Genomic DNA, 71463 nt, shown 5'->3' with positions numbered 1-71463 from the left:
TTACCAATACAGCTGCCTGAACAAGCATGCCAGTAAAGACACACTAACATGAACAGAGGAAAGCTCCCCGGGCCTCAACACTACACAAAGAACTACCTACCAGCAGCTAATGCACACAGAGTGAGAGAAATTCTCTTCCTCAGAGTCAAGAACACTAGCACCAGCCTCGAAAGCATGCTCATTCAAGTTGGATTACAGACTAAGCGGGCAATATGTGTGTGTGTGTGTGTGTGTGTGTGTGTGTGTGTGTGTGTTTGTGTGTGTGTATATGAAAATATATGTGAAAGAGTTCATGAGTTTGAGATAGGGAAAGGAGAGGTCCACGGGTGGGGTTGGAAGGAGGAAAAGGAAATAAGAGCATGATGTAATTATATTGTAATCTCAAAAAATTAAGGAATAAAAGAAAAATGAATTAACTTCTATAACCCAGTTGATGAAGAATTTGAAAATGAAAACTTTTCAAGTATTCTGTTTAGAAAAGTAATTCAACACTGGGCATGGCAGTGCTGTTCACTTATAATCCCAGCATTTGGGAAGTGGAGGAAGGAGGAGCGGGCATTTAAAGCCATCCTACATAGTGAGTTCAAGGTCAGCATGGGCTACATGAGACCCTGTCTTTAAAAAAAGAAGAAGAAGAAGGAAAGACAATCCAAAGGGCCAGAGGGCTAGCTTCCTGGTTCAGTAGTTGCCCACAGGATCTTCCCACACTGTCCAAGCTGTCCTTAAACTGTCTTGGCTTCCTGAGCAGCTGGGATTTCAGGCTTGTATCAGTATGTTTAGATTCCAGGGCCCAGGTCTAATCTCTATGTACTACCACTACCAAAGAAATAAAAATAAAGACATTAAAAATACCCCAGCCATTCAGAAACAACGTGGAGTGTCTCAGGCCACACCACTGCAAAGCCAATGTTCCCTGAACTGATCTATTAGTTCGCTTTGGTCCTGGCCAGACTCCAACCTGGGCTCTTGATGAAAATCCACAAACTGATCCTAAAATCCATAGGGATTTTTGACAGACCTTCAAGTAACCAACCCAATGTTGAAAGAACAGTCCAGACACGAACCTGCCTCAACTAATTTTCAACAGATGCCCCAAGTCCATTCCACAGAGAATGAGTTGACATTTACCTTTTTTTGGGGGGGGAGGGCTTGTTTTTGTTTTTTGTGTTTTAAGACAGGGTTTCACTATGTAGTCCTGGCAGTCATGGAACTTACTATGTGGACGAAACGGCCTTGAATTCACAGAGATCCACCTGCTTCTGCTTCCAGAGTGCTGGGATTAAAGGTGTGTGCCACCACCACTTGGCTTAAAGTTGACTTTTCAACAACAGAGATGTAGGGCTGAGTATCCCAGGATGTTGACCACCATGGCTTTGATCTCCAGCCTGGGGGAGTGTTGTGTGCCTGTAATCTCAGCACTTGGAACCAAAGTAGGATGACTGCAAGTGTGAGGCTTGCTTGGGTACATGGTGAGACCCTGTCTCAATTTAAAAAAAAAAAAAAAAAAAAAAGCCTGTGTACTTCAAAGGACTCTGTCAAGGACAACCTACTTGTAATCGTATTTCTGATATAGAATTTGTACTTAGAAAAATTCTAATATCTCAGTAATAAAACAAGGAACTAGCCAAGTTTTTAAGTGGGCAAATGATCCAGAGATCTCTACAAAGGTAGGCAAATGGCTGACAATGACAGAGAGATGCTCAGCATCCTTCACCATCAGGGAAACAGCAATCCAAACCATCATGAGATTCTACTCCTTGCTTAGTGCACATGAACATGAGTGCACGCGCGCGCGCGCGCGCGCGCGCGCACACACACACACACACACACACACACACACACACACACACACACCAGAGAACTAGAATCAAAACAACCAGATACTAGCAAGTCTGGGGGTATGGAGGTTGTGGCATACCAGCTCTGCCACGTGGTGCTGGGAGACTGGAAAACGTGCAGCCGTTTTTGGCAGATGTTCTGGAAGTTCCTCGGGCGGTTGCCATAGCTAACATACAGCCAGGCAGTTCCACTCTTAGATATATACCCAACAGCAACAAAAACATGTGCACACAAAAAAACCTGGGCTTGGCGGGGGAAGTGGCTCAGGGGCAGAGCACGTGGCTGGCATATGCAAAGCCCCTGCATTTGATTCCCGGCGTACACGTACACACACTTGGGCAAGCACACAACAGTTTAAAAACTTGGACTTGAACAGAGAAACCCTGTCTCGGAAAAAAAAAGACAACAAAAAAACCTGGACTTGAATAGTTAAAACTATTTTATTCATAAGAGTTCAAAGGTGAAAGTAATATACCCATTACTTGGTGATGTTTGGACAAATGTAATAATATATGAATGCAATGGAAGATTATTCGGTTGTAAAAAGGGTCAAAGGACTGATACATGGTACATTATGGGAAAACATAAATAACATTCTCAGTGGAAAGAGAGAAACACGAGAGAGCCTGTATTGTATGATTATATATAATGGCCAATAGAGGCAGATTTACAGAAATGAGGGAGTGGTTAGTGCTTGTCTAGGGCTGGAAACGTGGTGGTTATGGAGGCTTTGCTAGAGAGCATAGGTTTACCTGGGGATGATGGAAGCGTATGGGACAGGGTTAGGGAGGTGGCTCCGTGGCTTAAGTGCCACCCACACAAGCATGAAGACAGAGTTTGGATCCTCAGCTTTTGCATCTGTGACCCCTGTGCTGGGGGCGAGGCAAGGACACAGCCTGGAGATCCCCAGGGCTTGCTGGCCGATTCATCAGAGCTCAGATTCAGTGAGACCCTGTCTCAAAACCTAAGGCAGAGAGTGAGAGAAGACAACAGCCAACATCAGCCTCTGGCCTCCACGTGCATACACACTCACACACACACACACACACACACACACACACACACACACCATGCATGTGACAGTGTTATTAACTAAAGCAATTCATCTTAATTACTGCAAAATAGGGAACTGTCAACTAAAAGCTCTTTGAAGGTGAAGAGTGAGGGGGAGAAGGGGGAGGGGAAGGAAGGGAGGAGGTACTTCTTCCATCAGGCTCCGTCTGTCCATCTGTCCTATGAAGTCCTCTGGGCTTCCATCCTGGGGCTGAAGCCAGTTGTGGTGGCCCACACCTGTAATCTCCACACCCAGAAGGCTGAGGAAGGGGGAAGACTGGTTTGAGGCCAGCCTCGTGTGTAACGTGTGTGTGTGTGTGTGTGTGTGTGTGTGTGTGTGTGTGTGTGTGTGGACAGTGGGTGAAGTTCAGTAATGGTGACTGTGAGAGAAGAGGGTGAAACCTCCTCTGTGTGGGGAACCTGCCAAAGCTGAGGGGCTCCTGTATGGTTTAGTGCTAGGTTCTCTAGTGAACAGGAAGGTGAGGGACCTAATAGTTTTGCTCATAAGGGACGTACAGACTCGAGAACACACTTAATAAAGTGAAGCAGCATTTGGCTGGAGAGAATAATATCTACTATGATGTTTCCTGGAAAATTTTTATGTTTCCCAAGGTTTAGGAGGGAGAATTCACTGTATGGAGTCTTCACATCCCAGGTCAGGACAATCTGAACTTTTGGTTTAGACTTAAAAAAAAAAAAAAAAAAGGCAAAGCAAAAATCCACCATGTGGATTCTCCCTGGCCCTAATCCTTTTCTTCATCTTATACATCTAAATGCCTTCTGGCTCTGAGCTGTAGATGCAATGAAGGCCTGTCTGCATACAGCTATGGGCAACCCCTGGGAACTTCAAATTGGTAACTTATTGCACTCAAGGTTTCTGTTGACTGTTACACTCAAGGTTCCTGTCGCTGGGTTTTTTTTGTTTGTTTGTTTGTTTTGTTTTGTTTTTTCCCTCTTGTTAACAGGGCCTGTAATGCTCTGATGATCCTGCGGTTCGCTCTGGACTGCCCCTGAACCTCAGTAGTTTTATTAGCTGTGTGTTTGGTTCTGGGATATTCTCCATAGCTATTGCCATTACTAAGATGACCTGCATCTCCAGTGGATGGCTCCCAAATCCCTGGCTGTTATCTGGCCCCGGTATGCATGTCTACAGGAGGCTGCATTCTTGTCTGAGACATGTCCCGACTCTCTGATAGCAGCCACGGCTGACCCAACTTTACTGGGGCCTCGAACTGATATGATTAAGTTTAATGAGGTCCACTCTCCGCCCTGAACCTATTTGAGGATAAACTTGTAAATCCGATGAGTTCTGAAGATGACAAGCCATTGCTTACCTTTCAACCTTTAAGGGATTTGAGGGACGATTTATAACTCACCTCCCCCACCACTCCTACAGTATCATTAGAAAGGTCTCCGGAAAGTGAACTGCTTTTGCAACCCACAGCTTCTTACTCTTAACAAGGATGATATTGGGAGTAAAGTTCATGCATTTGCACAGATCCTTCCTTCTAAAGAAGCCTTGGCCACCAAGGCAGGCAGCACACACCCGTGCTGTTCAATTGCTGTGAGAAAACTTTTTCCAAGTTGGATCTTCTGCCAGCTGACATGTTAGAGTACTTTTAAGAAAGACACATGAAATTACATAATTGTACCAAGGATGAAAAGGTGGTGGGATTCGGGTTTGCTGATCAGTCCCCCTCTTGTTGAGCATCTAGTTGTTGTGGGCAGCCAAGGTGTCTCTAGGAGCTTGCCACTGAAGCCCACTTCCCTTCAATTGCCCTGGTTCCCCACACAGTCCTCAGTTATCTTTCTTTAATGACCCAGAGCCATCTCTGTAGATGTGGGGACTCCACTACCCTCGTGGGAACGCACTGGCTCTGGAGTCAGCAAGGCTGCCCTTTAGTCCTGGTTCCCACTGTTAAGAGCTGTGTGATCTTAGGCAAACAGCTTAACACTCCCGTTTCTCATCTATAAAATGGGAATGGCAGCTCACACTCACTGTGCTGGCCCCAGGATGATGCCATTTATAATCCTGTTGTTTTTAAAGGGCTTTTCCTCCCAAACTTCCTGTTCAATGAAGCCTTCTGCAAAGCCTCCTTGTGAGCAAGGGAGCCCTGGGCTTTTCTGTTCCATCCAGCTATAGAGCTGAACACAATAGATGGTCTTTAAGTGATGGCTGCCACTGACTTTAGCTTAACTTTGTGTGACGCCTTTATTCGTTCCGTGACTTCAGTCTTACATCTGGTTTTTTAAGTGTTCCCCAGCCACACTTCCAAGCTGGCCTCTGTCTTTTCTCTACAGTCAGTGTCCTTACTCACAAAACCCTTCTCCCTTCTTTGGGTTTTTGTTATTGCTTTTTGTTTTCCCTGCTTTGGTTTGGGGTTTGTGCCCCACCCCCACCAGTTCTTAGGTTCTGAACCAGGGCCTCGATCATGCTAGGCAAGTGCTCTTCCACTAAACCATATCCCCAGCCAAACCCATCTTTTAATTTGCCACTTCTTAGAAACAGACAACCACAGCTCAGAATTAAGTGTAAAGTAAGAGCAGCCATGTTCTATTAGAGTTCCACTTGGCATGTGAACAACGTTCAGACGGTGCCCAATCTAACCGTCTTCCAACTTCACAATGATGTGAAAGCCCCCTGCACCCATTAGAAACTTCCCATTTTTTATCTTTTCCTGGGGTGGAGAAATGCAGTTAAGTATTGTCTCATGATTCTGTCACCTAGTTGCAAGGGGAAATCGCATTCTAGAGTGGACCGTGTAGCCAGCACTCACTGAACAAGTATTTGCTAACATTACTTAGGATAACCAATGCTTTGTTGTTCATTGGCTTTAGATGAGTCTGTTCTCAGCACCTTTGCTGCTGGCTGCACTGAGCTGGGGTGTCGGTAGTGTGGCATATCCAGTGCAGTTTTGATTAGATCTTTCAACCCACAATGGGTTTATTGAGCAGCCCCATTATAAATCAAGGAGTGTGTCTCTACTGATCCTGTCATTCTGAATCATGCTTGTAATGTGCATCTTAGTTGTTCAGAGACCTTGTTTAGAAGACAGTGTGTGGCATGTTGGGATGAGCCTGAATTTTGCAGTCTGAATCTTCACTCCTGCACCATGAGACCTAGGACTTGTGTCACAAACTCATAATCTGTGAAACAGAAAAAAAAAAAAAATTAAACCTATGGCACAGAAACTGATCAGCTGGAGCCAAAGTGATCGCGGACAAGATGGCAGAAACTCTGAAGTTGTGCCAGTCTGGGCCCTCAGAAGGAGGCAGGAATCAACACTCCAGGTGGGCTTACCCATGAGCCTGGTCAAGTGCTGAAAAGACACTTCAAGGTGGAGCCACCTTTCAAGGAGGAGTCACACTTCAAGGTGGAGTCAGACCAAAGCACGGAGCTTTGCAAGGCCCTGGCTGTCAAACTCAAGCTAGGAGACATTAAGGGGGAATGCATGGTGAAGGACCCCCAAGAGAGGAAATAACAAGAGGAAGCTGAGGCACAGTGTGTACAAGTCATGTGACAGTGAGCTAGCACCAGAGAGCCAACCGTGCCATGGAGCTTTTATTTCAATGGCTGCCCTGCTGATTCATGTGTACACCATTCTGGCCTTGAACTTGCCGCAATCCTCCTGCCTCAGGTTCCAAGTGCTGGGATTACAGATTTGCTACCACATTCAGCTGAGCTGTTTATCTCCTCTGCTGACTTTTGACATCAAAATCTTGCCTGTCACGGTGAGCTTGGAGCCATGGATAGAGTAGTTTGTCTGTTTGAACTCAAGGCTTCATAAAGACTCTTAAAGAATCTGATTAATCCTTTTATTGGATGAACTAGATGTGTGACCACTGAATGTAGATCACAAAATAAGCTATACTTTATCAAATGGCTAATTTAAGCAAGATTTTGATGTCAAAGTCCCAGCACTCTGGAGGCAGAGACAAGTGGATCTGTGAGTTTGAGGCCAGCCTGGTCTACAAAGTGAGTTCCAGAACAGGCTCCAAAGCTACATGGAGAAACCCTGTCTCAAACCACCACCCCCCAAAAAAAGAAAATGTGACACTTTGTTTAGATAGTGAGCCTTTTTTTTTTTTTTTTTTAAGGTATCTAAGTCACTCTTTGGGCGCTGGGGCTGTAGTTCCTCTGGCAGAGTGCTTGGTTAACATGCACGAAAACCATCACTTGATTCTCAGCACTGCATAAACATGGGTATGGTGGGACATTGGTGTATAGCTATCAACCCAGCACTTGGGAGGTAAAGGCATTCCTGGCTATACAACAAGTTCCAGACCAACCAGGGCTGCAGAAGACCCTGTCTATAATTAATTAATACATTTTCAAAATGAGTCTTTAAATTAAGGGCCATCAGGTAATAAGAATCCCAGCATCCCCACCAGCCATTGCTTGGTGCTCTGTGGGGTCCATGAAACAGTGAAGAGAGCGCCAGACTCAGCCCCAAAATGCTCAGTTCAAGCCTAGGCTTTTCAATTCCTCCCCACATGTCCTTGGCCAAGCCACTTAACTCCTCAGAGCCACAGTCTTTAAAATAGAGATCAAACCCACCTCCCAGGGATGCTGTGATTCAATGGCTACAACTGTAAACTGTAAACTGTAAAGCACCCTATAAACCAAAAGTGTCATTCATGTCCTTTCCTCCCTTCTCTCCTTCCCTCTCTCTCTCTTCCCCTCCCTCCCTCCCGCCCTCTCTCCCTCCCTTCCTCATGGGCAACCTCCCCACCCCCGAGAACCTGACCCCTCAGCTCCTGTCTCCTCACCTCCCATCCCTTCAGCTCCTGCCCAATCCTGCCTCTAAGTTCCAAAGAGAAAAGGGCCTTCCTCATCCAGTTCTTCCTAGGGAATGCCAAGCCGTTTGCCTAAATCCAACATGAGTCCCATGAGGCTAGGTAGCGAGGTTTTGAATCTGGACAATCTGACTCAGTCTTCATGTTTAAATCCTGGCTAATTCTGAATAACATTCAGGCCATTCGCTTTGTTGCCATGAGAGGGAAAACTTTTTAATAGATACTTGCCTTCTAGAAGGATTGCTAACTCAGTTCCAGCCAGAAGCCATTAGGGAGCCCTGGACACTAGAACTGGCTCCTTCCTCAGTAACAGAAGGGATTCAGAGGAAAGTGGTGACTGGTCCTAGAAGGAACATAGATACACACTGTGCCTTGGAAGGCGCTAGGTTCAAAGGGTCTGGGGCATAGCCAGCCAGGGCAGCACCAGGGAGCCTGGAAACAAGAGAGGCCCCTGCAGGCTGGGCTCTGCAGCCTGGCTGGGCCTCACACTGAACATCTCCAGATGGGCCTGAATCTGAGCTGCCTATTCCAGCCAGGCCACAGTGAGGCTGGGGCTGGTCTGAGGAGAACCAGAGGCCCCAAAGTTGGACAGGAAGTTTCCTCATGCTGCAAGGGACCTCCCCACCACACTACCACACTTCCCTGCAGCAAAAAGCAGAAAGCTCTGCCCCCCCCCCACCAACCCTTGACATCCTACAACGTGTGGATAGTGTCAGCATTTCCATTTTAAACCCCTAATTTCATAGGTTTATGGCCTGAGTCGTAAAAACTCGCTCGGGGCTGAAGCTTGGCACCCAGTCTCTTAGCTGTTTTTAAGCTGGGCACTCAAAAATAGATACATTTTTAGTTTCAGACGTTTTGGGGACTTCTCTATAAACACTCCCAAAGCTTTCTTTGTTGGATCAAAATAGGTTTTTCAATCATTGGTGGAGGATGCAGCAGGGGCCTGGAGATGTCGCAGTTCATGTGTTTTGAAGAAGTGGTTACAGCTCATCAGACAGACGGGTCCCCTCCACACAGAGCCAGGGCGGCACAGGCCAGCCTGATAGGATCCGTGTAATTGCAAAGCTGGACACTATGTGACTCTCCTGTACCACCTGAGGGCCTCCAGCTGCTTGTGCCCTGAACCACATCTGGATTTACAACTTCAGGCACCCGGACAGAGGGCTGGAATGGGCAATTGATTCCAGGATTTTCATCTGTTTAGTTCTGAGACAAAGTCTCACTGTGTAGCCCAAGCTGGGCTCAGCTTCGTGATCTTCCTGGGGTGACAGACATGTAACATGAAGTTCGGACCCCTGAATCAGGGGTCACAGGTTATGTAGCCTGGATCAATACAGACCTGAATCTCCATTTCCTTTTCTTATGAAGCAGGGATAATTATCCTTCCTTGAAAGTTTAGTATAAATAGCAAAGATCCTATCCACCTACACAGCCAGCGTGTGCTGGACTGTTTTTGGTGCCAATGTGTAAGCATCAGGGGAAATGAAGACATTTCTGAGTGGACATTTGGGGAAGGATCATGTAAGTCTTCAGTAAAGACTTTCACTGCAGATCTCTGTGAGCTCGAGGCCAGCCTGTTGTTCATAGCAAGTTAAGCTAGTCAGGAATATATAGTGAGACCCTGTCAAAAACAAACAAACAAAATCAAAACAACAAAAAAACACTCCTTTCATATTCTTCTGGCAACTCTCTGGCCATCGAGACCAGTAAAGACTTTCAAAGTATTAGCTTACTTGAAAACAAATTGCTTACTTGTTTCCATTTAGTTCATCTCTGTGTGCCTCAAACTGTCCTGGAACTCAGTATATATTCAGGGTTGACCTTGAACTCACAACCCTCTTGCCTTGATTTCTTGAGTGCTGGAATTATAGGCCTGTAATGCTACTCCACCTAGTTGAAAAGAAGTCTTTCTTTCCTCCTTCCTTTGTGCTGAGAGTGGAACACAGAGCCATTGACATGCTAGGCAGAGTACTAGCATACAGCTGAACCACATTCCTCCAAGTGACTCTGTAAATCCCAGGATAACAAGGAGCTAGTTAGTATATAGCTATGGCAGGGATGCCTGAGGGTGTGGGGAGAGAGGGGAAGAGACTCTGCTCAGTTAATTCATACCCAGATGACCCAGGCCTTGCAGTCAGCTGCCTTAGCTCAGGGCAGCTGGAAGAATATGGTCTTCTCAAGGGTGGGGTTGGCAGCTTAAGAAAGAGAAGCAGGTTCAGTAGGTACTGTCCTATCCAAAAGAAGGTGGGAGTATCCAGGCTGGACTTGGGAAATGGTAACAGCTGGCCACATTTCATCGGCTCTAAGCCCACCCCAGGGCCACCAGTATGCGCTGTCTCTGGGGAGAACATGCCAGCCAGTGAGAGCCTCAGGAACAACATCATCAATTCTTGGACTTTGGACAGAGGACAGGCCAACCTCAGACTCAACTTTGAATTCTTCACCAGGAAAAATGCAAACCTACCAGATGCTGCTGACTGAACGCTTGACCCATGGCCAAATTCCATCCAAAAAAAAGTCAGGACCAAGTATTGGATGAACACAAACTGATTAGGGGGAAATGAGTGAGGATCCCATTAAAGGTCATGATGAAACTATGGATACATTTTTTTAAACTGAGCTTTTAAATTATATACTCAAAGGGATGCACATAGGTGGCACATGCCTGTACCCTAACACTTGGGTGGCTGAGGCAGGAGGATCTTGAGTTCCAGCAGAGCTGGGGCTACATAATGAGACCCTATCTCTAAATAAATAAACAAATAACCAATGGACACATATAATGTAGCTATTGGGTAAAGACTGATAAACATAAGTACACAAAACATAGGCAGAAAAAAAACCGGTACCCATACCACCAGAGACTTGAGCATGTTCCTCTGTTTCAAATTCCCTCTTCTCTTCCCTGGGGGCAAAGATCACCAACCTGAATGTTGTTTATTTGCTTCAGCATGTGCCCCATCTATAGACGTACATATTCCTAAACCTGTACTGCTCTGAGTCTTGCTCTGAGCTTCATAAAATGATGCCATGCTGAATATATTGTCCTGAAATGTCTATCATTCTGGATACTTGTGGTACTTATCCATGATGGCATGAATAGATCGTACATTCACTTTTGCTACTGTGTAGTGCTCCATTATTCAACAATGTTGACATTTATTTCATCACTGTCCCTGTCTGCCCCCTCATCTATATTTGGATTAATTCCAGTTTATCCATTGCAAATAATACTGCTTTGAGCAGTTGCCTACCTGCCTTTGGCAAACATGGCAAGAACATCTCTAGAGAATGCTTCCTGCTGGATCATAGAGTTGGCTCATGAGCTTCCCAGATAGCACCACATTGGGTCATAGAGTCCACTCATAAGCTTCCTAGATAGTACCACATTGGGTCATAGAGTCCACTCATGAGTTTCCTAGATAGTACCACATTGGTTTCCAACCAGTCATTGGCCATCTCTAATACTGTATTTGCTCTGTTTGCTTGAGCTACAGCATCTTTGATTCTGGACTTTACCTGGCTTTCAGGTTCTGGCGCTCTTGCAGATGTAAAATGGTAGCCGTGGTTCTGCGTGGCGTGTCCAGGGTTTTCAGTGAGGCGGACCTTCCTTTCACATTTCTCAGTCAGTGCTACTTGCTCTTCTTCAGAGTGTGTTTTCAAGTCTTCTGGGCTTTTCTTGGAACGTGATTTTCTTTATTGATTTGTAGACTTCTTCGCATATGCTGAGCCCTGGCCAATGCTGCCAGTATTCACACAGACCTGCTTCTCGAGGCAAAAGGGGCTGGGATCTAGTTTGCCCTGGATAAGAGACTCTCCTCCTCGCTCTTAGAGCCAACTGGGAGGAATCTGGAGTTGATTCCGTTTATTTTACGCGGTTTTTTTCCCCAAAGCTGGAGTCTGTCTCTAGAGGCCCCCCAAAAAGTACAGGCTTTGGTTGATAACTTTCACCTGTTCTAAAGGAAATTCTGCTTAGTGTCAGGTAACCATCAGAGCCCCCCCCAATTTTTTTGTTCCTATGAGTCAGTAGGAAATTGTACAAAGGAATGCCTAGCCTTCCTTAGGGTGATGGGTGTGTAAAAACCAGAGCTGTACAAAGCTGGTGTCTAGTTGTTGTTTTTTTTCCGTGCATTTGTGAGTGTATGTTCCATGCATGTGCCTGCCGAAGCCAGAGGAGGACATGCGGAAGGGGGAAGGGGTCCTCCTGTATCACTTCCTGCCTTATCCCTTCAAGACAATCTCTCACTGAACCTGATGCTTTCTGGTTTGGGGTAGGCTGAGTGACCAGCAAACCCAGCCATCTTCCTGTCTCTGCCTGTCACCAGCAGCTCTGGGGTCACAGGCACAAGCAGCTATGCCCATTAAGCTTGCACAGAAAAACAAGCTCTTACCAACTGAGCCATCTTCCCAGACCCATGTATCTAGTGTGTAACCCATGTGATGGCCAAGTTTGGGCCTGTCTGCCTCCCTTACGAAATCCACACAGATGATGCAGAAAGTGGTCTAGTCCCTACATGGAGCACAGCTGGCAACAAGTCTGTTCTGATCACTAGGAAAGCTGAGCCCTGAGCTGCAGTCAGCGCTCAGCCCACCTGTGTGCTTTGCCACAAGCCTTCCCTCCAACCACGGTCCTGCACTTGCGGCCACACTTTGCCTACGTGAAGGTTGTTATGTAGCAGGAGAGAGTTGTGGCCACAGCTTATGATTCTTTTCTTTTAACATTTGAACACTGTACACAACCATTCTAATACAACATGCCATGTTCCAAACATTTGTCCTATTAAAAAGTCTTTTCTTTCTTTCTTTCTTTCTTTCTTTCTTTCTTTCTTTCTTTCTTTCCTTCCTTCCTTCCTTCCTTTCTCTCTCTCTCTCTCTCTCTCTCTCTCTCTTTTTCTTTCTTTCTTTCTTTCTTTCTTTCTTTCTTTCTTTCTTTCTTTCTTTCAGTCATGCCTTAGGGAGAATCTTTTAAGACAAAGTACAATTGAACATTCTGATTCTGTCAGTCACAAATTCCACTCACAACTACCTTGTAGATACCCTCTCCCCATCATGTGTAACACACTACCAAATAGACCCCCACATACTCAGTTTCTCACATGGATGTTGGGCACCACAATGTACTCTAAGTGGCAGCTGAGAACAAACTAGAATCTCTTCAGAGCTTTTAGTTCAAAGCACTTTATTGCAAGCCCTGAAGATCCTCCTCCATCAGTCTTTCCTCAGCTCACCACCTGAGCCGGGGCCACCGTTCTGATTCTGTTGTTGTTTGTGTGTTGGATTCAGATTCATGGTCCTCCTGCCTCAGCTTCCCAAGTGCTGGGATTATGGCTTGTACCACCGCATCCTCCAGATCTGGGGTCTTGACACAGCATTTAGATCCCCCTGAGTTCTTAGGTCTTCTTTAGTCAGCAAATTTTCTTTTTTGGTAAAAAGCATCAATTGGCGGTCTCACATACTCCTTCAAGCCATCCGTTACTTTATTTTACTCTCCTGCTTGGTCTGTGACATCTGTTCATTTGTTAGTTTCTCATCCCAAATTGCTTTACAAACTTCATTCAGTAGTCAGCAAATCCGCGGCTTCTTTTACTCTTTTTTTTTTTTTTTTAACAGAGTCTCTCGTGCTCTTGGTCCTTCTGCCTCCAAAGAGCTAAGATTACAGGTGGGCACCATCACAACTGGCTACGTCTTCCCTTTAACAAAGCAGGACTTACGGGACCAGGGAGATGGTTCAGTGGGTAGAGTCCTTGCCATGGAAACATGAAAACATGAGTTTGGATACTCAGCACACACATAAATTAGGCCCACCACATTTGAAGATGGAGAGGAATTCCCTAGACACTGGTATGTACCCCCTCCCCACACACCCATATGCACCTCCTCCTCACACACACCCATATGCACCTCCTCCTCACACACATCCATATGCACCTGCACCTCCTCCTTACACACATCCATATGCACCTCCTCCTCCTCACACACATCCATATGCACCTCCTCCCCACACACACCCATATGCACCTCCTCCTTACACACATCCATATGCACCCCCTCCCCACACACATCCATATGCACCTCCTCCTCACACACATCCATATGCACCCCCTCCTCACACACATCCATATGCACCTGCACCTCCTCACACACACCCATATGCACCTCCTCCTCACACACATCCATATGCACCCCCTCCCCACACACATCCATATGAACCTCCTCCTCACACACACCCATATGCACCTCCTCCTCCTCACATACATCCATATGTACCTCCTCTTCACACATATCCATATGCACCTCCTCCCCACACACCTCCATATGCACCTCCTCCCCACACACATTCATGCATGTACTACATACAAACACGCATACACATGCACATCACACCAACAGACATATGCAAAAAAAAGTAGGCAGCTTACCTATCTATAATGAAGCAGTCTTGATTGACTGTGCCAGAGACACCCTTCCTATTCTGGTTAACTCCCATCAACCTGCTCTGGTGTTGTAGGTGGTTTGCACACTGCCTTCATCCTATGTGGGGATTTTCAGACACTGCCTTCACATTTGGTTTTCCATCCTCTTCTGACACAGTGACTTGGTGAACCACCATCCTTTGCCTGAGCCACCCCCACCCCCTGGTGCTTTGTAACCTGGTTATAGTTTTCTTGTGTCAGCTGCCTCTGTACCCTTGCCAAGCCTCTGTCTGCCTCCTCACAAAGGCCTCCCCTGCCCCACTTCCCTGAGGAAAGGGCATAGTCCTGAGCTGTCTTCCTGGGGCTCTGGGCTGCTGCCAGACCTGCAGCCTCAAGGGAGGTGAGAGAGGTGATGTGAGGAGGCCACACTTCATTTTATTGCCTTCACCCTCAGTTTCCTTCAGCCCCACTCACACCAGGCAGTTATGCATAGTGTACTTTTATGAGGGTCCCAGGGGAGTGACCTACACTGCAGCAGCAGCGGAGGAGGAAGTGAGCGTGGGGTGTCACTGTCCTGATGTTGCAGAGGATATTTCCCAGAGAGAAAGGGGCTTTCTCTGTTGTGGTCTGGCTTCCAAATATCTTCTGCATCTCTCTCTCTCTCTCTCTCTCTCTCTCTCTCTCTCTCTCTCTCTCTCTCTTCCCAGGACAGCTCCATGTGCCGGGTCACCCTGTCCTTCATTCTTGCTGACTCTCTGCTGAAACTGAGGCCCTCCAACTTAATCACAAGGAAATTCGGCTCTGCCAAACCTTTCACAGTGAGAAAAAAAAATTCTGCCAAAGGGTTTTCATAAGGATGTTAATGTCTACTCTGAAAGTCAGCTTTGAATCGTCCTTGTAGTAAAATGTCTGTTGTTAGTTTTGTTTTAGTTTGGGGTTATTTGTTTTGTTTTAGTTTGGGGTTGTTTGTTTTGTTTTTGAGACAATCTCACACAAGCCAGGCTGACTTGGAACTCACTCTGTAGCTTAGATGACCTAGAATTTCTCCTTCGCCTGTCTCTACATCTTAGCACTAGGGTTGCAAGCTTGCATCACCATATCCAGTTTATGGAGGGCTGGGGATCGAACCCAGGGTCTCATGCATGCTAGGGAAGCACACTACCTACCAAATGACCTACTTTTTTGGGAGGAGGGGGCAGTTTCTGAGACAGGGTTTCTCTGTGTAGTTTTGGCGCCTTTCCTGGATCTCGCTCTGTAGCCCAGGCTGGCCTCAAACTCACAGAGATCTGCCTGCCTCTGCCTCCCACGTGCTGGGATTAAAGGCGTGCGCCGCCGCCGCCGCCGCCGCCGCCGCCGCCGCCGCCGCCGCCGCCGCCACCACCACCATCCTTGGCTCTCTGTACTTTCATTTTTGCTGCTATGCATATTGGTATCACGTCACTCTCCCACCATTCATAGTGACTTGCACATGAGAGGTTCTGGTTCTGCTCTTCTCGAACTCTGGTCTTGTGGAAAAGCTCTTTCATGTCGGTACTATGTGAGGAAAGGGAAGAGACAGAAAGAGACAAGGTTTCTAATCAGACTGCCCAGATGCTTGGTACATCAGCATGGTCTGCCTAGAGCCCCCAGGGGAGGGGCTTTCTTTGTTAGGGAATGAGTTCAGCTTTAAAGGCATCCAATGTGAAGTATTGACAGGATCTCAGATAGCAACATGCAGAGGGTAACAGGAATGCAGATGTCTGCATTCAGGAGAGATTCGATCTCTTGATTGGATACGGGCATCATGTGAGTATAGAGTATTGGGTTAACTATAAAAGAGATCATTCAGATGGAAAGAAAAATAATAATAATGAAAGATAGATGACAGACAAATGGAAACAGATGTGATAACCAAATACATAATAAATGAAAGCATAAGTATAAAGACCTGGAGGGCAGGGAGGCTGGGAAAATGAGGACCTGAGTTCAGATCTCAAGCACCATAGAAAAGCCAGGGATGATGGCATTCATCTGTAATCCCCAACGCTGGGTGCAGAGAGACAGGGATGTACTTTGCGATCTTATTGGCCAGTCAACCTAGCTGAATCAATGAGCTCCAAGTTCAGTGAGAGATCCCGTCCTCAAAAATAAAGTGGAGGGTGATCAAGGATGACACACAATGTTGACCTTTTGCCTCCACATATGTGCACACACACCAACATGAACACACACATATATACTACACATATGCCCATCGAATAAAGCACTAGAAGGATTTCAATTAAAAGGTCAAGCTAGACAATGGTGGTGCATGCCTTTAATCCCAGCACTCTGGAGGCAGGAACTGGCAGATCTGTGAGCTTGAGGCCAGCCTGGTCTACAGAACAAATTCCAGAACAGCCAAAGATACACAAAGAAACCCTGTCTCCAAAAACAAAACCAAAACCAAAACAAAAGAATAAAAGGTTAGAACAAGGAACTAGAGAGATGGCTCAGTGGTTAAGAGCACTGGCTGCTCTTCCAGAAGACCCATGTTCAGTTCCCACATGGCAGCTCACAACTATCTGTAGTTCTAGCTCCAAGAAATCTGATTCTCTTCTGACCTCCATGGGTAGAAAGCATGTACATGGTATAGATGCATGCATGCAGTCAAAGCATTCATGCACATACAATTTTTTAATGGAAAAAGTCAGGACATAGGCTCTGTTATTACACTTAGTTATCATTGTGGTCAAAGTCATTTTTTTCTTACAACAAAAATTAGGGGGAAAAATGAAGGGAAAAAGACAAGAGAAGAGAATGGGGGGAGTTGAAACATTACCAATATTTTAGTGTATAACTAGAGAAGTTTAGGGAAACCATATAAGCCAGGTATGGTGACCCATGTCTTTAAAACCAACACCAGGAAGGCTGAGGCAGGTGGGTCTGTGAGTTCAAGGCTAGACAGGGCTACATGGTGAGCTCCATCTCAAGAAGAAAGAAGATAGAAGATGGCAACGACCACCAAATAAAAACTGCTGGACTAAAAGATGAACAAGTAGCCGTGGTGGAAGAGAAAGTGTGGTCCCACTCCATCTCAGAAACACCCACTTAAAGAGAAAAACATGACGGGAAAGTATCCAAATAAATACCACGCACTGTGTAAGCACAAATAAAGCAAGTGTTTGGAGACACATGGGAAACAGCTTAAGGAGACACCTTTCTTGTGGCCCACGCTGTGGGTGGTACTTATCCACAAGGTTTTTGCTTCAGTGGCACATGTGACAAAGCTTCTAGACTAATCTGTGTCTTCCCTGTTTCTCAGAGCACAGAGGAAAAAGCTGCTACCACCAGGTTTGTCCAGGTTTGTGCATTCCTCTCTCGGGGCCACTGAAACTTGGAGACCTAAGGGTAGAGAGCAGTCATTCTGTAGAATAATGAGTAGATAATATCAAAAGTACTAATCTAATGTGACTCTCCACCCCAGCCTGAGACCTAACGGTTCCACAAGGTGAGATTTAGCATCTGTTTTCCTGTTAAGTTTCTTTGCTTCAACTAAGCACATTTTATTTTCAAAAAGAAAGCAAAACTCTTCAGAAATGAAATGTGGAGTTTATGCTTTCGTGGGTTCTCTGAAGTACCTGTGTTCTGCTTCCAAACATTTATGCCCTTGGAGGCATCATGTCCTTGTGGTCTGAACTCTACCCTAGCAACCACTGAGGCTTGGATGTGGGCATCAGATCAAGTTGGTCAAATCATATTTGAATTGTTTGCATATGTTATTCCCAAAAATTGTAGAGATATTTGGTGTACTGTGTATACAAGGTGGCATTTGTGATGGCTCATCTTGACTGTCACCTTAATGGGACCTAGGATCACATAGAGACAAGCCTCTGGGGAATGTCTGTGAGGACGTTTCTAGATTGAGTTAATTGAGATGAGAAAGAGCTACTATCAGTGTGAGCCACACCATTCCAGAGACGGGGGACTCTGGACTCTGTAAAAATGAGACATCAAGCTGAGTTACCAGTCCTTAACCTCTCTCACTTCCTGACAGACTGTGGGAGCAGCTCCCCCAAGCTCTGCTGCCATGCCTTTCCCACTGTGGTAGACTACACCCTCCAACTGTGAACCCCCAAAAAAATCTTATTCCTTAAGTTTCAAAAATCTAGTATTTTGCCAAAGCAATGAAAAAACTAAGCAATCAGAATTAGGCCTACACCTGGGAAGCTTTACCATTTTTAATGGTGTTTTTTTCCACTGAAGTATTAAGAAATGTGTGAATCACAGTGGGGACTTCTCAAATCAGAATAGGACAGATGGAGAAAATAATTATAGTGGGAAAACCTGAAGATGAAGATATCTAAGAACAACAAAACCATCCATCACTACCATCCAGGATGTCAAGGGAATTTCCAAGACAATATGGCTAGTGTCCCACCCCTAAAGGACCTCAGTGGTGCCTGAACCTTACCTTCCTTATCCTAAGAGGTGACTGAGGGGTAATTCACCCCTCATGGGTTGAGTAGACATCACAATTGGTTGGGTGTGTTGAGCGTGGCAATTGTAAGCCAATATAAAAGGTTCTCAATACTTTACAAGACAGCATCGACCTTTCATCTGAATGGGAAATGTGTGGTATCTGGTCATGAAGTTACAGGACTGGGTGTGGCAGGGACAGAGAAAAGACAAGGGACAGGAGAAAGGGCACCAACTGGTACACTGCAGAATATTGGCATCTGAAAGATGGGGGCAACTAGGGAGTGTTCCCAAGAGATGCCCTGGTGACAATCATCTGGGTTTCCTTGATGATGCAGTTACAGACTTAAAAGATGTGTTAAATTTTTATTAATAACCAAAGACATGAAAAATAATGGAAATACCTTTTGTCCAAAGCCAGAATTGAGAGATGACTGTTTGAAACATACTTAAAGGTTTGAAGATACACAGGTAGTCCAAAGGTACTAGTGAGAAAGCAGACGCATTCAGATTGCAAGTTACAGGTACAAGTGCTGTGCCAGCCATTAGTGTTTGGAAACTGAATATGAGAATTGGCAGAGAGCAACTAACAGTTGCCTGGAGCTCTGGAAATGGATCCATTAAACACCAAAGCACTTTCCACAAAACTCAAGGAAGGCAAGGGTTAAATGAATCTGACCAAGGGGGCTGGGGAGATGGTTCAGTGGGAAAAATACTTGCTGTGTACATGGAAGGGCCTTGTGGCTCCCTTTTCCTGTGTCCCGCCCAGCCCTGAGGTTCCACAGCCGTTGTAAAATAATCATTCAAAGGCTTATATTAATAATCAATTGTATGGCCTATGGCAGGCTTCTTGCTAGCTAGCTCTTTCATCTTACATTAAGCCATTTCTTTTAATCTATGTATCACCACGTGTTCTATGGCTTTACCTGCATCCCATTACCTGTTGCTCCTTGGACGGCGGTTTGGCGTCTCCTCCCACTCTTACTATCTCTCTTGGATTTTCCTGTCTGGCTTCATCCTGTCCTGCCATAGGCCAATGCAGCTTCATTTATCAACCAACCAGAGCAATGCATATCCATAGCATACAGAAAGACATACCACAGCAAGGCCTGAGTTGGAATCCCAAACAGTGGGCTCCAGGTTCAGGGAAGAATGGCCCTGTCTCAAAACAAATATGGCGGATGGGCAGGGAGATGGCTCAGCGGGAAACCACGCAAGCCCAATCCCAGGAACCCATGTAAAAGCTGAGCCTATTGATATGTTTGTAACCCTGACAATCCAATCCTCCAGCAAAATGGGAAGTGGGAAGGGGAGGATTCCCCTCAAGGGCCAGCCTAGAGTATAAAGTGGCAAACAGCAAGAGAGACTCTGCCTCAGACTTAGCAGAGGGAAGGGCTGTCACCCAAAATTTTCCTCTCACTTCCACATACATGTGTGTGCATGTATCCTCACACACATACACACACAAAAGTAAATACAAAATAAAGCAGGAAAACAGAAGACATCCCAAAGTCTGTTTTCTGTTGCAAACAGCCCATACAAGTCTTTCCACATTCTTCTATAGAGCTTTCTGTCTGTACTCATTCTAGATTTGACCTAAATATGTATATATAGGAATAAACATATATGTATATAAATAAATATGTATGTATATGTGTATAAACATGTAAAATCTTAATTGTCTCCTGTTCCACACTGAGCTCCCTTTTGTGTTAATGGCATATTTCAAAACACCCAGGATTTTGGTCGACAACATATCGATCTTTTATTGTGGTTGGTGGATTTTGTGTGTCTAAACTCAAGGTCATGGAGATACCTCACAAGTCTTTAAAGATACTGTTGTTTCATATTTCATATTTGGTCCACATCAATCCGAAATGAATGCATATGGTGTGAGTTGGGCAGCACAGTTTATTGTGTCTCATATGACTATCAGTAGGCCAAGCACCAGCCTTCCCCACTGTGCCTCTGTCCTCCATAACCCAGATACCGCCCATGTGGGGCTGTGTTCGGAGTCTGCTCTGTTCATCACCTGAACCGGTACTGTGCCATCTGTCCCTCAGATTTATGATAGGTTCTTATTTCCTGTGTAAGGCCCTCCATGTTTATTCTTCAAGGTTGCTAGATTGAATTTTAACTGAAATGTAAGCATGGCAGAGGAATCAATACTGAGGCTCATCATCATAAATGACTAAAAAAAAAAAAAAAAAAAAAACCACAAGCAAACAAACAAACCAAAACTCCCATCCAAAGTAAGGAAAAGAAATTTTTTTGAAATTTTATTAGATTTATTTGTTTGTGTCATGTCAGGGGGCAGGTGACAGGCCAGAGGACGATGTGCAGGACTTAGTTCTCTCCTACCGCCATGTGGGTCTGAGGAATGTGCTCAGGTGGTCAGGCTGGGGCACAAGTATCTTTACCTACTGAGCCATATTGTCACCTCTGGACAACGGAATGTTGTCCCCTCCATTATATTTATGTTTTCTACTGCCTAAATGGTCTAATCATCTCCAAGCTGAAAAACCAACAGAAAAGGTCTGTGTCCTGCCTTTGTTGTTATTACTATTCTAAGCTGTCTCACTAATGTAGCCCAGGCTGGCCCCCAACTCTGATCATCTTTCCTCTGCCTCCAAAGGGGTACAGTTACAGGTGCACCACACGTGACTAAACTGCTAGTTTTCTATGCAAATTAAATCGTTCTGAAGGAAACTAGTTGTGAGTAAAGTCCTGTTTAGGATGAACCCCTACAAAATTATGAGATAACAGAAGAAAATATTTTGTTGCCTGGTATCAGCGGACCCAGGAAAATGGCAAACTTAGTCCCCACCCCTGAATCTCACATAATAAGATAATCATCTACAGATTATTTTAAAGTGTGTTTAAGAGTAATTAAATACATAAAAAGTTTGTGAACATCAGAAAAAGAGATTTTTTTTTTTTAAAGGCTGGGCTGAATTAAAAGGAATCAAACTGAATTTCAGGGGTTGAAACAATCTCTCTTGAAATGAAAGTAGCCATTGAGTCCATGAAAATGGGAAGTCTTGGTTAAATAAATGCTGGCTTCAACCAAAAAAGCATGGGCATAAGCCCTCATTAATGACTCTTTCCTACTGCAGGCTTCTAGTAGCTTCCATCTTTGGTTGTGACCTGCCCAGTGCCAGCAGACATGGAAGACACGAGGAGCATTCCTATGGGACTCATCTCTACTAATCTTTCCCCCGGGATATTTATCTTGAATGTTAAAAGTGGTATTTTTAATGAAGCACCACCAAGACGATAAAGCTCAAAAATGACCCAGTTAAAGTCAAAAGTGAAAGGGCACTTTCTAGTGGTTAAGGCTTCGGGATACCACCTAAATAGAACCCACACAGTTGAGTTCATCGGGAAGTGGCATCTCAGAGGCAGAGATCATTCCAGCATGTTCCCCATAGGGATAGCAGAACCTGCCTAGGTTTTGAGTAGATCTAAACTCCCATGCTTGTTTTAAAGCTTACAGCTGTACATGACCCACATCCTGACTCAGTGCTCAGGCCTCCCATTTCCCAGCCCCTATCCAGAAGCTATGTCTCATGATGGCTACACTTCTACCCATCAGAGTCTTAAAGTACCTCCTGAAATAGTGAGGTCACTATTATGATGTACAAACACTCATGCCAATCATTAAGGTTTGTGTGTGTATTTGTGTCCAGCCAACAGATCAAACCAAGGGCCCTGCTCATGCTAGGCAAGTGCCCAACCACTGGGCCTCTGCACCAGATGTTTATATACATCAAATATGTCCCTAAGATCTCAATAACAACCCTGTAATATATACATGTGTATTTTTTCCATGTTTTATCTTATTTTATTTTCTAGTATTTTTTGTTAACTATACAAAATAAAGGATTTCATTCCAACATTTTCATCTATATATAATCACTTACTCTGTTCATATTTGCCCCCATTGCAATTTTCTCCATAAATATTTGTTTATTGAGACAGGGTTTTACATAGCCCAGACTGGCCTTGAACTTACTATGTGGCAGAGAATGACCTTAAACTTCTGATCCTCCTGCCCTCACCACCACTAGGATTATGGGCATGTGCTCTCATACCCAGTTTATGTGATACGAGGGATTGAACCAGAAGCTTCATGCATTCCAGGCCAGCCCATACCAACTGAGCTACATCCACAGCACTGCAATTTTCCCCCATTTTTGAATGAGGAAACTGAGATTGGGTTTTGTTGCCATTGTCTGTCTTGAGGTTTGTACATATGTGCATATGTGTGTGGGAGCATGTGTGTGTGTGTGGGAGCGTGTGTGTGTGTGTGTGTGTGTGTGTGTGTGTGTGTGTGTGTGCATACCCAGTCATAGGCACAGACTCATGCACCTGTATACATGCATGCATTCTCTTTCATTCTGAGCAGCCTAACCTTCAACTTCCTGTACTGTCTAAATTAAGCTTCTATGTACAAAACAACAATGCATTTTCATCAACTTAAACACTGTCACATAAACATAAGAACTCAGCTGATTTCCTCCTTGAAGTTTCTATAATCTCTTGACCTTCACCTTCCTACAGCTGGTCTAGTTGCTACCTCCACAGGGCTCTTAGGTAAACCCCACAGCCAAGATAAACTTCATAGATGTTGTCTTCAAAACCCACGTGACCATCGGAGAGGCTGGAAGAAACCAGCAAAAGATGGGGTTCTGGGGAGCCATCCCAGGTAGGCTATGCTTTTATGTGCCGGTACATTTGTGGAGCAAATCGGTTGCACTGAGAAGGCAGTTAATGAATACAGTTCAGTTCAGTTCTTAGTGTAAACAAGAGAGAGGGCCTGTGTCTGTAATTCCAACGGCATTGGGGTCATTTCGGAGCTGGTGGGGCTCTATTTGTCTTAGGAAATCTCGAAAACTTTTATAGGGAATTCGGAAAATATTTTTGGCCAGCAGGAAAGATAAAATCCCTGCACACAAAGTGCAGGCATGGTCCCAGGGACTGCACAGACAGACTGCTGTAAAACCGCTGTTTAATAAGGCATTAAAATGCCATCGACCTGGACACATTAAGAGAGAGAGAGAGAGAGAGAGAGAGAGAGAGAGAGAGTGCCAGCGCTATGAAAACAAATACCATTCAAATAATTAGGATCTTATGCCTGAGGCCAGCCTCGATGCCAAGCAGGGACTCCCCTGCAGGAATCGGCCCAGCCTGATCCCAAAGGGAGAAATGGGCCAAGACAAAGGCTCGGGCAGGCCCTTCCCAGCCCCCTCTCTGCCTGCCTGTCTGTGCTGCAGGCTGTGTTTGAAACAGATCCGCTCGCCCACCTTCGGTTGTGGAGCAGTCCGGGGCTCAGGTGGAAGTTCCAGAGCCCAGGGGTGCATGGCCCTACAGTAGGGAAGGTCGGGAGAGCTCAGGACTCAAGGGTGGCCCCTGCTCTGGTAGGCTCAAGGATGAGGAGGCATTTGAAAGTCAACTGTAGTCAAGGGTTGGAAAGTGTGCATTTGTTTTGTTTATGAACATAGCTGCAAGCCGGGAGAGGTGTCTTTTCACAAGCTCCTACAGGTATGGAAGCTTCTGTGGAGCGATTTCCCACCGGGCTGCTGAACCTTGGGAGGCCAGGTGCATGGCAGCCCAGTTTCACTCCCTCCCCTAATCACCCCCCAGGGTAGTTTCCAAGGGACCCAACTCCAAAAGTTTGAACGATTAGGAATGTCTCCTCATTCTTTCTGTTAAGGATAACCAATGTGGTGCAGGCACGGCTGGCTGACAGGCCTGATTGACAGGTGCACTCATACATTTGAATTTTAAATCGGATTTAAATTGCGTCTCCGGTGCAGTTTTGTGGTCAATGTTATCTTCTCACTCCCAAAAGTCGCCTACAAATCTGTGTCAGTGATCAGTAACTTTCCTTAAGGAATCCCACAGGGAAACCTCTGCCAATCAGAGGATGAGTCTGTACTTTATTTCATCTTGTACCATTCCTTTCCTTCTGAGAGAGGCTGTAATCCAGTGAAATTTAAAAATGAGAACATGGAAAAGGGGAGAGAGAGAGAGAGATAGAAAAAAAAAAAAAGAAAGAAGCATAATTAAAAATCTATGTTTTTTTCCCCGGGGTTAATTTGAATTGGACCAGTTGGTTTCATTTTGCAATACAAAAGAAAAATTCAGGCCTTAGGGCCCAAGACTTTCATTAAATTCAGCTTTAGTGAGTTCCAATAATATGGTGGTTTATTAAAAGCGTGAAAAATGTCATTGCAGAGACCTTCCTCACAGCAGCCGCGCCTCCGCCTCTGACTCACGCTTCCTCCATGGCAGCCTGGGCTGTAAAGTTGTGGTCAGGATATTTAAGGTCCACTGAACAGGCTCCTTGAAATCTTTCTTGCCATTTGGCTGGGCTCACGTCCCAGTTAGCCATCTTGCCATGCGGAGCGGTAGCTGGACAGCAAACTTGAGAGAGTGGCTGGGTGCTCCGGGCTGTGGTGAATGATCAGCAGCAGGCAGGGAGCACTGTGGCCGATTGGTCTAAAAGGACAGCAGAGAACTCAGAGCCAGTGCCCCGGCAGGAGCCCGCTGGAGGAAATGAAAGGATCAGCAGCAGGCAGGGAGCACTGTGGCCGATTGTTCCCAGCCTCAGCCACGGGCTTTCCTGTGTGTGCCGGAAATTGACCTCCTCAGAAGCCAAGGATGCAGGCGGCCCAAGGGTAACGATAAGGCAGGTGATGCTGCTAAATCATCCGCGTCTTAGAGCCAATGACATTGGCCCACACTTTGGTAATCATTCCCCGCCCTAAGCTTATAAAAAGCCACATTTTGGTTTTGATTTAGTTTTTCTCCCATGGAAATGCAGAAATAAGCATGGACTAACGGACCAACGGACCAGGAAGCACCATGGTTACAGCTCTTTTGCTTATTATTGTTGTTTTATTTAGAAGCATCTCAGTGGGTTCTTAAGTCAAGTCTAGAAGGCTGGCTTTTTAAAATGGAAGAAACTGAATCCAAGAAAGACTTGCCCAAAGTCTCTGATCACACGGAGGCAAAGTGGGGAGGCTTTGGGGGGTTTTGTTTGTTTTGATACAGGGTCACATGTAGTAGGCTGATCGCCAGTTTGACATGTGGTCAAGACTAGCCTTGACTTCCTGATCCTCTTCCCTCTACCTCCAGAATTCTGGGGTTACAGTTGTGTGCCACCACACCCAGCCTTACTTCAACAACTGATTTATTCCCAATGTCACTGAGTTTGAGCGAGAGGCAAACTTTCAAACTGGCCCTCCCTCACAGCAGTGGTGAAGATGGTTGATTAGAAGTATACCCCGCCCCCAAGCCAGAACAGATCGATGCCTAGCCCAAGGTCGGCAGAGAGGCTTCACCTAGCAACTGGTGGAAACAGATGCAGAGACACACAGCCAAACTTTAGGCGGAGCTCAGGGAATCCTGCGGAAGAGGGGGAGGGAGGACCAGTGGGGTCAAGGGCACCGCAAGAAAACCCACAAAACCATCTAACCTGGGTGTATAGGGGCTCACAGAGACTGAACGACCAACCAGGGGACCTACGTGGGACTGACCTAGGCCCTCTGCATGTATGTTAGTTAGAGTTGTGTAACTAAGTCTTCTCGTGGAACTGCTGACCATGGGAGCAGCTGTCCCTGACTGTTTCCTGCTTTTGGAACTCCTTCCTCCTACCAAATTGCAGCCTTAATAGAAGAGGAGGTGCCTAGCCTCACTACAACTTGATATCCATGGGAGGCCCACCCTTTTCTGAAGAGAAACGGAGGAGGAAGAGGAGTGGGGAGGGGGTATGGGATGGCATATAAACAACCACAAAAAGGAAGTAGACCCTCCCCTCGATGCCCTGTGACACTGAGCCCCAAGGCCTCGGGCCTGAGCAGTGATGAGAATATGGGAAGACCAGGTGTGACTCTCTGCAGACTTGCTCCCCGCTGCCCTCAGTTGGCATCGTACACCTAACCACACATGGGTCCAGGCTTTGGCATCTGACAGCGGAGGCTTCACTGTGAGACAGGAGAAGCAGTAAAAGCCCCCAAAAGCAATGAGTAGAATTTCCCTGAAGGAAAAAAAAATCTCACATCTTTTAAGCATCTAAAATGAAACCTATGCAGACTGGCATCCCAGGCTGTGGGGAGGGCAGCGACTTGGATTGCGCACGGGTTTAATCTGTATTATTTCACTATATGCTTACGAGACGGGCTGTCCTTTGTTACCTCTAATTGACACACCTGGCAAGAAGCTCACGGAGATCAGGCACTTGTCCAATAAGTAGTGGATTTTAGCTCATCCTCCCTCCAATGCCTGTCCAGGCCTCTCCACCCAAAGCTCTGGAAAACCATCCCTGGGAAGATGGCGTAGAGCCTGGAGCATCCCAAGAGTGGCAGAGAGCCCAGCCTATGCACAGAGCCCCGACTTCACTTGCCTGTCCTTACAGAGTCTCCATTTTTTATCTCCCCTCAGGAGGCAAAAAAATGCCTCCTATTAATATATTATTTATAAACTAACTTGCAATCCAGATGTGGTAGTGAACACCTGTAAGCACCAGCACTCCGGAGGCAAAGCAAAAGGAACGGAAGTTTCAGGGTAGCCTGGGCAACACAGGAAGGCAGTCTCCAAAATAATTAATTAATTAATTTTTTAAAATTTTAATGCAAATTTATAAGATATACAGCCATCCTAACAAACATTAGCTATTTGAAAAGAATGAAGTAGAATTCAAAAAATAAGTTGAGTGGTCCGTCCCCGTTTGGAAAGCCGTGCTGTAGATGCAGACGAGTTCTGTTGTGACGAAGAAATACATCATTGTGGATGTTCCTCATAGAATCGAACGCCTGAATTGCTACAAGGGAAGTAAGCAGCGGCCCAGAAGAAGGAAGGATGGCTGGGGAAATGGACAAGTCCCACAACCAGCGTATGACAGTCCCGGGACCAGGTCCATGTGGACTCACACCCAGTCCCAAACTCCTTTGACTGCCCTGCACTGGTGATATAATAAAAAGGATGCCAAAAGTTCATTTTCTTGGGCCAGAAAATTACGTTCGGGTCTCCAGTGTAACAGGCCAGAGCTTGCTGCCTGAGACAGCCATACTGAGTCTGGAGTAGATGGAGGTCCATCTGCCGCCCTGAGGAGACACCAGAACTCTCCGTCCAGGCAGCCGAGCATGTGGAGCCTAGAGAGAAGGAAGATGCTGCCAGGCTACATTTAACGCTATTAAAAGCAGCTCACATAGTTTCCACCATCCCTAATGGAGCCATGTCATTTTACAGACCCAGCCCTTGCTTCAGGCATCCGGCTAGGAATTATGGGTATTTAAGAGAAGGAATTTTCACACAAATCTCTTCCAGGTCATTCCAAGGATATATTATGCTGTGCCCAGGCATTAGAACAACAAGAGACAGCAGCCCTTGCCTGGCTCCCGAAGCCACATGGCTTTGAAGCCTTCCCCCAAAGAACACTCAGTTGTTTTTGAGGTGTCTTAACAACTTGTCAAGTCTGCCAGTGACATCTCTAATCAGCCACCTGTATGTGAAGACCGGGGGCTGCCAGAATAGGTAACCCCATAGCCCGGGTACAGTTGATAGCTGGGGTTGGAAGAGCTGACCCAGTCTCTGAGAGGGCAAGTCTCTGCCATTTTTGGATACTTCAAATCATAAAATTAGTTAAGCATGTTTATTTCTCTGTTAGCTAATCCCAAAGCCATGGAAGTATGCGTCTCTTTCTCCAGAAGCCTCTGAGGAAAGAGAATGGAGTGGGACAGTGAGAGTCCTACTGGGGACAGAAGTAACAGCTTAGAGGAAAGAGCAGATGCTTCCTTCCAGAGAGACCTACCTGGGTTGGAAGCCAGTGGTGGGCTTAGACCAGGGCCTGGAGACATTTCTCCATCTCCCTGACCTCGGGTTGCTCTCCTGGGAGGTGGCCGTGTGGGGCACCAAGCCCAGTGCCTGAGGGCTGATGATTAACAAACTAAGTGGAAATTTCAGTTTTCTTTTCTCAGGATACAAATGAGAATGAGAAAAATCCCCAGACTCACTCTTCTTTGTCTGACCCCACAAAGCGAAAGCAATGTTCCCTTAGGGATGGCCCCTAAGGGAAGAGGTGAAGGGGGACCCGGCTGGTTCACCTCCTTACACCATGAACGTCAGGGTCAGAGACTTCACAAGGTGCTTTTGCACACAGCCAAGCTGGAAGCAGTGGTACACCTGTGAGTCCTCCCCTGGTCAGGCAGAAAGGCTCAAAGACCACCTGACTCAGTGGTCCAAAAGTTGGATGCTAGAGAGGGCCTTCCACAGATTTACCAGCGGAGCCAACCAAGACCCCCTGCTACACTGAACTTTGATGGCTCAGGCCTGTAATCACAATACTTGGGAAGCTTTGAGCTTGAGATCAGCCTGGACTACATAGTAAGTCCCAGGCCCCCTGGAGCTACTAAGACCCCATTTCAACAAAAAACAAACAGAAAGACAAAGCAACAACAACAAAGACAAACCAAGAGCCTTTGGCTATTGGCCTTCTAATTCCTGACCAGCTCAGTTCCAACAAGCTCCACCTAGATGCAGCCCAGCTTGGAACAACCTGCTGTGGTATCCCCAGACCCAGGAGATCTCAGCCCCAACTGCCATATTTCTGCAGCAAGTATTTGTCCAGTCAAAAATCAGAACCACACTTTGCACATTCCAAATTGCAGTGACTCTCAATGTCATGAGATTTTGTTGGAAAAGGTCTCCTAATTCCTTAAATCCAGAAGGTCTAGACTGGCGCATCCTGGGAATACACCTAGCTGCCAGCTTGTCTGCAGGGAGGATGGCCAGTGATGCTTTGAACGCCACCTCCTCTTCCCACACAGGTACTAGGGTTGAGAAAGAGGTCAGGCTGTGAAGGGATGAAGGGGGGATTTCCTGAGCATGCTCCCTCCATCATGACCGTGTGCTAGGCTCCCTTACATAGGGAGCCATGCTTGGATGTGTCTTGTCTTTATTTTTGTGTTCTTGAGTCAAAGTCAATTGACTGCTGGCATGGATTGAGTGCGGTTCCCATGGAACTGCCTCCTCTAAGAAAGCAGACAATTTGAAATGTCCGAGGGATGATAGTTGTCAAGGCTGAATGCTGGAAATATCCCTGATCTAGTCTTCCTGTGCCTACATGCCTCTAGGACACAAGGAAAAAAGTGGACAGCTGTCATTATAAACATCATATTCCAGTGCAGGCCCATTGGGCAGAAGGATGCTCAAATAGCCCATTACCCTTGCTTCCATGCCACAACTGTGGGGGTGCTATCCCAGGCTGAAGGCAGGGACCCCCATAAAGGCAGCTCTCTGTCAACACAGTTCTCGGGTTCCACAGGTCTCAGTGGCCATCACACATGGGTGACACCTAAGTACCACTCACAGTATCCCAAACCTGTGACTGAAGGGAGAGAGTAGCCCAGACCCAGGAACTTACCAGGATGATGTAGACACTGCCAGGCCTGAGGGATGAGAGAAAGACTCAACTAGGAAAGTTTGGGGCGGGGGGGCAGAATCTGCATCATTTGGTGTGGGTTTGAAGTGAGCTGGTAGGGAGCACAAGGAGTCAGCCCCAAGCCCATAACTGTGAGAGGAAGGCAGAGAGGTAGTGTTAGCTTGGGTCAGAACAGGCAGGGTGGGATGCCCCTCAAACCTTTAGTAGAAATACCCCAGGAGGTGGTGTCAGGAGGGGAAAGTGTGGCTGGACGTTTAAGGTTCATGGGCATGTTTTGTAGGAGGAACCACACACATAGATGTGAACCACACAGGCAGACTGCTCTATGAGCTAGAAGGCCGCAGGCCGAGGCATCACCCACCAGCAGCACTGAAGGCCTGGCAGAGTCTGAAGGAAACAGACAAGGTAGGGCAGCTCCCAAGGCAGTCTGTCCAGTTGAGTCCCTAAAGAAGAGGCTGAAGCCTCTTCCACCATTACTGCTCTTGGCGTTTGGGTAGTTTCTTTTAGTTCAAGGGATTCCATAACGACGCCTTATTTTTCTTTTGTTTTTTAATTAGATCTTTTAATTGCATGAGTGATCACATGCTTATTGTAAGGAGCCAAACAATACAGAGATGTGGGTGAGAACCCTCAGACCAGTCCTTCTGAATCATCTCCTCTAACATGTGCACATGCATGTGCATACCACATATGTATACATGCTTTCATACACACATAGGTTTGCTTTTTAGTTTTGTATTGTACAAAGTTGGGAGACTAGACTATTACTCTTTTTTTTTTACATAAGAAGTCATGGGTATGTATTTTATTCACTTATTGTTACTTAATGATACTTAGTTTGGTTACTCCAGTTTTTAATCTAAATGTTCTTGAGATCATGTTCTATTGTGCCTTTCTTTTTTACTTAATTTTTAATCGGTTCCCATGCCATTAAAGGCTCTTTGTAATAATAATTCCATTGGCTGCATTATATCCCAGAATATGAGGAAATCATCATTTACCAATTTGCTTTCTGCCAGTGAGGACTTTAGAAATAATAATACAGTGAGCCTTACACAGCGCCCAGCTGCGTCTACATCACTGCCTGTTCTTTCTCTTAAGGATGTGAAAACTTGTAGAGTCATTGTCCAAGCTACCAAATTGCTTTTTCCAGAAAAACCAGCAGTCTGTTCCCACCAGCAATAACCCTGAAAGGCTCCCTTTTCTTTTCCTACTTAATGGTTAGACACTGGCACTCAGCTTGCATTTGATGTTATTATGAGGTTGGTTTGATCATCTTTGTAATTCTTGTTGTAGGAGCCATGTAAGCACATGCACCCTCACTCTGGTTCTCTAAGTCAGCCCTTTCTCCCTCCCGCTCCTACACTGCCTCCAGAATGGCCCCTTCCTCCCATTTCTACTTCTTTGCTCACTACCATCACCTTCTCTCTCTCTCTCTCTCTCTCTCTCTCTCTCCCTCCCTCCCTCCCTCCCTCCCTCCCTCCCTCCCTCCCTCCCTCTCTCTCTCTCTCTCTCTCTCTCTCTCTCTCTCTCTCTCCTAGCTGATCTCTCCTGGCTTCTGTGCCTAAGGGACATCCCTTGTTCTGGGTCCAGAGGCCCCAATACCAGAGAATGGAGCAACCAAGTCTGAGCCTAGAATTTTGTCGGGGGCTGCCATCAGGCTTGGATTAGTGTTGACAGGCAGCAGATGCAAAAGGAGCCTTTGCTGCTCTGACCTTGGTCCAGGAAGATTGGGAGTCGGGGCCTCATGTGGCCTACCTGCTGGGCTTCACACAGCCCTCTCGTCTTCACCTCTTCCATTTTCCTTCTCTCCTCGTTATTCTAGCTCAGGCTTTTAATTTTCACAAATGATACAATTTGGAGGTTTGGAGTTTCTGCAGGAGAAGGCCTGTGATCCTCTGAGCCCTGGGGCCTGTTTGCCATTGTTGGAGAAGAGGGACCCTGGATGCTCTGCAGACCCCATCAGACTGTGGTAATAGGCAGGGGCTGGTGGCTGCGGCACAAAGCCGGTGCTCCGCAGTGAGACTTCGCAGAAATCCCGCTGGAGCTTTCTTTGCCCTGTCTACTTTCCTTCATAATGATGAATGGCTGAAAAGAACTATCTAATCTCCAAACTGCTGGCTTTTTTCCCCTTCTCTTTCTTCAAGGAGAAGAGGAAGAACACAGTCACATAAAACAGAGTCCTTCATCGCCCGCTCCTCAGGAGACGGTCATTCCCTTTTCATCCCGGGGCCTGTTTCTGATCTGCGATGGGCTCACATTGAAAGTTCCAGGCTGGCCCTCTCTAATCGGCTGCGACAGACGTGGCCGTTGCGTGGGCTGCCCACAGAAATTGAATTGATTACCCGGCCCTCTGCCATTTTGTTCTGCGCACGATTGCTTAATAGCTGTCACCTTGGCTTTCAGTCCCAGCCAGCTTTGCGCTGACTGGTTCCCATTACTCGGATGGCCAGTGCAAGTTCACCACCCTTTACAGGATGTCCCTGATTGATTCCGTATGCCTCGGAGACCGGTGAGAGATTTGCATAGGGGTTGCTGGGGGATGGAATGGAGAAACCTCGGGCCACAGACGCTGCCAGGTTTTTGCTGTGGGGCTCGCCATATTTGAATCATTACCTGAATGAGTCTGGCCTCTGCTGACATAACTGCTAATGAATTTGTAAATTTTGCAAAACTAGAAAACTTAGCCTGTTCTAACCTTGGCTGTCACCACCTGCCCACCCGCCTCCACCACTGGGGGCCACAAGCAGAAACTGTGTGCTTTTCTGGCCTGAGCTCATGCAGGTCTTTGAAATGATAGTCTCTCCCTCCCTACCACCCCTGCCCCAGCAGGCAAGAGAGCCTGGCTTGGAGGGAGACATCTTTCAAGTAAAATCCTTTGCACTGGGAACTACTTCAATTAGACAGCAGGCTGAATGTTAACATGCCCTCCGGCCTTTTAAGTGGGTTTTAATTTTATGTTGTAAGATAAGGCACTGCAAGGCCAGGCTGCTTCTCTTCTAGCAGGCTCCATTAGAGGGGCCAGCAGAGGCCTCTTGACCCCCTGAGGCCCTGCTGAAGCTAGAAATCGCTTTGGTTTTTTAACAATTTGTCAGTTTGACCCAGCTTCTCTTTTGTGATTCCAGGACCTGCTGTCACTGAGGGTAGTCGGGTGGCTGATCTTCAAGGCTGCAAGACCTCTAGCCCTTGGCTGGAGCAGAACTCAGGGGGCCACCCGATCGTGGCCACATAACTGAGTGATAATCAGCTCTTTTTCCTTCCCAAGCAGGGCATAGTAGAAGCAGGCAGTGTCATGTGGCAGGCTTCTGGGCCGATGATGTATGACCTGCTGGCGCTACTGAATGGTGCCCTTTGTTCTACAAGATCCCATGTGCCCCCTTTTTATCGAGTTGTTGATTCAGAGGGGCAGGAAAAGTTTCACAAATCCCACTGCAGGTCTGGCTCTTGCTGTGCCCAGGTGGGGCAGCCAGGCAAACTCATGCTTCCCAGAAAGTCAAGACTCTGTGTACTGCCTCAGATCGGGTACCTCTTTGGGAATGACTTTCCTATATTCAGCTAATCACGTACTTGGAGAGATTCGAGGAACATACACCCAGCCCTCTGAGTTCCAGGTAAGGAGTGTCCTGGATAGGGTACTCTCTTTGGAAAGGAATGAGCAGGGCACTTGAGAGTTAAGAGTCACCTTCCCTGTCCTTGAGATAAATCAAGGTTTTCCTCTGTGACTAAGCCCTGGTGGCCATCAATAGGTAAGGCAGTAGGAAGTTGCCCAGTCAGAGGGCCCTGTAGAGCCACAAGAAAGAGCCCAGACAAGTTCCTACGCAGACCTTGGTCCTGAGGAAGAGACTTGAAGAGCATCACTACTCTTGCCTCTTGCTCCTGGGTTTCGAGACCATCTTAAATGGAGACCATGGTGATGGAGGAAATATCTTAGGGATGGAGAAAGCTGTGAGAGTTGTGCTGGGAACTGGCCCATTTCCAGCAGCACCTTCCTCTAGCCATTTTTCTTCACCTAACGAGAGAAGCCCAGGTTGGATTTCATCTCCCCAAAACTGTCTACCCCGAGGCCAGGATCTTGCTTCATACCCACTAGTGTGGAGGTAGCTGAGAGACTCACACTGCCAGCTTCTCCAGAAAACCCCCGACTCTGGTTCAAACCTGCTCTGTAGTTACTTTTCTGAAGTAACTGCACAAATGCCACCAAGGAGTCTCTACTTCCCCCAAAGTGCAGGGTTGTGCTAACTGCTAAGAGAGGGGAGAGCCTTGCTGCCTGCCTGCTCTGTCCTTCTTGGGTCTTTGTGAACCCTGGAACATAGCCCCATAACCTAGGGAGTAACATGAGATTGAAGGGACTTGGAACTTCCTTCACTCTGAGGGCCCATGGTACGTACAAATGCTTAGAGGCACCGCAGGCCCCACCAGACACTTGAAGAAAAAAATGAGTGAAAAGGAGAGCCAGACACCACTGCCAAGCAATGGCAAGACATTAATAAAGGACAAACACACACTTCACAGTTGTAAGATGGCTTTATGTTCCAATATGCAAAATAAAATGTCCATGCTATATACCAGAACACTTGGAAGTTTCATACCACCTGTCAGCTAATGTGTTTTCTAATAAAGCTTTATCTGTAGTGTGTGCATTTATAATTTTTATATATATATATCTAAACCATTCTTAGATAACATCAAATGTAATAAAAATTTAAATAGATGTCTTTCCAAATACTCCCTCCAGCATCCTTTTTCAGTAACTCTATTTGTAAAAAAGCAAAGCTGAATTTGACATGTGGCCCCGCATTTGTGAGATATAGATATATTTATTTATATTTATTTATATAATATATAAATAGCTAGTCAGCATGCAAAGAGTGTTGTGATTTCCAAATCCTGATTTAGAGTTCCCACCAGTCCCCCTGCCATTCTGCTGACATTCAATGCTAATGGACTGAGTATGTGCTCTCCTCATTCCCCATTCTGAAAGAATTATCTGCTCCTCCGAGCTGGAACACTGATGTACTTTTCCTCAGCTGTCCGTTTCCTTCTGCCGGCTTCCTTGCTCCAGGGATGCAGATTTCCTGGGGCAGAACGGGTCTAGCAGATGTGTAACATCAGTTCTGATGAGAGCTCCACGGGATATAGCCAGGTAAGGTATGTTTGACTGCCCATCACAGGATGCAGATGGGACTGACAGGCCATGTGCTGTGACTGGGGGGAGGGGCTCTGGACTTTGTGATGATGAAACTTGATCATAGAGATAATTACTGGTGGCATTTCCCCTCCTCTCGAAGGAAAAGCACACACCATGAGGTGACATTTGGCACATGACCCTTTCTGAAAGTCATGCCTCAGACCCTGGAGCTCCAGGACTCCACGTCCAGGCTGACGTACGGCCAATTCCACTCTCACAGCTCTCTAAGGCTCAGGTAGTCTCATACAATCTCCAGAAGCCAAAGGAGGGGGGTACTCCTGTTCCCAAGAGTGGCGGGCGGCGGCTCCCCTTACAGGTGGAAGGCCAAGGGCCCTAAGTAAGCACAGATTCCCCCAATCCCAGCAAAGAAAGGCCCTCTCTGTGCCAGAGGCCTCAGCTGGCCCCTGAGTAAAATCAGAGTATAGTTCAGAAACCTCTAGATAACTCATGAGCCCTCCACTTCTGTCCCACCCAGGGCACGTCAAGAGATGCCAGGTTAACAGTGGGCTTGGCTCCTGAAGCCAAAATTACTTCTTAGATAATTGCATTTTTTTTCCTTGTTTTGGCCTTAGCTGCAGAAGACAGATGCTCTCCAATCACATACAGGCTTGTAGAAGCATAAGCATGCATGCATGCATACACACACACACACACACACACACACACACACACACACCCCTTCTGAAATACCTTTCCATGTTTCTTGGCAGTGCCGGCCACCCACAGAGGTTAATTAATACTGGATTGACATGGTCCTGGGGCTGTCACGAATACAGCAGTCACATCACCCATCAGTCCAGTTCTCCACAGTTCCCACTCCTGAATGATACTGTAGGGATGACTCTCGGGTCAAGGAGAAGCTCTGTGAGTAGAGGAACTCGTTGGCAGCATTCAGGTGGGGTGAGGGCGGCTTCCTCTCACACACTGTGGGGAGGCCACGCTCTCTAGGGAAGGAAGCAGAGGGCCCCCGCTCTCGGACCTGAGACTGGGACAGCTGATTATACACACTGAAGTGGGCATTTCCTGGTGGCTGGGCGCTCTGGGCAGAGATGGTGGGCAGCCGAGGCATCATCGTGGTGGTGGTGAAGTGTGTAGGGAAGGGCTGGTAAGGCACAGTCTCCATGGTCTGAACGCTGTAGCTGGTATACGGCGAGACCGATGTCCACATGTTACAGCTCAGTGGGGGTGGGGGCAAGTCGTCCACAGCAGACACCCCCGCAATCTCAGGCCCTGAACTCGAGTACATACAGGCCTCTCTGGGGGTCACCTCACTGCAGTAGGAAGGACTCAGCATCTGCTGGTCATAGGGAGGGGGAGAACGGAAATAGTGATCGTCCCCCACCGAAGAGGGAGTTTCCAGATAGGATCGTTTGCAGGGTAAATCCAGGTGACGGGCACTGTCTGCTGGAAGACAAAGAAGCGCTCAGGAAGGGGTGTTCCCAGCAGGCCAGGGCCTGGTGCACCCAGCCACCACCACCCCCCACACTCCCACCCCCGCATGCCAGGACAGCCTGCCCTTTTCACTCAGCACCCGCCCTGGCCCCATGCTGCCTGGTACCGTTTACATCAGCTGCAGCTTTTATAAGGTGGCAATGGCCAAGAAGCGGTCAGATTATGGACCCTCGTCAAAGGCCACAGGGGACACCACATCACTGGACACTGAAGGATGCACTGCATCAGGCAACACAAAGCTCTGATCCTTTGCCAGCCTGACTCTCGGGATGCTAAGAGGCCCTTGTGCACAATGGCATTCTCGGGCTAGCCCGGCCTTGGCCCAGGAAAGTGAAGACAACTGCCAGGCCAAACCAGGCCCAGAGACCACATCTGTCAGAACTAGCCAGCAAATTAAGGCCATGATGTTACTACCTCAACCCTCAGTGCCTGCGGAGAGCCTCAGGAAGGAGGCAGTGGGCCAAAAGGCTTGTAAGGCAAGTTTTTGCTGTTTTGAGAAGACTAGTTTAACCCTACTGTGTTCAAAGAAGACACAGCGGCCGCTGTCCCGCCAATCCCAATCTAACAGTTGCTTCGAAGCAGTTCCCCCAGTGACAAGAGAAAGGCTGAATGTTCAGGCTACTTTGATAGCCCTCTGGAAAGATGCCATCAGCCACCACAAACCACATTTCTGCATTTTCCAACACCCCACCACCACCCACCACTGTGTGGGCTCAACCCTCTGGAGTAACATGTCTTCCCCTGGGATCCTGGGATAACTGAGGCTTGAGGGCTAGGGCAGGAGCCCTCTCAACAAATTTAGGAACACTTCCCTGTGGCTGATCTTGGCCTCTGTCCTGTGCTTTCTTCTCTAGGGATCCATGCTGGGAGCCATGTATACAGAGCTGGGCAGTCTGGAGAAAGAGGGGTGGAGCTCCTAGCCCCTCTGCAGACTGATGCCTGGCTACCCAGGGATACTTACGCCTCTTTCTCCCACTTTCTCCCCTGCACTAAATTCCTGTGATTGGCAGATGACCCATTCACTCTGGGTCAGGAAGGAGCAAAGGACCAGATAGGTGGTATAGGCTTTAAGGCCATCAGTATGTGCCACAATTACTCAACTTTGTTGCTGACCTATGAAAGCAGCTGTAGATCAAATACAGATATGGCTGAGCTCCAACAAAGCTTTATTTATGGATATTAAAATTTGACTATTATATAATAACATGAAAAACCCACCTTTTTAAAATATAGAGGCAGCAGGCCTCATGACCCAAAGGCCATTCTTCTGACCTCCAGGGGACTGGGTTATAATGGGACTGGCATCTAGGGCACTTGGCATTCTACCAGGCTCATCTCCAGGAGTGGGCCAACAGAATGTTCTAGATTATAAGCAAAAATCCCCAGACTCACTCCCAAGAGAATTTTGGGGGCCTACGAAGGTCCCTTAGCAAGGAAATGCTAGTCACAGCTGACTCTGTCTGGACCTGCTGGTTTCCAGGCCAGTGTTATACAGAAGCCCAGTCACCCATTTCAGTGCCCAAGATGCTTGTGTGCATCCTTAAGGGCTTGGTGGAGAGCACCAGCCCCAGAACTATGGGTTCTCCCTGCTCTGTGGCTGAGATTACCAACAATCCAGCTTCCCGCTTCCTTCTAGGCAGAGCCGCACAGGAGGAACTCCATCGAGGCTCCCAAACCAACACCTGGGGCTCTGGCCAGCATACTTGGAACACCGAGAACTGCCTGAGGAATGCCACGGCCACACAAGAGTGAAAACCAACATGCCAGCGTGTGGAAAGGTGGCTCTGTCCTGGCCCAGCCCTCAGGCTCTTCCCAGAACCCTACCTCTGCGCTTCAGGCAGTGGTAGAAGAGGCTGGAGTCCCTTTGCGTTGGGAAGGTGTTGAGGGGCAGGTCCTGGGGCTCTGCAGCAGCAAACTGCATGTGGGCCCCATTCTCATACTGGTAGTGCTGCAGTGCCTGGTGTGCGCTGTGCAGGGGGCTGACATCGGGTTTAGCCGAGAGCTGGCTGGAGACGAGCCTCTGCCTCATGATGCTTTTCGAGATCACCGGATACTCCTTGCTGGAGGAGCAGGGAGAGAGCGAAGATGCTTTAGGGTTCCTGGGTCTTCCCGTCCCACCCCTGGCCAGGGCAGCCCCACCTCTGCAACCGGGCCACACGCAGGTCACTGTCGTCACTGCCCCGGAATCCCTTGGCAAAAGGGTTGTTCTCAATTTTCAGCTGTGTAATCTGTCAGAAAAGGACACACAGAGTCGCTGGGAGGCGAGAGGACAGGCTGGTGTGGTAGCCCTCCTCCCCCAACTGAGGCCTAATAAGAACCTAGGTATGGCCTGGAGCAGCTGAACCCCAGCCTAAGACAGCTCAGAGTCCAGGACCAACTGGGTCTTCCTTGGCCAGGCTGCTCACGGGGAGCCTGTCCCAGGCTCTCTACTCTATCTGCTTCAGTCCTGGTGGCACTTTCTCCTGATCCCTGTGACAGCTTCCTGCACAACTGCAAATCTGACTCAGCCACACTTCTGAAATCCACCTCAGCCTATGACTAGGGGAGAGGGACGGGGAGGTGATGGGCACATGCCAGCCAGCTAGCTGACAGGACCCAGGTTCCTCTCCCTGCTAGCCCAGAACTATACCTACAGGAAGATTCTAAAGGAAAACAGTCCAACCCTCAAACCCCAAGGCAGACTCCACGCCTCTGGTTTTCAGTCGCTGGCCGTGGCTCTGCCCTCTCCAGGGCCCTGCTTCCCAGGATGGCAACCTCACTATGTGTTGTACCACTCTGCTCTTCTAGCTATCACTCCGTGTGCCCTGCCTGGGGTTGGCATCAGCTCACTTCACCTCAGGGGCAGCAGGCAGGTTGGATGGTGTTTCAGTGCGGGTTGTGGTTATTATACCTTGTGGTTCTGGTAGGAGGTCACGGAGATGAAGGAGGTCTCTGGGAACACGTGGGTGCAAAAGGCTGTGTTTTTGGAGCCAAAAGCATTGTTCTCATCGGCCTTAACGATGTGCAGCCGCGGCTGGTACTTATGCATGGAGTTGAGGATGATCTGTGAGAGAAGGTCTTGGTCTGAGCCCTAGGCCCCACCCCCTGGGCCCTGGCTAGCCTCTTCCTGAGAGCCTAGGACCCAGGCTTGAACCCAGAAATGTCTCAAAGCCCCTGAGTAAAGGAACTGGGGTCCCAACTCCATCCTCACAGCTTCGCCCAGCCTCTCTGTCCTAGGAGCACTAGGCCCAGCTTTTGTGGTGTGGGATTCTTTCACTGGGGCCTAGGGGAAGTCTGTACAGCTGAATGACTTGTCCGAGCTGCAGGCAGAAGTCCAGGGTGCTGCTGACTCACTGACCTTATGTCCCTCACCTTCTCTGGACCTCATCTGTGAGACCCTAGTACACAGCCTACTCCCTCCCCTCAACGTACAGGTGCCCTGCCTTTCCTGGGACTGCTCCCCCCACCCCCACGTGCTCAGCCACCACCTCTCACATCTATCAACGCTATGGTAAGCATCTACAGGACAGGAGAGAGAGGAGAAGAAGCTGACGATGTCCTGCTCTAGCTTGTGGCACTGCACAATGAGAGACCAGCTGCTGGCTGCCCATCCAAGCTGCTCAAGGCAGTTCTAGCCTGAGGAGCACTGACCCCGTGAAATCAATGTTCCTGGGCCTGCAGGAGACCTTGAGCACCCAAGAGCAGGGGCCAAGGCTTGGGGACAGAGGTCAGCCTAGCTGACTGTAGCTTAGGGGAGAGCCCAAGATGCTTGGTCCCCAGGCAGAAACACACAGTTGTTAACTGCCCCAAACCTGCTTCGTATGGCTGTGCCCCCACGGTAGCGGCTACATCAGATGCCATTAAAATGCATTTTTTATCGTTGACATTTGCCAGACGACCTCCCATTGGAGGCAGGACCAGGAATTTGGGGCATTTTATCAGCACTGCTTCCTCTGTTAACCCTTTGCTTTCTCTCTCAGCTGCTGGCCCTCAGCTCCTCTTCCCTTCCAAAGGCTTGCCTCTGCGGGGGGTGAGGGGGGATGCCCCCCCTTCCAGGCTAGGCTTGCTGCCTCTGTGGAAAGAAATATTTAACCCTTGGGTGGCCACAGTGCCAAGAGAAAAGGCCCAGAGTTGGGCTCTTTCCTGGAAAGCCTTGCTGAATTCTGAGTTCCAGAAGGTTCCACACTCATCCTGGCCTCGGAGGGCGAGTGCAGGCCAGGGGCTGGCTGTGGGCATCTGTCTGCCCTAGGCTCTGAAGTTTACCTCGGTGACTCTGGTCAGCCTTTCTGTCTTGTCCACCAGCCATTACCCTCTTGGAGGTAAGTGCAGAGCTCCCTCGTGGCCTTGAACTACTGTCCAACTCAAAATGAGGCAGAAGAAGACGTCCTTTCCTAGCAACCAGGCATGTGCTGATATGGTAGAGCTGGGCCTTACGAAGCGCCTCAAGATTCTGTAAGGGGTTCTGTTACCCCATACAAGCTGTCATGGCACGGGTACTCACAAAGGGCCTCTGTTCCCTGATGCCAGCAAGTGGCTTCCTGGCAGCCTGGGCCTCTCCAGGAGCGCTGGGTTCCCACCTCAGCATGGTGGTTCCTGCCACACTCCCATTCTCTCTCATGTAGTCCTGTCTTCTCTCCCTTCTGCAAGGACCCAGGACCTGTACCGAACCTCTCAGACCTGAAGCTCCTCAACTCTGACTTGCCCACACCATGTCACTTCCTAATTCTTGACTCTTCAAACTACAAATTCACTCAGGGCTGGAAATGGGGGTTCAGCTCCCAATTCCACTAAGTAAACTTCCCCAGAGAAAGGGTCCCATCCTTTGTTCTTCTGCACCTCAGCCTTCCTGGCCAAGTGAGTGCAGACAAACCTCTAGATTTTATGTTCCTCACCAGAGACAAGTTAATATCGTTCATTTTCAAATTCTGACTGGAACAAAAATACCATGTATACAATACAATCTTTCTACGGGCCCTCCCATGCTGCAGCTCCCCCAGTCTCTCTGGTTCTCCTAGGCTGGCATCACAAAGGCAGACCAGACAGAACCCCAAACCACAGCCATTGTGCTCAAGTCTTAGGGACATTCTGCAGCAGCCACAAAACATCCCTGAGTACAGCCCCTCCCTTCCCCTCCTTCCATGCCCACTCGCGCCAGGTCCATAAAGGTCTATGTTCAGAAGGCCACCACGTTAGCCTAGGAGGCAGTGTTCCTGATGACTTGGGTTGAAAGACTGCCAAACACACCCTCCAGAGAACAAAAACTGCTGGACCTGCGGACACAGGTAGGAGCCACTAGACACCGGGGTCGACAACTCTTTCACAGGGGGGGTCACCTAAGACCACCAGAAAACACAGATATTTTCATGTTATGATTCATAACAGTAGCAAAGTTAGAGTCAGCCCGGTGGGGGTGGTGCACACCTTTAATCCCAGCGCTTGGGAGGCAGAGTCAGGCAGATCTCTGTGAGTTCAAGGCCAGCCTGGTCTACAGAGCGAGATCCAGGACAGGCACCAAAACTACACAGAGAAACCCTGCCTCGAAAAAAAACAAAGAAAAAAAAACAAAAAGAATTACAGTCATGAAGTACCAACAAAATAACTGCATGGTTGGGGTCACCACAACATAAACTGTATTAAAGGATCACAGCATTAGGAGGTAGAGAACACTGACTGCACTAGAGGGAACAACACACTTCTCTCTTGGCACAGAGAAGCCTACCTGTTGTCTCTCCACCAGCTCTACGTCCTGAGCAAACTCTTCTCCAGACACTAGAGTCCCCATCTGTCAGAGCAGAGCCCTCAACCGGGTGGTCTCAAACACCCTTCAAGCTCCTAACCATCTGGAACCTGTGGGAGGATCCCACCCATCAAAGCAACGCACCTCTCGATCTGAATGGCAGTCCTGCCAGCCTGAGAGAATCCGAAAGCAACTGAGGGACGCGCACACCTGGCTCCCATCAGAAGTTCCTCAGGTGCCATGTTCAACTCATTTGCCAGAGTCTCATATCTGTTGTAGAATGGTACCGGGCCAAATGGGCTAGCCATGTCAACCACCCTACTACATGACTAGCCCCATCACCACCATTGTTCTACAGAAATGGGATTCATTATGTTCTGGCTACAATTCAGAGGCCTGTTCCATTTTGACAATTGCAATAATGCCAAACAGCCATCTCAAGAGCTTACCATGACATGCTTTGCCACTGAGGTCTACGTTTATCCCCATTAGAATCCAAGAACGTGAGAGCCTGGAAAGATGGGGTGCAGAGGGTGCTCTAACCAGCCCCCTAGGTTTACAATGAGGAACAGAAGGCCTGGAGTGGGAACATGACTCGCTCAAGGACACACAGCTGGATGAAGACAAGAGGCCCAGCAGATTCCAGATGGCCTTGGAAAAAGTACAACCTGCTCTCGATGAACTTCATGACTAATAAGGTGTCTGCTAGACACTGAAGGGACATGGACCCCAACGCATCTCTTGGGATACCAGCCACACGGCAGCAGGCCCACATACACTCTTGTCACACAGAAAACCGGATTTACCCAGCATCATGTGCTCACTAAGATTACTTCTTCCTCCACCCTGCCCAGATTAGGACACGGATAGGATCTGCAAGAGAGTGGATGTAATGGCTCATACCTGTGATCCCAGGACTTGGGAGGCTGAGGTAAGAGGGACCCCCCCAAGAGACCAATGCCAGCCTAGGCTGTGGAATGAAATATTTGTCAGAAAAGAAAGGGAAGAGAAGCAGGAAGGTGGAAGACAGAAAACTGAAAGGATTCGGGCAGACCTTCAGCTCGTTCAGAATGCTTTTCCTGAGGAGCCTGGGGTCTCACCCCCAGGGCAGCAACCTGGGGTTCTCACACCCAGCCAGGAACCGTTTTGCCTTCTCTCACAGCAACAGCAATGACAGTCAAGGGTCGAGAGGCGTGGCCTTCGTGCCAGGCCCTGGGCTAGGTATTTTACATATTAATCTTCACAGTGTCTCTACAGGGTCAACATCACTGCCACCGTGGGCTGTCAGAAGACATTTGGACAACCTCAGACAGCGATCCGAGGCTGAGGCAGAATCAGGACTAACTCCTAAGCTGCACTTCCTTTTTCCTAGCTGTGGAGGCGTGGCCTGCTCAGGAGTCCAGAAAGGTTTCTGGAGCTCCTGAGGCACAGGCGGGCTTGGGGGGTGATCAGGAAACAGTGACAAAGAGGGAAAGCAGACATAGATCTATTGGGGGACAGCAGCCCCCGGCACAGGAAAGGCCACCTGTCCGAACACCACGCCATTCTGTGGGGTCGTTACTCACGTGCTGTCTACCAGCCCCCACTGGCTTGCCAGACACAACGTGGGACATACCATCATCAAGAATCAAGTGGTGAGAAAATATGGTGGAAGAGTCTGCATTTACTATGGCTACACCTGAGATGATGCCTCACGAGAACATGTGGACCCTTAGGGAGGGCACCAGGATGCACTCCAGAGGACAAGGAGGGAACTCCAGCCAAGGAAAGGCATTCCTCACAATCTGCCCAATGCTAGTGTGTAATTTAAAGGAACTATAGTAGAAACATAAGGTTTTTCTAGCTCCACATGCTGGTCCTACAGTTCATATGAAAAACACAACTCACCAAGAAAACTAAAAAAAAAAAAATATCAAGAAGTCTCAGCAGTTAAACATGGCACATGAATAAACAAATTCATATAGGGACCAAGAGGGCATCCTACCTAAAGAAAGAGGACCCTACTGTACGGATGCTGGAACAGCCAGGTAGCTCTCTCCAAAGGCGGAAAAGTCAGGATTGACGCCTCCCATCAAATGCTAGCATGGTTCTAAAATAGTCCCTATTTATGCTTTAAGAAAATAACCCTGGGTTCTATCCCCAGCTCAAAAAAAAAAAGAAAAGAAAAGAAAAAAAAAAGAAAAGAAAAATCCAGAGCTGGCAAGATGGTTCAGTGGTTAAAGACATCTGCTGCCAGGCCTGACCACTGGAGTCTGATCATTAGAGCCCACACAGTGGATAGAGCAGGCCCCCAAAGCACTTGGGAAGCCAAGGCTGAAGGATCCTAAGTTTGAGGCCAACCTGTGCTACACAGACAGATTCTAAAAAGTACTGAAGGAAAGTTCCCTCATAAAGAAGAAATGACTGAGGCCTTTCCAGAACCTATAAAGGAAGAAAGGATAAATTCAATCAAAAATGACTGCCAGGGAAAACCACCACCCCCGGGGACCAGATCGAGTGACGAACTGGCAGAGGCGTTAAACAGAACCTAAGTCTTCCATTTATAAAAGCTCCGAAAATTGATGAGCTCGAAAATCTGAGAGGGAAAGTGGAGGAAGAATCACCAGAGTTCACAGAAAAGGAGATCCGTGAGGAAGATGCCCAAGGAGAAGGAAGGAGGCGTGAATTACAATGACTGATACTGGTACCTAGAGACTGCCTATAAACCGTCAGGAACGGCCCCATCAGTACAACCAGGAGGACCCAAGTCTGATCCCCAGGACACGTGTGTGTCAAAAGCCCTGAGACCCTAGCTCAGAAAACAAAAAGGGAAAGACAGCCTGGGCTGGTGCCAACACCTGTAAGTCTAGCACTTAGAAAGCCAAGGCAGAAGGATCACAAGTTCAAAACTAGCCTGGGCTATCGTACCTCAAAAAACAAAACAAAACAAAAAAACCCGAAGCACCTGGTAACAAAATAACGTGGTTCATGGAACAGAAAAATCGAATGCAGCTGCACCAGAGGAAGCTCACTCTGAACGGAAGGCTCACCAGGATCTGTTCTTCACAGAGCAAGGTGCTGCTTAAACTTCACAGGTTTCCCAGTCAGAACTCAACCCTGACTTTGGGAGTATCTAGCCATGTGGTCTGAGAAGTTCCTGTTCTAGATTCCATCTGCCATAAACGACTGACTGCTGAGCTCAAATCTTCATACCTAACCCCCCTTTCCTTGTCCCCAGAAAATTAAGAAAAAAGCCAGGCTGGGAGTGGGCAAGGCTTGCTCACCATGTACAAAGATGTAGTTAGTGGGTAGCTGTTCTAGCTATGACCTGAAGCACCACCTCTAGTGAGGTAGCAGGTAACTGTTACACCTGCCTATCACCTTAAAGTACAGGTCCCTGGGGTGTGGCCGCTGGGACCCTTAAGAACTGGGATGCGCCACAGCGCTCTCTTTGCTCCCTTGTCGTTTTGGATGCTGGAGACAGACCAGGCGAAAGACCAGCGTGGGACTGTGCCTCAGCCTTCCAGGACCCTGCAATAATTCCTCTGTTCTGGATGTGAGTTTTCCGTCTCTAATAAATTCCTTTGCCCCTTAAGCAGACTCCATGAATTGCTGGCAATATCTGAACCCATTACAAAGCCCTGCATCTCATCCGAGGAGGAAGAGGCTGGGAAGATGAGGAAAGAGGAGGAGAGAGAGGAAGAGAGGAAAGGAAGCCGAGGAGGAAAGGAAAAGAGGCGGCGGGAAGAGGAGGAATGGAGGAGAGAAAAAGACACCAAAAAGAGCATTTATGGATGGAGAAGTCCTGAAGATAAGGAACCTACATAAAACAGATCATCCAAATGGCTGCTGTGCTCCCACACTCAAAACCCTCTTCTTGTTCTTATGCAGTGGCAGACACATGGCTGGGTGGTCACTTCTACAGTGAGGAGACAGGTGGGTCCCCTAAGCCCATGTGGAGGAGCCCAGGGTAATTCACACCACTGGAACTAGCTGTGGCCTTCTCTAAGATGGAACAGTCCCATCTCATCCTCAAGCTGGTCCTTTCCCAGGGAGAGTTTCCAATCACTTTGGTGACATAATGAAGAAAGGTCACCATTGGGTAGCAGCTTCTAGAGCACCTCAGATGCTCCGAAAATCCCAGGGATAAGTTCCCATGTCCACTGGGCTAGGAGAAATTCCTTCAGGTCTGGAAGCTCTTAGTTTGGGTGGGTGAGTTATCCAGAAGGAGGGGCATGTTGGAGGCAAATTCATAGCACAAGATGGCTTTTCCCAGGTTCCTGGACTGAGAAGCCAAGAAGGGCAACTTCTTCCCCTTTCCCTTCAAGCTTACAACTGCCTCTAGTACAAGTCAAGAGTGGAAAGCTAGAGTCCCAAAGGGCTGCTCTGCCCTGATAAGGCCAGGAAGTGAACATGTACATCACAGTCCTTGTCTACATGACCACAGGCTGTTTCCTCAACGGAGATACTACCAATACCGAAGACAAGACAGCCAGAGCGTGGGGTCCAGAAAGACAGGTTGAGGGTCTACAAGAGCCTGAGACTAAGAAGTAGGAGATGAGCTGGGTGGCAGTGGCACACGCCTTTAATCCCAGCACTCGGGAGGCAGAGGCAGGTGGATCTCAGTGAGTTCAAGGCCAGCCTGGTCTACAGAGAGAGATCCAGGACAGGCACCAAAAAACTACATGGAGAAACCCTGTCTTGAAAAACCATAAAAAAAAAAAAAAAATAGGAGATGTGGGTCCAAGTATCTGCCCTCTTTACTCCTCACCCTTGAGACACACTGACCTCCATGGTCTAACAATGCACAGGGTGTGGTGGGCAATAAATGCCAAGTGCTGAGTACAAGGCAGAAGGTAGACAGATGCCTTCATCCTATCCCTCAAGGATGAAAGCTGAGGTAAAATCTCTATTGCCAAAGAAATGAGCCCCATGTAGGCAGGGCCAGTGAAGCCAGGGTACCCACAGCCTTACAACCCTACAAGGTAGTTGGATCTGGCCAAACTTAAGAACACATGCAGGATTCCAGAACACGAAGAGCCACCAAGGATGGAGGATGGGCTGAGAAAACAGTATTTTCTCTGGCTTCTAAATTAGAGCCAGCTTTCCAAGCCTAGCTACCCTCTCCTCTCACCTTCTGGAGGGCCAGGGAAGTAAAAGTGTCTTGGGAAGCATCCTTGCAGCTGGGAGCCAATGGTAACAAGCAGGGGCACCCAGGGTCTTATCCAAACCCTTAATCTCAAGATACTTTCAGCTGTCCAAGGAGACTACACCTGCCAAGCTCTAGACTCACCCATCCTGCCAATGCTGCATGAGTCTGCAGGTGTAGTTAGAGGGTCCTGTCTCTATACCCCCTGCTGGCATCAGAGGCCACCTCCACCCTTGTAAGCCTGATACCTCATTCCAGCCAAGCAGACAAGGTCGTGTGGGCAGAGACCCAGCCAGGATTTGCTCATGCCCTGCATGGGAAACCCAGTCTAGAGACTTGTAAAATAGAGAAGGTTAATTTGGTAAATCAGCACTCCAGGTGTGTATTTACATCCCCAAGAACCAAGAAGAAAGCTGAACTGATTCAGAAAGTGAAGCCAGGAGCTGCTTCTGGTCAATCAGGATGAAGTACCTCTGGCATTTTCCAGAAGGGACTTCGCAGTATCCTGACTGGCACACAGCTCCCCAGAGACTGCACTGTGTCCCCCCATCTCCACCTCTGGGGTTTGCCATGCTGCACACCTAGCGGCCTCTACCCCCAAGGTTCTCCCACACCCCTGTACTACACTACCAGAGAACCACAGGAATCCACGGAGGCAGGGTCTGAAGCCCTGGAAGATGATACCAGCTGCTAGGCTTCTGTTTGCAACACATTTGAGCTAAAGATTTCCACATAAAAAGCTCCTTTCTGTGGGTCTGCCAGGGCCAGATGGGGAAAGAAGGAGCCTGAGAAACTGGGATTGGGATGTTTGCAGACAACCACCACTGCCTTTGTCCTGACCTCTGAACTAGGCGCCAGGAAGCCAGGCAGAGGAGGAGCCAGGAGCCAGAGATGATCCTCCCCTTCCAGAGGTCAGAAGGAGGAAATATTCAAAGAGGGACTTCAGAATTCACATCTGAAGAGTTTAGCAGGAATAGGTTGGAAAAAACCAAACGAGAGATTTGGTCTGTCATCCCCATCATCTATATCACCACCCCCACAATGATCATCATCACCACTGTGGTCATCATCATCATCACTATCCCCATTTTCATGACCATTGACATCATCATCACACATCCAGCAGCAGCGGCGGCGGCGGCAGCATCTTTCATCACTATCACCACTACTGCCTGCCTCAGCAGCAGCTCCGTTGTCATACTCCATTCACTTAGCTCCTCTCTGTAAGGTACTTCCTGCACAGTCTCTCACTACCATACCGTCAACCCTTAGCTTCTCTGTACAAGGAAACAAAGACTCAGAAAGGCTGAGACACTTGCCCAGAGTCACCAGCTAGTGAGGAGGAGAGGGATACACACAGCTGATCTGCAGGGTCAGAGGCCTGACACAAAGTGGAGCCTCTCCATTCTCAAACCCCATAAGACCCCCTTGCTCTGTCGCCGTCCCTACTGCTGCCCTCTCTCCCCAGGCCAGACCACCCCTCTTCTTACATGGCCAAAGGGGTCCAGGTGGTTGTTTGTCAGCTTCAGCTTCTGGAAGGAGACCAGCTGCCGCATCCAGTGGGCCCCCGTGGCGGGAGAGTCCGGGTGGACATAAAGCCTCCCTGGCATGGCCGGCTCCGCCTTCCCTGCGACCATCCTGCAGGACAGCAGACAGCAGGAACAGTTGAGTTCCCTGGGGCCTGGTGAAGCCTAGCTCCCCATTCCCTCTGCGAGCAGAGCAAGGCCCAGAGGAGTAACAGCTGCTTTTCTATCCAGTGCTGATGCAGGGGGGAGGAGAGGGGAAGGGAGCAGAGAGGAGGAGGAGGAGGGGGAGGAGGAGCAGAGAGGAGGAGGAGGAACAGAGAGGAGGAGGAGGAGGAGAGGGAGGAGGAGGAGAGGGAGGAGGAGGAGGAGGAGCAGAGAGGAGGAGGGGGAGGAGGAGGAGGAGGAGGAGGGGGATGAAGGAGGGCAGCAGCATTTACTTCAAAGACTTGGGCTGTTTATAAAGATACTTCAGGAAGAGTCAGGCACTTCTGTGTGTTTTATTTACACGGTTTATTTGTTTACTGGCAGCACATTAACCCCTGAACTACTGACCCCCCCTTCCTCCACACTCCCTTAAATATTTTTTTTCTTTTTCAATGTTATAAATATGTCAGCTAGAACTTCTCCAAGGAAATTTCCAATCCAGAGCCTGTTCTGAGTTCTAATCTAGCTTTTGCTTCTATGACCTCCACTGTCACAGACCCCAGGGCCCCAGCCAGATGTTCTAGGGACAAGGACAGTGCCAAGGTATGGTACTTGTTTGGCTCTCCAACCTGCCCATCTTTCCCCCAAGGCCCTTTAGTAAGGGCCCTACTCTCTGGCCCGGGGCAGCAGACTCTTCAGTCTGACAGACGGACAGAAGCATGAAAGTTTCAAACCAAGTAATGTCACTAAACTATTAAAGTTTCTCAAGAAAAATCGTCCCCATTCTCCACCTCAGCGGAGCATTAGCAGTGCCTGAATCCACCAGGTGTTAGCAGTTTTCCAACCAGACAGCACCAGACTGTCCATGACTGTGGGGAAGTACGGCCCCTCAAGGTCCAGCAAAGCCTACACACCTGCCCTTGGTGGGGCTGGTACTGTACACACGGGCAGCATTTGGGCCTGCCTCAACTCCTATCCAGGTGCAGGCAATGGACCAGCAAAGCGACTCTGGGCAGTAACAGACTGGCTGGCATCAGGAGTAGAAAGAGCAGCTGAGGAAAGATAAGCCTCTTACCATTTGTTGTCACAGAACTTGTAGCGATGGTCATCCGCGGGGACAATGTCGATGAGCAGAATGTACTTGGTCTTGGGGTTCATGCCCGTGACCTTTACCTTGTAGCTGGGGAACATCCTCCTGAGGGGGTCGAGGGTTGAGGAGAAATGGCAGAGTAAATGTAAGAGCAGACCTGGAGTCCTTTTAACCAAAGATCATGACCCACTTCTCTCTTGTCCTCCCTGTGCCAAGGACACCAGACCCCCCACCAGCTGTCAATCTACATCCAGAAAGACAATTTACACCTTTCTCCAAATCTCCCACCATGGAAGTCCCCCAAGACTAGGACCCAGGAACTGTGAGCCGCAGCAGCATAGATACCCTGGTCGGGATAGTGGGGGGCCTTTTAGTTGCAATCTGGCTGCCTTAAATTGTCCCTGTCCTTCGCCAGCTTACATAAGCTAAAGTTCTGAGGTGACATCATAGGGCACTGGTGCAGCTGACCTGGAAGCCACTCAGGGCTGTTCCCATAAGCAAAGAGATGCCTTTCTCACAGGAAAGAGAACTCTGGGAAAACCCTGCTAAGCCTGGTTCTTCCTGTGTGTGGTGCGGGGTGTTTCTCATTGTAGATGCTTCGCCAAGGCCATACATAGCACCTTGACTAGGAACCCAGGAAGTCAGTGGAGAAGCCTCATGGGTAAAAACATGGAAGCTAGAATCAGCCTGCTGTTGATCACAGCCAGGCCCACCACTAACCAGCTAAGCCTCAGGCCACCTGCCTGGATCTCTCATGCCTTGATTTTCCTACCTCTCAAGTGAGGGTAACATTACTATGTCCTCCAGCCCCTGCTCTGTTCCACCTCCCACATGCCAGTGGTATGGTTTTTTTCTATGAAAATGGACCCAACAGAAATGAGTCTTCCAGTTCCTGTAGCCCATGATGAAACGGGCCCTCAGGACGTACATACAAACACAGATCCCTCTGCTGTTACTTAACCAGAACAGGGCAGCCCGAACCGCCATGCACCCTTCCCCACATGGGTACCTCCAGTCCCTCCCCGGCTGACTTTCCACAAATGAGGGTTGGAGATGGAACTCAGGTTAGACCACTTGCCTAGAACAGACTGGGCTGGATGACCATCACTACATAATACAAGTCACACACGCCTTTAAAATCAGCATGACCATTCATCCTGACCTACCATTCCAGTGCTCAGGGAGGCTGAGGCAGGAGGACTTCTGGTTAGGCCCAATCTGGACTACATACCAAAATCTTCTTTAAAAAAGAAAGAAAAAAGTCAGCAGGGAGATGATGGTGCACACCTTTAACTCCAGCACTCCGGAGGCAGAGGCAGGTGGATTTCTGAGGCCAGCCTGGTCTACAGAGTGAGTTCCAGGACAAACAAGGTTACACAGAGAAACCCTATCTTGAAAAACAAAAACAAACAAACAAACCACATCACTAAGGGGTTCCCCAGAAGAGAAGTAGGGTCCAAACCTGACGGAAGCCTCAACCTGTGGTACTGAGACTCAAGTCAAGGAAGCCATTCACTAAGCCAGAGAACCTCCCAAGAAGCTGCCCTGAACACCTCAAACAGATTGGACACACCCCACTTCTATTTGTCATAGGTACTAGCTTACCTGGTCTCCACAAGCTGGCAGACCCCACAGAAAACTGGGACCCTGAGCAGAAAGGTTCTGGAAGAGTTGGTTCCCCTCCAGGACCTGCCCAGCCTAGCCCATGCACCTCCCTGTTACAGGAAAGACTGGTACACACACTGCAGCGAGAAAGGGCGGCTATGGCAGCCCAGGCGCATGTGCATGAGCATGTGGGGCAAGTGCGCATGTGTGCCTGTATGCGTGCCTGGAGGGCGGGGGCAGGGGGGCAGGTCTAGCTGCAAGTCTAGGGACTTATAAACCGTGTGGAAGAATTTGTCTCAGATGTCAATTGAAAGCATTTTCAAATATCCACCCCACCCCCTCTGCAAGAATGAAGGGAGCCAGAGGACTCAGGAACCCACTCCAGCCTCCTCCTTCGATCCAGTCCCCTGCCCGACATAGGGGCACAGCCAGAGTGGGTGCCACCCTGTTTCCTGGCCCTGCCTCACTCCTGGTGGGTCTAAAGCTAAAAGAGGAGGGCAACAGCTGCCTTGCCTCGCCCTCCCTGGGGTTAAGCCTCGCCCTCCAGGCCACCATTTCCTAACTGCCACAGAAACAGCAACAAAATGGGGCCGCCCTGGCTGTGTTGGGCTAGCTAGGCCCAGGTAGTCAGTCGCTGCAGGTGGTAACAGCAGAGGATATCCATAGCCTCTTTCCAGGGCCAGTGCCCACATATAAGGGCCAGGAAGAAAGGCCTGGCCACTACAACAGTGTGTATAGCCTGGAATGAAAGGAGACTGAGGGACGACCCTGACCTTCCTATGTTGCACTGTGCCTCAGCAGCTCAGAGGGCCTGGCAGACACTGAGTGCTCCTCAGAAACCCCTGAGATTCCTGAACTCTGCTGCCCAAGGCTCAGGGCCAGAGTCTGCCCACTTCCAGAGCCATTTCCGGGAGGTCTTGGGGCACTGGTGTATGGAAGGACCTCAGCCTCTTCTATCCGCCAATTCCCATCTTTTGAGGGCATCAGGCCTCACGAGCAGAGCGGGTAGCCAGGATATTTGGTGTGGGTCCCCTGCAGCAGCATGAACTACCCTCTTAGAAACAGACGGCCAGGTCTTAGCCAAGCTTGTTGAGGGCATGATTCAGGGGCCTACAGAGCAAACTGTGGGGGCGCGCCCATCCCATGCCCAACACCCAGTTGTCTGTCCAGGGTGGGAGGGCAGCGCAGCACGGCTGCATGGAAAGACGAGGTGTACCACCCACAACCGCACAGAACGTGCCCTTGATTTGGGAAAGGGCCAATGCTGCAACCCAAAGGCCAATTGCAGGGCTGTTCATCAGGTGAGCAGGCCTTCGTGCGGAGGCCAGACTCAGTTTGGGGAGCTGTGACTTCCTCCGCGCTCTGCTGGCAAAATAAAGGTCCTCACTAATGAAACACACCGAATAGGTTATTTCTGATTTACGACATTAAACGTACCTGAAAAACCAACACCCTACACTGGGGTGGGGGGCTCAGGGCTGGGGAGGGCGGAGCAGGAGCCGAGACACGGTCACTAACTTTGACTGTCGCTGCGCCCCACGCTGCCCCGCGCCCTTCCGCACCCTTCGCGCGTGGCCCCCGCGCCTTCTCTCTCCCTGCCACCCCGGGTCCCCGCACCCGCGCTGTCCCCAGACAGCTGAGGCGGCCAGCACGCGCGGAAGCGGCTCCGCCAGGGGAATAAACACGCTGGCCGCCTGGCCGCCCGCCGGGAGCAGATGAAAGCCCGGGACCTCCCCTCTGATCAGCAGCCGGCTCTGAAAGGGTACCGGACCCGAGCCTTTATCTGCTTCATACTAGGAAATGGCTTTAGAATGAGCTGCTAGGATAAGCTTCCTCTGTGTGCAGACCCCAGGCTGGGGGGAGTTGAGCTTTTGGCTACAGATCTGTAAATGCGAACTCCCTGCCGCCGCCGGGAGAGGATGCCTCGGGATGGCTGGGCTCCTAGGTCTCACAGTTGTCAACTGCAAGGTGCCGAATTAGTGCACACTCCCCCATCCCAGTGACAAAGTGGAAATCAAGACTTTGGAACCTCATCAGACTCTCCCTACCTAGCTGAAACCCACTAACCCAACCCACCGCAGTCCTCGACTTCCCTGAGGGTGGAGATCCCTTAAATGCAGACATTAAAAGCCCAGAGCAGGCGAGAAGTGTGGAAAGTGGTTTTCAGGGTGGCAGCAGTGGTGACCCGGAGGGCACAGGGCACGGAGGAGGAATGGGGGCGGGGAGGACTAGGGAGGTTCTCCCTTATCTGGATGGTGGTTACATGCTGGGTTCGTGTTTTTGTTTTGTTTTTAATTCTATAGGGCTGTAAACCTCAGATGTGCCCACATTATCTTGCAGAGAAATATTCCACTTCAAAGAAGAAATCGACATTTAAATGACGTGCACACAGACACACCACACACACACACACACACACACACACACACACTCACTCACTCACGGTTTCTACCGTTCCTATCTTAGAACCTTGAAGGGAAACAAAATGCAAAATGAGCTGTAGGGAAAGGCGGGGATCACCGCATATCATTTTATCCTTAAAATTCTGGGGTCTTATTGGGAAGGGGTGGGCAGCAGCCAAGGGCAGGGGTGAGGGCTGCCTATATTCTGGCCAGACGTTTTGGAGCCAAATGATTTCTGAAACCCACTGAAAGAGAGAGAGGGGGAGGGAGGGAGATGGAGAGAAGAGGGAGAGGGAGGGAGAGAGGGAGAGAGAGAGAGAGAGAGAGAGAGAGAGAGAGAGCACGCCTGCCCTTCTAATACACCCAAAGCATTTTTAAAGACATATTTTCCCTGAGGGGAGGAGGGTTGAAGGGAGGGTGTGTGGAATGGACGCTGTTTGGGAAGGTCAGTTGCTTTGCTTGGATTTTTTTTTTTTTTTAAGGCACTTCCTTCTGATAGACTTTTGCTTTCAGAAAATACTTTAGGACGAGATCAAAGCGCTCTCTCGCCAACCCACTTTTCCCAGTGTCTTCAACCCTTACTGCTCTCACATCCACGCCACTGGGCTCTGACGCTCTGTATACAGAGCGAGGGCAATTGGCTTTGAAGCCCGGGATTAAGGCCGGCCAAATCCTTGCCTCAGAATAACAAACAATACAGGTTCAACAGGAGTTCTCATCGGTAGTTCATTTTTCAAACGCAAATTCACTGTCACTAACACAAGCAACATTGAACTCAACAGGCTGTGAAGACTGATAGTGCAGATTTATCTGGTGGCAAAGCCATGGCCTAGGGGAAGGGCAGTCGGATGGGTAGGAAATGTTCATTTTTGGAAAGTTTATATTTAAATTTTTGTGGAGCTCACTTTTATCTGTGTTTGGGAGGGAAAAATGCAGTTTCTCACATGTATCAAGCTTGGAAGGGATATGAAGCCAAGAGAGAAATCTGTTCTCTGCCATTACCAACATGAGCACTCTGGATCTGAGGAATCGAGACTGACTAGGGAGGGTTTGGCTCTCATGAGATTCCTGGCATCCGGGCAAATTGAGCATTTTAGTCAAAAGCACTATCCAATGAGGCTGATTCTCTTTTTCGTTTGGCCTTCAGATTTTCAAGAACACAAAGGGCAGAAGACTTGTGAAACCTTGAACTCAAATGCTCTTGGGAACATTCTGATTCTCTTCTCCAGGACCCCATCCTTCCCCAAACAGACAGCAGTTATCATGCCCCTAAGCAGTCAGATTCTCTAGGACCAATCAATCCTTTACAGGGCATCCATAAAAAGAAAGAAAGAAAGAAAGAAAGAAAGAAAGAAAGAAAGAAAGAAAGAAAGAAAGGGAAAAAAAGCCATCAAGGAGATTTTTACATCTTGTTATTTATGACCCAGGGTGCAGGAAAAAGTATCAGGCCATCTTCTGAGAAAGAAACATGTTCCAGAAAGGGGACTGGTACACTTGCTGTTTGGGAAAACACTGACTGGGTGGAGTGTAGGAGAGCCAGCCACAAGCCCCCACAGAGCAAGCAGGCTGCATCCAGAGACTGCCTAGGCACAGTGAGCCAGCCAATGAAGGTGGTCTCTGAAGACAGTGGGGTTCTGGGGGTGTAGCTCAGTGCTTTAGCAGCATGCTCATCATGTGCAAGATGGGGTGGATCCTAGCACCCCCCCCCAAAGATAGTAGGAAGGTGAGCAGGAAGAAATGGGGTCCACAAGCTCTGAAGCAGGAGTGGATAAGGCTAATGAGTTTTTCCAATTAGATTTGTCATAACTTTCCATCAGAGAAATGAGAGGATGTGAGGACCACATAATCAACCAGCATCTTCACAGCCATTTTTAGACATCAGTACCCATCCCCGAGACAGACCCCTAGTAGAATCACTAGGATAGGACACAGGCTTCTGACTTAGAGGGTAGCCGTGGATGTGAGACCTGCTGGAGTAGGGAGCAGGGAGGACCCACAGAGGTACAAAAAGCCAGTGAAAACCACAAACTCATATATCCAGAGAACATACCCATCATATATTTCCAAGAGGTTAAAATCTACAAACATAAAGTCTGGAGTGTTCTTCCTCTTTTCTTCCCTCCATGTCAGCAGGCACAAGAGACCAATCGCCCTGTCTCCACACCTATAATGCACCTGATGTTTTACCAGTGCCTTTCACAGGACCCTGTTTGAGTCCCATGGTTAGGAAGGACAGCAGGTATACCTCCAGCTACCTTGCACCAAGGAACCACAGGAGCCACAGGATGGTCACTCACCCACATACACCCAGCTGGGAAGAGGTATTCACTATTCTCCGCCTATTCAACCAGGCCACCCCCTACCAAGAACACAAAAAGTGTCCTCTTTTTCTGTGCCCCAAATGCAGCCAACTCAAGGTCCTAAAACCAACCTTCCTCCTTCCCTGATAAGCCTTCCATACCATCTTTCTGAAACAAGAGATTGGCCAAGTATCCATATTTCCATCTTCAACAAAAAAAAAAAAAATTTTTTTAAACTGCACAATGCCTGCCTGGGAGCCCAAAGGAAGGACCCCAGCATCCATGCACGGCACACAGCACCCCACTGACTTTTGTTTCTTTTGAAACGAAACTCTGTCCTGTGCTTTATGGACAGCTGAATGAAGCAGGACCTTTTCTCTTGTGGGTGAAGTGGAAGCAGGTAGAGACCCGTATGGTGCTTGTCTGAGGGCTGCACAGATGGAAACAGTTGAGTTGCTAAGAGAACACCCCTCCCCTGTAGTCTGACTCCACAGCCCTGGCCCTTGACAGCTTGGCTTATGATTCTGATTTCTCCAAACAACACTTTCCAGGCTCATCACCCGGGAAATGGACATCTTCTTACCTAGTTTGCTCCCGGGGACCAAAACCAAATGTATGGATGCAGAAGGACGGAGTATCCACAACAGCTCCCCAAACTGTGAGTTTGCAGTGTCTATCGCTAGCCATCTGCTCTATCGGCCACTCCTGTCCTATGCCAGCCCATCACAGCAAAGTCTGCTTTCCACATACTCACAGGCATGTGACCTCTCAAGAACACACACACACACACACACACACACACACACACACACACACACACACAACTTTGTTTCTCTCTCTCTCCTCCCTCTACTCTCCCATAGACACCGGTGCATTTTAAAGATGTTTCCACTTTATAAATCAGCCGTCTCTGGCAGCCACCGGGAGCTAGGGAGGCTCCCCAACAACACAGGGACACAGTGGTGCCTTCCCCTATGCTGAGGAGAGTGTTGCCCTAGGATAAGTAACTTGGGGTTCATGCTACTCCCAAAAAGTTAGGGCGATTGAGAAACACAACCTCATTGCTTCTGTCGCCTGGAGGTTCCTTCAGCAGATCAGGCCAGAGAAATTGCCCCAAGTGCCAAGTATCTCTGCAGGTGGCCTCCGGGTTTGCTTGTCATCAGCATAAAGCTGTCCCCTCTGACAGAGCCTTGAAGATGTAAATGCTGTCAGGTGGGCAGGCTGCTGTAGAATGTGATGCTAGGACCTCAGTGACTGATAAATTTCTCACTGGCCCCTGACCAGGAACCCAGAAGACTGCAGAGTCCTCTCTCTCCCCGCGGGACTTCCAGGCCAACACATCCTCCTGACTCCCACCTGCCACCTTCCCCAAGTCACTGTCCCCGGCTAACCTGCCGGCCTTGGTGATGATCATCTCGGTGCCTGCTTCATGGAACTTCTTCCACAGCTCCTTCTCGTGCAGCCCCACCTTGATGTTCTCGATGGTCTGGGAGTGGGAGGAAGGAGAACTGGTCTGCCTGGCTGGCCCACAGCTGGGCTCCACACGGAGCCTGCATAGAGTGCAGACCTACGGAGAACATGCCCGCCCCAGAGCCCACTCCTCGAGATTTCGTTTCACGGACGTCTTTTTGAACCACTGGAGAATTTGAAACTTTGAATCAGAGATTCAAGCTCCCTCCACGGATGACCCTACAGAGGACACATAGTGAGGGTGCCAGAATAGGCGACAGACACTCACTCCACAGCTGGCCTTAGCCACCGCTTGTGGATGGACCGAGAGACATGGAGAAAGGCTCTGGGGATGCGGGTTGTGGTGATGTGTACGGTAGCAGCTTGGAAAAAAAGCCTTCTCGATAACTATTCTGTGGCCTTCCTAATCTGTCCCACTCCCTAGCTTCCACCCTCTTGGAGTCCTCGGAGATGGACATGGATTTGGGCTTGCCCCCTGAATCAGGAATCAGAGTCATCCCGGAGGGTTCCAAGTGGAGAAGGACCCTTCCTGGAAAGCAGAGGGCACCAGCCATGCCCAGCAGAGAACCAAAGGGCTGACAGTATCTGACCCCAGGAGTCCTGTCCAAGACCGACCCACGGGAGGACCCGCACAAACAGACGACTCGACGCCCCTACCTGCTCCGCGGCTGCAGCGGCGACGTCGGCACCCTGGCCCGGGGGGCTGCCGAGAGTTGCTCCTCCGCTAAGGCCGGGCGCGGCCAGCGCGGGCTCGGGGGCGTTGGTGGCGTTGGTGGTGCTGGCCTCCCCGAGCGCGGGGCCCGGGGCCCGGAAGGCCTCCTCGCTCTCCGACAGGCCCTTATCCTGCAGCATCTCCTGCGGGCACAGCACACGCAGAGTTACACAGCCAGATCTCCACTGGCCAGAGGCCCTGCGGCCCTGTGGAGCTGAGCCCCCAGGGCTTCTAGTGGGTGCCCAGGCACACGTGGACCCCGCCCCCTTCTGAGCTGGGGGAGGGAGCATGCGGGAGGGCAGGACCCTAGCCTCCTCCCTTCAGGTTCTGGACCTGGGAGGGTCTACGTGCAGCTTAAGGTCTGCCTGCCCCCAAGACTTGGGGCTGTGTGATGAGTAGGTCTTGAGGAAGGACCGCCTTCCCGCAGAGCCTTCCCGCAGAGTCTCAGCTGCACCCCCAGTCCCTCCCTCCAGCTCAACTAGAGCACAAGGCCTGGGTCTTCTTGACCGCTTGGAAATAACTGGGGTCTCACTTTTGGCCCAGGATACTCAGGACACTACCGGGGCTGGCGGAGAGGAGAGCTGGACCCGTCAGGGCCCAGATTCCTCCAGCCCCACTCCTCAGAAGTGCCCAGAGCTGGGGCGCTTCAGGCCAGCGCTCAGCTTTCTGCCCTCCCCCAGCACCCCAGTTCAGGTACTCCAAGTGAAGACCTCCTGAAAGAAAGGCTTCCAAACCACCGCATCCTCCTCACCCAAGGAGCACACTCTCTCTTAGGGTCCCTCTGATCCAGACCCTGAACTCTGCCAGGGGCCTCCTCAAACTGTCCTCACATTCACACAAGCTGGCTCACACACTCGCTCTTTAGTTCCAAAAAGGAATCTTTGGGCCAAAGGATTCAAAGCCTTCTTAGCTAAACACTAGGCCAGTAGGGCGGGTCCATTTCACAATCAGTCTGGCCTTGCCTTGGGGCACAGCTAAATTTAAGTATCTAGGCCTATTCACCTGCCTGCCCAAGTGCGCGTTGTGGTCTTGGAGACACCAAAAGGAAAAATCTAGCTTGCAAGGACCAGCCTGTCCTGCATCCCTCAGGGTGCAGCCGTATACCGCTCTAGGCTTCCCTTCCCACCAGCCTCCTCTTCCTTCAGGATCTGGCCAAGTTTTAGTAGGCTTTCTGTGTGTCTTGGTGAAAACTCTCCCTTTTCTCCTCCCTTCTAGACCCTTTCTGTTCTACCCAGGTTCTCTTTGGCCATCCCCAGGCTCCGGCCCCTCACCTACCCAGCTCACCAACCTCTGCACCGGGGCTGAGACTTCGGCTCTCAGGGCCTCCAAAGTAAACAAGCCAAGTGCAACCGAGCAGATAAAAGGGGGCCAGGGCCAGCCGAGGCTGGGAAAAGCCCATAAAGATAAGGCTGACAGCCCAGCCGGTCTCGGCTACAGCACGCCTGGAACAAGCAAAGCTGCCTGGATATGGCCTGCCCCTGCACCCTGTCTTGAGCCACGTGCCGGTTCCCGGGCCCGGCTTCGAAAATCTAGGATTCCCGCAAACCTCAGGGTCACTGGCTTCCATTCTGTTTGGGCACCAACCAGGATGGGAGCCCACGAACGGCCTTGACCGCCCCAGGTGCGGAGGCTCGCAGGGCTAGGAGCAGAGGCTGCCTGCGGTGCTACGGAGGTCACCCCAGCCCAGCAGCGGCCTTGCGGCTCTTCACCCTGCCAGTGCAAACGCGGGCTGCCCTCTGAGACCCGCGGCTGGAGTTACGCTGCGCTCTCTTCCCCTCCAGTGGGTTGCGGGTCGCTTTCCTCTGCCTCTAAGCCACCGCTCCAGACGCCCCCACGATTCCCTTTTTTCTCTTCCCGTTTTGTGCCCTCCTCTCGGTCCCAGTGCGCTCGGACGCTGGCTCCTGGGTCCCGCGCTCTCTCCAGCCTCAGCGCCAGGGTCCATCACATCGACCCTCCGCGGGATAGCGGGAGGGCTGCCCTGTCCCTGCGCCTGGGATGGTTGCTTTGGGCTCCCTCATTTTTCTGGGGAGAGGGTAGCATTTTTCTTTTCAGATTTTTTACTAATAAAATTTTTCCTTACACTAGGGGACTTTTTTTTTTTTAAAAAATTACTATTTTTTAATTATTGTCGAAGTAAAATTCTGGTCAGTTCGGCAACATTAAAAATATTTATCCCGAGCTCTGGAATTATTGGTGATTTGAACACTGTAAGAGTAGAGCAGGAGTTTGGTATCCTTATGGAATACATTGTTGCTTTTCTGTTACAGTTTTTCCCATCAGGCCTCCCCAGGCACATTAGTAATACTGTTACCAATATTTAGGTCATTAAATACAGTGTTCAATTGGTCCTATTAATCTATCATTATTTTACTTGTACTGGGCATTCGTGTTACCACTTCTAGCTCTTCATTCTATCTAAATTTTCGTAGATTGTTATTTAGCATAATTGTAATAGTATTGTCCCCAATATTCGACTTAATTTTCTTTACATCATTATAATATTTCTTATTATCTTGCCATGATTGGTTTTGCTAGGATTGTTCATGTCCCTCTAGGCATTATTACTCATCACCTCCCTCTAATATCTCGCTGGTTACTCTGTCCTTATTTGCAGCGGCATGGATCTTAATTTACCTGTTACTTTTCATCACGTCTCGGCTGCTTGTTACTTTGTCATCATTTGTAGTATTGCTGTCGCCCTTATTACTCTGATTATTTTTCAGCACGTTGGTATAATACTTATTGCTCAGACATTATTTATACTGTTGTGACTATTAATACTTGTTCATAAATTCTCATTACTCCAGCAATCCTCATCACTGTGTCTCTACATGTATTACAATTATTTGTTAATATTCTGGTTAATATTTAATATTGATATCACATCAACAATGCATCAAATGATAGTCTCGCATTGGTACTGAAGGAATGTTCCTTAATATTTGAGTCGTTCATCTTTTCCCTAGCTTGTTTCCTACAGTACCTCAGTTTAGTAAGTTGCTAAATCGGTATTATTCCTTATATACTATGCATAGTGATTTTGGTACAATGATGGTTGCTTTGTCTCTGTATTTGAAGTATTTTGTCTTCAGTTCTTTTCAAATTGTTCTTACTATTTTCATTCGATTCTGAAAAAAGACTATGTGTTGACAAAAATATCCTAAATATTCTGTCAGTTAACCGTCTCGCTCTGTTTCTTTGGTAATTGCTCCCATTCTGGCAGTTTCGAGCTATTGTTACTTTTTTAACAGTCACCGATTATTGTTACTTTTGTAACAGTTACTGGTTTAAATCTGACTAGTCGGTGGCATCAAGGTTCTCATCGCCTACATTTTTTTTTTCATGGATTTTCAGTTTTCACCATCAGGCCGGACCCCTCTTCTTTGGCCTTTCTTATTCTGCAAATTCGAGTTTCAAGGCCACCACTCTTGTCCTGATGAAACTGCCTCTTGAACAACAATACATTGTCCCTAGACCTACTTGGTCCCATACTCCAGACTAGGGATTTGTGCCCCTGCCTCTGGGTATGGGGCCGAGTCAGTGATCGCACTACTGAGGCTCGGTCGAAGTCCTCCTTTGGCTTTGACGACCCCAGGCTCTTAGACCCCAGTTCCCCCTGTTTAGCTCATCCCCCCCTGGATCCTGCTGCTTCACCCTGAGCTGGGTGACCCCAGGCCCGAGCCCCCCGCTCACCCGCCACTGGAGCCCACACTCACCCTAACTGCACAGCAGCATGCGGAGGCGCCTGCGGCCCCAGGTCCGCAACCAGCTCAGGCCCGAGAGGCGTGGGACCGTAGGGGCTCTGCCTGGGCCTCTGGGTCACTGTCCCGCTGCCCTCTGCGTCCTCGGGGCCCGGCACATCCCGGGTGCGGAGCGGGCCCTTGATCTCCGAGGCTGCACTTTGGGGCCTCTGCTCTCTCCTCCTAGTCCTTCCTCCCTCCCTCCAGGGCCGCACCCCCCCACACACACACGTGCTGACGTCGCAGCTGTCAATCAGTTCTCGCCCGCCGCCCCCCTGGAGAGGGGGATTCTAGGGTCCTGGGACTCCTCCGTCCTCTCCGACTCCAAGCCTCGATCGGGCAGCGGGCTCCTCGGCAGTGAAGCTGGGTGCCCTTCCCTCAGTCCTCCGGGCCGGGCAGGGACCTGGAGCCCCGCATGGTTTAGATTAGAGAGGCGGGAAGAGGGGACGGGCGGCCCGGTCGCGGTGCCCTGTTCCCACTGAGACTGGACAGCCAGGCCCGCTCCCAGGCGCCCACGGCTGGGCCTGGCCACTGGCCGGGTCACCTCCCCGCACCGACTCTCCCACAGCCCCGCCTGCACGCGATGGACTTGGGAGCTGCTGTCCTGGGGCCCAGGGCACACACATACCCTGCACTGACCCTGACCACCCCATGGCTCGCACCTGCAGCTGTGGGCCCTGGCGCCCCACGGGCCTAGTGAGCCTAGGAGTCACTGAGGAGGGTAGGAAGGAGGCCGGGTGGCTGAGCGCCGGGCTGGGCCTGGTGGCGGCAGGGAGATGCTGAACTGGAGCTTGGGCCCTAACCTAGCCTCAGCTGGACTTGGGGGTACCAGGAATGGCTGAACCCTTTGAGGAAACTGCAGCGGAGGAACAGGCTTGGGCCAGCAGGTTCCCAAGATCCAACCCAATGCCTTATTCCAGCGGCAAAGCTGAGATGGCTGTACCTTTTGCTCTGAACGTGAGAAGGTGAGGCCTGCTTAGTGGCGGAGACCTCAAGACTGCCTGTCTCCCGCTGGGTCCACGTACCTTTCTTTCTCTTATATTTATTTACTTGGACCTCTCACAGGTATATAAACTCTTCACACCATGCATGTCTGGGCTCCTCAGCCTGCCACAGCCCAGGAAACTTGGTCAAGAACATGCCTGCCCACCCATCTTCAGTGGTCCCCAAATCTCTTGTTAATGGGGGATCTCAGTATGGGCTGTATCCCTCTCATACTGGAGTCATCAGTCTCTCCAGCAGCCTCAGCTCCTCTTGAGGTTTTATCCACGAAGGGAAGGCATACTACGAAGATCCTCTTTTGAAGAGGTCTGCCCCCCTTTCAAAGCTGAGAGCCAACAGTGTCCTGATTCCATATACTCAAAGAAGGAAGCGAAACAAGGGTCTCAGAAGAAGGAGGAAAAAAAGCTGCCAGCCAGCCAGCCAGCTTAGCAGTGGCCTACCACCCAGAGTCCCTATCATGCCTAGTGTTGATGAGTCCTCCAACCCCGTCTTCCCTTAAAGATTCCTCCCACAGAGTCCCAAACTGAGGAGAGAAAGTATGTCTAAGATGGGTAGAAGCTCAGTTCTGCCGGTCCTGCCTCCTAGAGTGAAGAAAGGGAAGACCTTTCAGAGAATGTCTGGGGAGCCATGTTTCCTGTGTTAGAGAAAACTGGATGACAGGCCTCAGCTCCTGCCCCCAGTCCCCTCCCTTGTCTTCTTCAACAGCCTGTAGGGAAATCTTTCCCACATAGTGGGCGGACTGACCAAACAACTGTGTGGAATGGGCAAACAGAGCCGGGAGTGAATTGGCAGGTACCATGTGAAGACTAGAGTTAGGCCAGCCCCTGGAAAACACTTGTTGACAGTTACCAGAGGAAGTTCATAATGACACCATGTAGTGCGGCTCTTAAAAAATTAGACTGTGGTCTGCCTACAAGTGCACTTCTTTCTGGAGACTCACGGGAGATGCTCTAAATCAGTATCAACTGGTTCATGATGATGTGGAGACATGAGATATGGAAGGGACAGGCAAGGTTTTGGCAGCGAAAGTAAAACACCCAACCAGCCAGTGAGGGAGGGAGGGAGAAAAAGAGGGTGATACACGCACACACACCATCACAGGAATGGACCAATTCTAACACATATTCTTTTATATTGCTCTGAAACTGGGATGTATCTGATAGTCAATGTCAACATTGTATTGTCGTTTAGTGAACAGTGTAGGTACATAAATTTAGTAGCTTATAATGAGTACAGCCCTCTGTGATGACTGTACAAGAAATGTCTTTACCTTCCCTTTTTCTTTAAAACAGCTTTCAGAAGTTCCAGATACATGCACATGAACATGCACACACACACACACACACACACACACACACACACACACACACACACACGTCCCCTACACCTCTGACCAGAGCCTACCGGTTATGGTGAGGACTGGATGAGATGAGTTTACTCTATTCCCTCTTCCCCCAAAGCCCAAGGTGTTTTATAATAAACATAAGCTAGTGAAAACACAAATAAGAAGAGAAGTTAAGGTCAAGGCAAAGGAGAAAGTGTGTGTATTCTCTCACTGGCAGGAGAGCTGTAATTGACACCAAGTCTGGCTTACCAGCATCAGGGAAGATTGGAGGAGGATGATGTTAGTCCACTTAAGAAATGTACAAGCAACACTTCTCGTGTGTGTGTCTGTGTGTGTGTCTGTGTGTGTGTGTGTGTGTGTGTACACAGGGAGATTATGTACATACATAAAGAGGGTGAAGGGCGACTTTGGGTGTCTTTCCTCAAATACTCTCTCTCCACTCTGTTGTTTGAGAGAGGCCTTGGGCTCTTTACACAGGCTTGGCCACTGAGCTCTGGAGATCCACCTGTCTCCATCACTGGGATGCCAAGTCTGTGTCAGTATGCCTGGCTTTTTTGCAGGGGTTCCGAATCTCAAATTCAGTTCCTCAGGCTTGCAAGACAAGCACTTTACCCACAGAGCTCCCTCCCCAGCCCAGAAGAGCCCAGAAGCAGCAGTCTTTGAAGGCTGGAGAAACAAACTTCCCCAGCCCCAAGTTTTGAAAGTAATTGTTTCTCATGTAAATGTTTATTCTTCTGTTTGCACAGAGCTTGGTAAAAAGTGGTTAGTGGCTTTACTCTTGTTTGATACTGTTTTAGAACTCCATTTTAATCTTTATTCTATGCATTTATTCATCCAAAGAAATATTTAACCAGTGCTTACTGTGTGCCAGATTCATAAATAAGAGGAAAGGCCAACCAGTGGTCCTATTAGTTAACCGACTAATTACCTGCAAATCATTAACAAATACCCTATAAACTAATTCCTACATCATGACTTGTGGAGAGTGCAGGGTTCCTGGACAGGCAGGGGAACCCCAGCCAGAACACAATGATTGTCTGCCCAAAGCCTAGGGCAGATGTGGTCAAGGCAGAATGCTTGAGCTAACAGTGTAGTGTGGTAAGAGGCAATTACAATTTTCCATTTGATTTATTTTACATGTCTGGGTGTTTTGCCTGCGTGTATGTCTGTGAGCTATGCATGTGCCTGAGGAACCCAGAAGAGGGCATTGGATCCCCTAGAACTGGAGTTATGGATGATTGTGAACCATCGTGTATATGCACTTTGTTGCTTTTTTTTTTTTTTTTTTTTAAACAGGCTCTCATTCAGTGGTGGCTGGTCTTGAACTAATCCTCCTGCCTCCATCTCCCAAGTGCTCAGAATATAATATGTGCTGCTACACCCAGTTAGCCATATAATTAAAAAAAAAAAATCCATTCTGGGCTTATAGCTCAGTTAGTAAAATGCTTGTGTATCGTGCAGGAAGCCCTGGGCTCTATAATTTCCATGGGCAGTAAAGACAGGAAAATCAGGAGTTCAAGGCCATCCTCTGATACACAAGAAATTTGGCCACTCAGGGAATTTAAAGGTAATCCGGGCTACAGGAGACCTCATCTCAAAAAGAAAAAAAGTTTTGGGAATATTTAGGAAATGCCTACTGCCAACCTTAACTCAGACCCACTGAGTCATAATCTGTGAGCCAAGCCTGGATGGAGATCTGTCACTCTTAGCCAGGGGTGGAAGTCCTGACCTCCACTGGCCAGTGACACCTAAGCAGAAGGAATGAACATTATGAAAAATATTTTGTTTTCTTTACAGAAGGGAGCACAGTGAAGACAGGCACCCCTCAACCCTCAAACCCCCCCATTCCTCATGAGTGAGGTCCTTGGAGTCCCCACACTTCAGAGACTCTAAATGAAGGAGAGTGAAAACTAGTATGCTGAGGATGTCAGAGCACTTGAGGCATCACTAAACAGATCAGCGGGATCCACTTGCCACTGAGCCCCATTTCTTTACATCATTGTTCATCTGGATCTGTTTGGTCCCGGTCCGGGGGTGAGTCTGTCAGGCGCTGCTCAGGGAAAGACCCATCTAAGGGTCTGAGTGGCCCTTTCATGGGCAACACGGTTTCCCACCTAGTTCCAGGAAAACCCTCCCACCCGCTCCCAGCTATGTTCCTGTGGTGTATACTGGGAGCTCAGGCCTGAGATCTTTATTAAGCCTCCCAAAAGGAAAGGATGGGTGACTTTACCTGTCAGCCAGGGCTTCATTCTCTCCCAGTAGCCCTGGGTCTTGGTTCCAGGTTCCCCTGTCCACATCCCATTGGGATTAGCAAGCTCCCGCAGCTGTGTGGGGGGCAGGGATTTAAGCCCACTCTAGGGGGTGAGGGTGGGGGAAGGTGTCAGCAGCTGGGGCTGCAGGTGCTTCCCCTTGCTCCATAGATGAGGGCTGCTCACCTGACCTCTCACCCCAGTCTCCCCAGGGCCTTCTACTAGAGAGAATTAGGAAACTTCCAGGGAGAAGAAATGGTGGTCTGGACTGCTGGAGCCCTGAGCTGGGTAGTCAGGCTAGGCTGTCCTCCCTGGAGTGAGGTGGCTCCCTGGCAACACTGGGATCTTCCACAAACACACTGCAGAGGCAAAGCTCAATATGGGCTGTGCATAGTCTGAGCTGTGCGGACCTCAGCCTTCCCTGTCCATATTACCACATTTTCCTGAAATGCCACTTCCTTCTGTTTGCACCAAAAAGACTTCTCTGAAATACACGAAACTGGGCACTAGGCTTGGTGAATTTTAAAAAATTCTGAGAGAAATGAATTATGTAATTTTTGTTTGTTTTTTCAAGACAGGGTCTCACTATGTAGCTCTGGCAGTCCTAGAACTCATTATGTAGACCAGGCTGGCCTCCAACTCACAGAGATCTGTCTGCCTCTGCCTCCTGAGTAATGGGATGAAAGGCATGAGCCACCATGGCCAGCTAGCTACATAACTCTCTTTTCTTTTTTTTTTCCCTTCCTTCCTTCCGTTGTTTTAAAGCGTGAATAACTTGGGCTCAGAAATGTAAAACCTCAATGTAGAGCTCAATAGCAGAATGTCTGCCCAATAAGTAAAAGGCCCTGAGCTCAATTCCTAACGACTAAATAAATAAATAGTAAATAAAAACCAGAATTTAGAGCTGGGCATGGTGGCATGCGTTTAGCCTTAGGCTGGGAAAGACTGTGGCAGGCAGATCACTTGTGCTGAGGAGTTCAAGGCCAGCCTGGGCCACAGAGTAAGATGCAGTCTCAAAACAAAGAAAACCAGATGCCCTTAACAAGCTGTTTCCAGAGAGACCTGGACCCAGAACAGCTTTAAGGCCATTCCTCATCCATGGAATGAATTTGATGCTAACAGCCTCACAGGGCAGCAGAAGGGATGCAGTGGTAACCCCACAGACATGGGTGCTTGGAGGGCTCACATGTCCTGGGCACCTACGGCAGGGCAGGCAGAACCCAGGATGCAGTGTCTCAATTCGCCCCCACTGTCCTATTAGGGGGCACTGTCATTACCCAACTTTACAGATAAAGAAACTGAGGTCAGACATTTGTGAAGGTAGACAGCCAGGAAATGAACTCAGGATTGGAAATCAATAAGCCTTTCTCTTTAGCACATACTTTTCAGCTATCCTGCCCTGTGCTCACTTTTATGATTTGCCTGGGAAGTGTCCCCCTGAATGGCCCACACATTGAAGACTTGTCCCCAGCTGCTAAGCCAATCATTACAAGGTGATTGGAGCAGGATGGCTCTGACCTAGTCAATGGATGAATTCATAATTTGGTGGAATCACTGGGAAGTGATGCAAACTTCCAGTGGTGCGTTGAGTCAGAGGAGGCGGAGCCGATCACTAGGGCATATCCTTGGGGGTCTACATCTGTCTTGTCTCAGGCACCTCTGTCTCCCTTCTTCTCTAGTGCCTGGCTGCTATCAGGTGACCAGCTCTGCTCCATTAAATAAACCCTCTCTGCCATAATACCCTTATCGCCAAAGGGTCTAAAAACAATGGAACCAGTGACCATGGTCTAAAATCCCCGAGACTATAAGAAAACAAACAAACAAACAAAAAAGCCCTCTCCTCTTTTCAAATCATTTCTCTCGGGTCACAGCAGCAAAGCACGAACACAGTTAACGCAGTAGTCATAGTAACAGGAGCCAGCCGGACTTCCTCACATGGTTGTGGTCAGAGTAACAGGAGTCCCGACTGATTACTCAGGAGGCAGAGGCAGGAGAATCATTCGAACCCTGGAGTTCAGAGCCAATCTGGACAGCAGAGGGACGCTTTATCTCTTAAAAAGAAAAGAAGGCAAGAGCACCTGACCCAGGAGCTCTCCGGCACCAGAATCATTATTCCAAGCAGGACTTGCCCAAGGTCTCAGGGGAAGAGGCTTCTGGAGTCACAGCAGTCAACAACCAGCAGCTTAACCTACTAACTAACTAGTTAAAAGTGTTGGGGCTCAAACTCAGGCCTTTTAGATACTAAACTTTCTTTTCTTCCTTTTCCTTTTGGAGTTTGAGGCCAGGTCTCACATTATAGCCCAGGCTGGCCTAGAACTCACTATGTAGCCCAGGCTATCCTAAAGCACTTAGCAATCTTCTGCCTTGACTTCCCAAGCGCTATTATTACAGGTATTATTACAGCCTCACACCTGAATATGCTAAATTCTCTAATAAAAAAAAAATACCTGCCCAGAGACCAAAAACTTAATTTCCTCTCCTTTCAGACAAAAAAAAAAAAAAAAAAAAAAAAAAAAAAAAAAAAAAATAGAGCCACCTCTTGGGGCTGGCAAGGTGGTTCAGCAGGTAAAGGTGCTTGCACAAACCTGGTGGTATGAAGTTTGATCCCATGTCAATACAGGAGAGAGCCAAGTTTACAAAGTTGCCCTCTGACGTCCACACATGAGCAATAAAACATAAAATAAAGGAGAGAGAGCCACCCCATCATCCTTCACAACCCCAAGTGTCATGTTCTATTGTTTGTTTGTTGGTTTGTTTGTTTGTTTGTTTTAGACAGCCTGGGCCATTCTAGAACTTACTTCATAGACCAGGCTGGCCTTTAACTCGGAGATCCACCTGCCTCTGCCTGCTGAATGTTGGGATTAAAGGCGTGCACCACCACCACCCAGTGAATGTCTTGTTCTATACCTGATGATGCCACCAAGCAAGCTAGCTGGGTCAAGAGCACAGGCTGTTCCTTCCCCAGGCCCTGTTGACAGGAGAGCTTAACACACACATGCTCTACAGCAAGCTTTCAGGTGGAAAGAAGATGTGGAGGGGGCCCTTTCTAGGTGGGCATCAGCCTTGACCCAGAAATTCAAATGATTACTGTACTAAACACAAGCATGGGAAGACTGAATCCTTCATCACAGGCCACTGAAGTCCACACCCTATATATCCCTAGAAAAGGGAACCCTTAGGATGCTTGATGTGAACATTGATGGGAAGGTTTGGAAGAAATCGAAAAGGGCTCTTGCTCATTGTTCAGTGGACACCTTTCTGTAGGTGATTGCATGATGTCGAGTCGTTGAACTGGAGGCCTAAGAGAAAATGGTCCTTGCCTCCAAGATCCGTAAGTTTCATCCCTCTAGTGTTTGGGAAATGCCTTCTAACGTGCAGCTCCAGCTCCTCGCGCGCTGTCGGTCTTTTCTCTAAGGAATCAGCGTCGTCGTGGAGCTGGAGCTGTGTTAGCTGCTTAGACTTCCACAGTAAGAGTTTCCATTCGCTCATGCCATCCCGAAGCTGGGGGTGAGGGCGGGGGCGGGGGGTTGGAGCTGTCCGAGGAATGCCATGCCTCGAAGCTAAGTCAATGATAGCACTGCCAAGGATGCAGATTCTGGGTTGCAGGCTGGGGTCTATGACTTCTCCAAGAGAGTCAAGAGGCCCAGGCATTTTCTGAAGTTCTTTCTTTGAACACGTCCCTTATTTATTGGGCTTCATTTAACCTCAACCATGTCCTTCTGGGATCATTTATCTGGTAACTGTCACTCAGCCTGCTCTGGCATTAACCTCATAATCCTATTGATTTCCTCCAAGATAGTTGGAGGTTTTCCCATCTTCTCCCTGGCTTGGGAGACTGAATCCCAGTTCTGATCATTACCGCGGAAGACATCCTGGGTTAAGGAAGGTGTCTGCCCAGAGGACTATCTGGGGGTTCCTGTTTTCACTTTTGCTCTTCCCAGCCCTCAGAAGGCGGGCTTGGGGAGCCGCCCCACTTAACTCAAACGCAAGAGAAGGGGAGCGAGCTTGCAGCCGCCGCCCTCCACCTCCACCAGCAGGAGTGCGCTCAGTGGCTGCCGAGTCCGTCCTTCAGTTCAAAAGGGACGGAGGTTCACCAATCACAGCACTGATCCATCAGGCAGGGAGAGCGCCCCAATCACGGAGAAAACCCGCAGAGAGGGCGGGCCAGGGCCCAGTAGTGCGCCACCACGTGGCCTCAAGCCTGCGCCTTCCCGCCACCTGCGGCTGGTAGTCTGGCCCCTGTCGAGCTGCAGCTGCAGCTCCCAGACGCCACCCCAGCCCGTCGCCAGGGGATTAGTGTCCGTCTGTTGGTGGGGACAGCCTCAGTGGGGGTTGTCCCGGCCAGACAAGGGTCGCCATTTCTCCCTTCCTTGGACTCCCCACTCTCAGTCCAGTGTCGGGCAAAG

At 48.9% G+C, this 71463-nt stretch overlaps 1 protein-coding gene across 2 annotated transcripts; it reads right to left on the bottom strand.

Moving 5' to 3' along the window:
- Positions 1-34516: 34516 nt before the first annotated feature.
- On the bottom strand, positions 34517-58861 carry Tbx4 (T-box transcription factor 4). Of its 2 annotated transcripts, none has more exons than XM_036196938.1 (8): positions 58667-58861; positions 57931-58025; positions 50218-50337; positions 48963-49110; positions 39519-39671; positions 38768-38856; positions 38453-38688; positions 34517-36577 (listed from the first exon to the last, which is right to left on the bottom strand). In XM_036196938.1, exons 1-8 carry the CDS (start codon positions 58859-58861, stop codon positions 35961-35963), a joined length of 1653 nt encoding a protein of 550 aa, XP_036052831.1. In that variant the 3' UTR covers positions 34517-35960. The 2 variants fall into 2 exon arrangements, with proteins under 2 accessions (XP_036052831.1, XP_036052830.1); XM_036196937.1 differs by having other exon boundaries at positions 57931-58047; positions 58671-58861.
- Between the last annotated feature and the right edge of the window lie 12602 nt (positions 58862-71463).

The sequence above is a fragment of the Onychomys torridus genome, chromosome 8, assembly GCF_903995425.1.
Source record: "Onychomys torridus chromosome 8, mOncTor1.1, whole genome shotgun sequence".
NCBI classification, from domain to species: domain Eukaryota; kingdom Metazoa; phylum Chordata; class Mammalia; order Rodentia; family Cricetidae; genus Onychomys; species Onychomys torridus.
The sequence above is the reverse complement of the archived record's forward strand: the minus strand, read 5'-3'. Positions and strand labels throughout refer to the sequence as shown.

What these genes read in the sequence shown, in the direction of transcription:
- Tbx4 (XM_036196937.1), bottom strand. Translation starts at nt 58,861, where the DNA reads ATGCTGCAGGATAAGGGCCTGTCGGAGAGCGAGGAGGCCTTCCGGGCC. An exon ending in AAGTTCTGTGACAACAAATG is followed by an intron (nt 49,111 to 50,217) that starts GTAAGAGGCTTA and finishes GCTGTCCTGCAG; the next exon opens with GATGGTCGCAGGGAAGGCGG. An exon ending in CCTCCTACCAGAACCACAAG is followed by an intron (nt 38,857 to 39,518) that starts GTATAATAACCA and finishes CTTTTCTGACAG; the next exon opens with ATTACACAGCTGAAAATTGA.